Genomic DNA, 72,089 nt, shown 5'->3' on the forward strand with positions numbered 1-72,089 from the left:
TTTAGTGAAAGCAATGAACAGTGCACTATTCAGAAAAGAATAAAAAATAAAAACAAATAAAAATAAATCACAAAAACTGTATAGTCCACTAAAAATGGGAGAATCAGCCTTAACCCAGATCCCAACAACAGGTCAACTTCACCAATCCTTACACTATCAGGAATCATTAAAAAAAAAATGCCCCCTAAAATTTTTAAAATTCTTTGAAAAAGATCTCCTATATTCATGTTATGGGTCACAAAATAGTTAAAAGATTGGAAAAAGATTCTTAGGCTTAAAAGATTTAATATATGTGGCATGCCCAAACTTTAAAAATAAAAAATAAATAAAAATTTAATAATTATTATTTTTTGAGTCATTTGACTCTTGTTTTTTAAAAATTTACATTTGAAGGAAAAGTCCCATTGTCATTTCACTTTCTACAAAATAATAAAAAATTAGATTAAATTTGACCTACCCTTTCTAGCATGTGAATCGTTATTAAAACTCTTCATTTTTATTTCATATGATCAACCATCTAAACCAATTAATTTGGTCTCCTTTTATCTCAAGTCTATGATCAATTTTTAAAAATAATAACTAGTTTTTTTTGTAAGTTCGTGTTGTTTCTTTACCAAAAAAAAAAAAGGAAAAAGAGTAGTAGTGTAGTGTGAATATCATTTCTCAATATAAATGACATTCTTATTTACATAGTCAACTTTCTTAATTAAGAAACCTTTCCAATATATATCCGATATAAGGAAAAAATTGCAATTTGTTTCAAAACAAAAAAAATATATCTTTTGTCTTTTGTCTTTTGTCTTGACAAAGATGACACTCACCCAATTTGTCCTCATTGTGATTTAAATTATTAAAATTTCACTTTTAAAAAATTGAGAATTAACCTTAATAATTCAGTTATAGTTGTTGTTGTCATTTCCTCTTCATGTTTGTTTGTTTTTTTTTTTTTTTTTTTTTGTTTTTTTAAGTAAAAGTTGTGGCTTTTATCTTTGCTTATAGCTTGGTAATTGAAATTGAGTACAGTTTTTAGTGATAGAAGGGCTTTGCTTTGAAACTCTTATAATGATATGTATCCAAAAGCTAGGGCTTTTATTTGTTTGATTTTGATTATGTCGGTTGTGTAAGATTAATTTTTGTTTGTTTGTGGCTTGTAAAGTCAAGATTCTTATTGTCGGGCTTGTTTTTCAGAAAAAAAATTCAGTTCTTTAATAATGGAGTGGACCACTTCTTTCCTTAATGGTCTGTGGGTCCTTAAATTTCTGTTAAAAAGTAAGGGTTTACTATAAACAACCAAATTTGACGGCCTAGTATGTTGGCATGTGCGATTAATGTTGATGAAAGGGGTTTTTAAAATCTGATAAGGGGTTTTTTTAATTGGATTAGGGTTTTTAAAAAGTTGATAATGGTTTTTTTTATAATCTGATTAGGTTTTTTTTTAAGGAATTAGGGTTTTTAAATATCTGATTAGGGTTTTGTTTTTAACGGATTAGGATTTTTTTAAATCTGATTATGGTTTTGTGTTTCCTGATTAGGGTTATGTAAAATGTGATTAGGTTTTTTTGAACATTAATTTGGTTGGTATATGCATGCAGTTATGGATATTGATTTATTTTGGATTGTGTGTTATAATGAATGTCCTTGTTGACAATGTATTCATATCATCAGTGTTTTGTTGATATATGCATGCACTCATATGTTTAGTGGTATATTCAATTTTTGTGGATTGTATGTTATAATGCATGTCCCTGTTGACAGTGTATGGAGCACGTGAACAAGTATTATAGAGTAGAACTTCATCATTCTGGTTATTTTGATAAGAAGTGGAATTATGTTTATGGCATTGTTATGATGATATTGATCCTGATTTGATGTCTTACATAGAGATTGAGGGAATGTTGAAAATTATTGGTGTTAATCCTAGAAGTCCAGTGTACTATAGAAATCCCAATGATGGAACTACTATACTGATGCAAGGTGATAAAGGTGTTTTAGACATGTTTGAAATGTACAAGAGGTTTTCAATTGTTAAGATATTTGCACTTAATGATGTTGGTCAAGTTGAAGGAGATGGAAATGTGAATGGAACTGGAGCTTTACATATGGAACATGTAGCCATTGAAGATGAAGGTAGTGAGAGACATGATGGTTATCATCCTGACATTGATTTTGAGAGTGATTTTGAAGTTGGGGATGGTGATGTTGAAGTTGGGGATGCTAAATTTGAACTTGGGGATTTTGATTTTTTTTTTGGTGATGCAACAGCTGAAGATGCAACTGCTGAACATGTTTTTTTAGATACTGATGATGACAGTGAAATTGAAGGCAATAGAGGTATAGATGCTTGGGGTGCTTTAGAGTACTTGTATGGGGAATCTGTTTATGCACCAAGTGATGAGTTGTGGAGTGTGCACAGTTCAACTGAAGAAGATTATTGTGTTGAAAGTAATAGGCCCAGTGGTGATGAATTTATTGTGGAGAGAGATTTGGGTTCTAAACCTTTGAGAATTGGAATGAAATTCACTTATGCAGATGGCTTTAGAATTGCTTTAAGGGAGCATGCCTTAAAGAACAGATATGACTTCAGGTTCAAAAAAAATGAAAGACAAAGGGTGACAGCAATTTGTGTTAATAAATGTGGTTGGAGGGTTCAAGCTTCTCGTAATAGTGTTACCAAGGCATTTATTCTTAGAAAGTTATCACCTACACATATTAACTGCCCTCCAGTTGATAGAAATAGATAGGCCACCTCTACATTGCTTACAAAAAAATACATAAATAAGTTCAGAATTGATCCAGATTGGAAGTATGCCCTTATTGAAGATGCAATCAAGGATGACTTTGAAGTTGATGTTTTTAGATTCCAATTTTAGAGAATGAAGGGAAAAGCAAGAGAGATTATTGAAGGTAATCATGAAGATCAGTTCAGCAAAGTGTATGAATATGGTAATCTACTAATGACCACTAATCCTGGCAGTGTGATAAAGATTGAGACAGAGCTTGATATTGAAGGTAAAACCAGATTTAAAAGGTTTTTCTTTTGCCTTAATGCAATGTGGAGGGGCTATAAAGAAGGGTGTAGACCCTTTGTAGGCCTAGATGAGTGTTTTTTGAAAACCAAATACCAAGGGTAGTTATTATGTGCTGTTGAAAAAGATGGTAATGATAGCTACTTTCCAATTGTTATGGCAGTGATGGAGGCTGAAAACAAATCAACATGGGCATGGTTTCTTGATGAGTTGATGAAAATCATTGGTCCCCCCATTGGAATTACATTTATCTCTGATAGGCAGAAGGTATCATTGTAGTTAATTCTGTCATCAATTTATATTATTTTCTTTATCATTGATTATGCTAACAAAGTCCATTACTGCTATTACAGGGATTAATTGATTCATTAGAGCAGCTTACAAATGACAATGACCATAGGTTTGTGTGAGGCATATTCATGAGAACTTCAAAAAGAAGTGGAACTGTTTGGAACTAAAAACAAAGGTGTGGAATGCTGCAAATGCATACACAGTAGAGGAATTTGAGATTCACATGAGATCGATAAGAGACTCAATGCTGATGCATATGCTTGGTTGGATAAAATCCCATTCAACTTGTGGTCAAAGTGTGGTTTTTCTCGTTCTTCAAAATGTGATTTGAATAGTAACAACATGTGTGAGCTGGAACAGTCAACTGAAAAAAGCTAGGTAAAAGCCAATTATTTACATGTTTGAGATGGTACGTAGGTATTTGATGAAGAGATTCCAAGAGAATAGAAAGATGATGGAGAGGCATGTAAGGAGTTTTATGTCCTAAGGTGCAAGATGAATTGGAGAAAACAAAGTTGAAGGCAAAGAAGTGCTATGTCCATAATTCAGGGAATGGATTATTTCAGATTAACAGTAAGGGGTTGAATGAGGCTGTGGACTTAGGACAGAAAACATATTCATGTAATGAATGACAGATAAGGGGTGTTCCATGCATACATGCCGTAGCAGTCATAATTTATAAAAGGTATAATGTTGAGGACTATGTGGATCCATATTACCATAAGGAAACTTACCTCAAATCCTATGCACATGCGATAAAGCCATTGTCATTGAGGAAAATGGTGAATTCTAGAAAAGGACCAGTTGACCCACCAATTATTAGAAAGAGGACTGGAAGGCCAAAGAAGGCAAGGACAAAGGCTGCAACTGAAGGTAGTTCTAGTAAGTCAGTTAGAGTTCAAAGGGGAAAAGTAAGATGTAAAAAGTGTTTAATTGTTGGACACAATTCTAGAAGTTGTGTGATGACCTTGTGGGCGGGTGTGCCATGGGCGGGTGCGAGAGACACTGTCAGGCTACCACACTGGCGAGCTACGGGTGCATAGTCCCACATCGCCTGGGTAGAGGAAAGGTGAAGTGCTTATATGTAAGTGTGTCACCTCCAATTGGTATGAGGCCTTTTGGGGTGAAGTCCAAGAGCAAAACCGTGCGGGCTCAAGCCCAAAGCGGACAATATCATACCATATGGTGGTGCGGGTCGTTACAAATGGTATCAGAGCCTGACCCAGCAGGAAGTGTGCCGACGGGGACGTCGGGCCTCCAAGCGGACAATATCATACCATGTGGTGGAGTGGGTCGTTACAAGTTGTAAGAATGATCCAGCTCCACCAACACAAAGAGTAAGCAAGGGGGGAAGACCACCAATTCCCAGGACAACTTTATTTGTTGGTAACAGGTTTGGAGATTCTCAGCATACCTTAACAGGTCTACAAAGGGCTGGAAGAGTTGGCAATCAGGTATAAATACTATAGAGTACTTATTCTGAATTTAACCCTATATAATTAAATATACAAACTAAAAATGTTATTTTTTCTATAAAAAAAGGTACATCAGATGGTCTGCAAAGGGCTGGAATAGTTAGAGTGCAAAGGGGTGGAAGATTGGGCTTGCAGAGGATGGAAGTTGGGACCAGTTCAATGACTGAACCACATGGCAGTCAGGTATAAATACTCTTTTATATATTTTTTTATTATATATTTTCCTTTGGATTATTGTTTATGATTTATGTAAAATGCTTAATTGATTTACAACTTGGCATTGACTTAACTAGTATTTACTTCAGTTGGATGGTCTATTTACTTTTTGTTTTTGTTTTTCTTTCTTTTCAACATCATTAAAGAGTTATCTGAATTTAACCCTATATACTTGAATATATAACCTAATAGTGTTACTTTTCCATAAAAGGGTACCTCAGAGGGTCTGCAAAGTGTTGGAACAATTAGAGTGCAAAGGGGTGGAAGATTAAGCTTGCAGAGGATGGAAGTTGGGACCAATTCAATGAATGCACATGGCAGTTAGGTATAATAACTATACAATACAAATTTTTACCTCTACAAATTTTTACCTTTACATAATTGAATATAAACTAAAAAGCTTACCACTGCTTTGTAAGTCATAAACTAAAGAGGGACTTAAGGGCTGTGCAGTGAAATTTTTTTGGTTTTGTGTTGCTGTGAAGATGCTCTTTGTGGTGCAGTGACAATGGGCTATCCAGTGGTTTTTTTTGCTGTTGTTAAAAATGTGAATATGTATTTTGGTGGTTTTGCAGTGGTTTTATTTTGGTAATGTTTAAACTGTGACAATGTATTTTTGTGTTCGTGTAAAGATGGGACTTAAGGGGCTGTGTAGTGGTATATTTTGGTAATGTTTAAACTATGAAAATGTATTTTTGTGTTCCTGTCAACATGGGACTTAAGGGGCTGTGCATTGCTTTTTTATTTTGTAATGTTAAACCTCTGAAGATGGTTTGATTATGTGTGTGTCATGAAGTTTTCTTTGGCATTTGTATGTAATGGCTAGATATTGTCATGTTTGGCATTTGTATCAATTTTTGTTAATGCATGTGACTTGTTTCCATTATACAGTTTTGGTTAATGCTGTAAGTTGGTTTCCATTATACAAGTTTGGTTAATGGACGGTTTGATTCTTCTCTGAATACATGATTTACAGGTTTCATACAGGTTTTATTTGTGTTTAAGTAAAAAAATTGACAGAACACAGGTTTTGAAAACTCATAGAACACATTCTTTATTTTTTTCCCATTCATTCAACTTCTTTAACAAAAGTCCCAAACCATCTAACAAGCATCTCACTGGGAACAAAGCTCATACAATAACTTTTAAAATTAGAACAATAGCCAAAAGACCAACAAGAGCATACACAACAGCAACCAAAAGGTTGAAAGTACATTTGTTTGTTTTCCTCTCCATTTCTCTTTGCATTGAATTCATTTCCTCTATTTTTTGGTCTATGTAATACCCCTAATTTCAAAAGGATAGTCCTGGTATTTATTATATTGTTTACATTGCATTTATTTTTGTTTAATTGTTTATTTGATTATTTATTTAATTGTTGTTATTTGTTTTTTTTATTTAATTGGCGGTTTGTTTATATTTGCATTATTTGAAATTGTTTATATTTGCATAAATTGTATTGAATTAATTATTAGATAATTGTTTAACTGATGTAATTTAGTTGTTTTAATTGAATTAATTGAATTGACTTAATTATATTTTAATTGTTTTAACGTGACTGTATGGAGGCACATATGTATTTATATTAGGGTTTTATTGACACGGATGTAGCCGACTTAGGGTTGGTTTTGTATTAAAATTAGGGTTGTGCTAAAGCTTATAAATACAATATTATACGTTGGGTTAGGGTTACATAGAAAAACCCTATTCACTGATACGTATACCGTGAGACAGAGAGATACAGAGAGTGAAAACTGGTAAGGTTGACGGAGAGGTTCAAGGATACACTGGACGGAGTGCTTCTGGATTGAACCAAGAGCACTTGAGATTTAGAACAGAAGTCTCGAACGTGGATAGAAGTTTTAGAGACAGTGGTTTAGAGTTTCAAAACTGAAACTCAAGGCAAGTCACTATTCTATTCCTTCCCTTTAATTCGTGTTCTGTGCATGCCTATTTAGACCCCAGGGATTAATCAAGCATTAAAACAGATTAAATTAAAGTTAATTTTGATCTTGTAAGCATGTTTGAATCAATTTTTAAATCGTTGCATAAATCTGTTTTGTGTAAGAAGTTATTCTTGTTTAAGAATTTGTTTGCACTGATTGTAATCTTGCTTAACCTTTGTGTATTTAGAATTGAATGCATGCTTTTAATTAATTCTAAGACATCAATTGAACCCTGAAATAAGTTTTAAAAACTGTACGGTGACTCTAGACTTCGCTAATTAAACCCTGGAATAAGTTTTAAAAACTGTACGGTGACTCTGGACTTCGCCGGAGGCGAAGAAGACGAACAGGTTAGGGGATACGGCTCTCAAAAGAGGAGAGCGGCTCACCAGAAGAGTGGAGCGGCTCTAGGGCTTGTAGAGCCGGCTCTACAAGGGGTAGAGCCGGCTCCACATAAGGTGGAAGCGGCTCCACCTAGGGGGGAGCCGGCTCCAATGTTCTGGAGGCGGCTCCAACCCTATTTTCCACCGATTTTGTGATTTTTTGATGGTTTGGGGTTCTGTTTTGCAGTTTGGATTAATTTTAAGTTGTTTAGATTTCAGTTTATGGTCTATATAACTGTTATAAGCATGTAGAAATACTGGGAAGCATGTTAATATAATTATGTTGTAGCATGAAAGAACATATGGTTAAACAGGAAGCTTGCATGTGGAAGGTTGGACAATTACTTTAAATGGCTTACTGAAATTTGTTTAGCAATTTATGTTTACATGATTTAATACTGTTAACCTTGTTGTAACACTGTATTGAGCATAGTTGGTTACTTGAAATATTTATGCTTAATTCAGAGTGCTTGATGTGGAAATATACGTAATTGTGTAAATCTATGGACTGGTTGGAGGAGTTAAATGCGTAGTTGTACTTCGTTAATTTAAAGGATTGGAACAGGATTTCTAAGTCTATTATTGGATGTATGATTCAGTTTTACGCATGTTAGATTGTAATTGTGCTTATTTTGGAATGTAGTTGATAACTATTTAATTATTTTGTCAACTATGGTAAATGGAGGATGGTGTGCACCAGTATGGGACGGTGGCATACTAGGTACAGAGTAGTTCAGACACTAAGCCTACCTAATCTGGATTGAGGTTCGGATTAACAATAAAAGTTAAGTCCGACTTCTGTTGGTGTCAGGTCAGTAAATAACTGAATGCCACAATTGGATTTCTGGGATGAATTGTTATACAGATATCACGCCACTATATCAGATGGATGATATTCTGTATTAGGAGGACACGGACTTTATATATTTATGTTATGGTGCCATGGTATGAGCTTGAATCTCAGGACCATGGTTAGGGCGCGTATATCGCCTAGGATGGATAACTGGATATAGGTGTTGTTTCCTGGTAGGTCTAGGTACACATGACCACATTATGTGCGATTTGCATGGTATCTCTACTCAGGCTGAGATAGACCTACTGGATTAGCGAGCGTCCTATAGTGTGTACTATATATATACATATGAATTACTCTAGATATTGTTGAGTCTTCCTAGGATGTATCTGCGTATCGGATTACTGTATGGATTGTAGTAGAATAGGACTTGCATGTGGGCCTGACCCACTCTCTTATTTTTCAAGTATTCGTCAGTTCCAGGGTTAGAGATTAGACGTGCAGTGTAGATACAGACATTCATTCCTCCGACTACGTAGGAATTCTTTATATGTTTAGCTTTAGAGTTTATTTTTTGTTGTTTTAGTTTCTATTGGGATTTTTATTAAGGGGTCCACTGGATGGATTCCCGAGTTGTTAACCTTATAGAGTTTTGGAGTATTGGTTTTCAATAATTATATTTTAAGGATTTTCAATTAGCATTCTTTCAGTTTATTATTTTTATTTCTTATTTCATCTTGTATTCTGTGTTCAATTACATATTGATTGTTTGATATTTTCCTCAGGTTTGGGCTTGGGCCTGATCAACCCATGTCTCGGATCCGAGGGGTATCACAGTCTAGTTGCCTCTACATTGCTAATACCATGTTCTGCAGCTCCACAACTCTATCGTCAACACCAAAACTAGAATTTTTAATTGCAGATCGAACTTTTCTATGTTGCCTAACTTCTGATATAAGATCATAAATGAAATGCTTGTAGTAATCAGAAACTTCTTCATCCTCCCACATATGAAAATCACATGTTGGTGATGGATAATTTGGGCAGCCATAGAACTTTCTGCCAGGGTTCCTATTAGTATAAGAGGTCTTTATGAGTGTTTTTAAACCATAATAACAATACATCCTTTTCTTATTATGCCCACTTGAGCTTCGATTTGCAGAACTTGAAGAGTATGCCATTGGGAACCTGCAACAGAGAGTGCAATAGAGAGTGGAAAAGAGAAGATATGGTGTAGTTTGGGTGAGGGTGAAAATAAGGAGAGAGAAACAAAGAAAGACATAAAATAGGGAGTACTTACAGTGTCATATATGGGACGCCAGTAGGAGGAAGGAGGAGAACAACGAAGAAGGAGGAGGAACGAGGAAGAAGGAAGCGCCAGACCAGAAAGAGAAAGAAAGATTAGGGTATAAATCAATTTATACATACATATATATATATATATGGTGAGGGGTACTAAAGGAATGTTAAAAGGACAATTCCGGAATAAATGGTTTAAAATGGTCGTGTGCATGGCAGATGACCAACTGGAGTCCAATTCTCGTTGGAATAGTCACTGAAAGTGGCTTAATCACACATTTTTATATTTGGATGGATTTATATAAATAAATCTAACTAAAGAGGGATAAGTCGCACAAATTTAAAACCACGGGGGTGTTTTCAGACTTTCCCTTTTATTATTTTTTGACGATAAACTTGGCGAAAAAGTAATTTGGAGTTTGAGTGATAGTAATTTTTGAAAGGTATTTCAGTGTGATATTTGGTCAAACTTAGAGGGGGATGTCAGTGAAATTAATCCTAAATACTAATTTTATCCTTGAATGAAAAAAATAAAATTGGTAAAGGTTTGGCGTCAAAAAAATAAAATAAAATTCCAAACACTAGTGACACAAAACACCAAATCAAAACAACAATGATGATTTTTTTTTTTTTTACACTTAAATCCTTGATCAATTTCTCTACGTTGTTCGATCAGATTTAAAAGGAATAGGCATTGACAATAACAAGTGAGGGAGAGGAGAATATATATATATATATATATATATATATATATATAACACCATTCAAAGTCGATAGACAGAAGACTTCCAACTTTGGCAGATGCATGTGCCAAGTTGAAGGGCAGATGCGTGAATCTTTGAAAATTGTCAAATTGGAAACGTGTTTTGTGTATATGTTGTTTCCCTCTCCCTTGTTTGGATTCGAAAAGCTGCTCTTGGCTTTTTGAGTCCAAAAAGATGAAGGAATGGCGAGGAAACATCAAATTTGCATCAACAACATTAATTGTAGATCAAAGGATCAAATGACCTAGCGATATCATCCCTTCCTCCCTTTGGAGAGATCGAAAGTTCGAACCTCGGTGAAAATAGGATATGTGTGTAAACATTAGTTGTAGCAATAAAAGAGTTTCTAGAATTGCTGGAATTATTTGATTGCGGCATCCTGATGGAAACAACGAACCAGAAATAACCCAGGTAATATCTCTCATCGATTGAGTATAACGTATATATACTACACTAGTTACATGAGTTTAGGAAACTAAGTCCTAAAATTTTGTACAAAATTTATTACAATAATTACAAGAATAAAATTATCACACGTGGACAAAAATAAAGGCTGAATTTTGGGGCAGCAATTCATTCAAGTGTAATTGTAGATTGATTTTGGGCTGAATTTTGGGACTGCGATTCAATTATAACACTCGCTGGATTGTAGCAGCAATCAAGGATTCTAATAAGTACCATTTAGGATCAACCATTTTACCCAAGTAAAAATATTAGTTCAATCACAATGTACAACATGCCTCACAAGGAAATGAAACAAGGAATATATATGTACACTTTACATCCAACATCGTCCGCTAACACCTTAGATTTCGTTTTACTTCGTAAATTTTGTGAGAAAAATAAAAAAAATAAATTAAGGTATTATCAAGTGATCCAGTTGGTAGAACGTTTATATCTTCGAGTGCATGTGCTCGTGTTCGAGCCCCTATAATATGCTAAGAAAAAAAAAAATGAAGAAAGAAAGAAAAATCTTAATATATTTTATCTTTATCATACTTAAATGAAGTGAGAAATCTCAACAACAAATTTCCTTTGCACTACTACTACTATTATTATTTTTTTGACGAGATCTAAAAATCAAACTAAATCTTAGAATTTTAAGAGAGAGCGAATTGAAAGACCACCAAGAAAATGAGCATTCGGAAAGTAATATGGTTAAGGACAATGCACAGAATAGCAAGAGACATGCGTAAAAAAAAAAAAAAAAAAAAAAAAAAAAAAAAAAAAAAAAAAAAAAAAAAAATCTTATTATACACGCATGCATGAATTGTTCATAAGAAAACAAAAAAAAAAGAAGAAAGAAATCTGTAATATATTTTAAAAAAAATCTCTCATCCAAAAGACAACAATTCACCGATTGAGATAAAGAAGAGAGTGAGTTGCAAAACAGATTGAGATAAAGAAGAGAGTGAGTTGCAAAACAAAATCCAAAACAAAGAGAACTGTAGATTAAAAATTTGGTGAAAATTCAGTTACCAAACACTTATTTTATATTCGAGCGGAGTCAGAATTTTAATTCAGGGTAATGTAAAAATAAAAAATAAAAAATTCAATTAACATGACAAATATAAATTGTTCAAATGAAGGAGAAAAAAAAATTATTGCAAATATGCTAAATCAATGAATAGAATAAGAAATATAAGTATTTGATCAATATAAGAACTAAAATATTATTTAATCATTAATATTTTTATTGAATATAGTTATAAATCTTTTATTTTGAAAGTGATGCATGAAAATTAGACCCATTAACTTCATTTATTAGAGTATGAAATTAAAATAAATAGAAAAAAAAATTGCATACGCATAGTGCAAAAAGAAAATTTTAAGTACGAAAATAAAGGAAAGAAAAATGAAATTTTTAAAAGGAAACAATTAGACTTTGATTGAAGAAGGATAATTTAACTTTTTTTTAAGGAAATCAAAGGAATTTTAAGAGTATAAGAGAGAGAAGAAATAAAAATATAGGATATAATTTTAGAAATTAAAAATTTTAGGGGGTGGGCCCCTATTCTAGATTTTTATTTTATTTTTATTTTATTTTTTTGTATGTATTTGAATCTCCCTTTCCTAATTTGCCGGGCAACAAAATGATTGATCAGAGTATATTTTTTCTTTTTTTTTTTTTTTTTTTTTTTTTTTTTCATTTTTTTAATTTTATTTTTTATCTCCCTTCTTTTCTTACCCTCCATTCCAAACACGGGATAGGGATAGGGTGGTGTCACGGTCGAGGTTAGCGTTGCACTCCAGCAACGAAAAAGATTCCAACTTATCCAGGAAATACCTTATCCTTGATCTCCGATTGCACCAACCCAGATTGAGATCTTCCGATCGACGACAAGGTCCGTTGATCAATCTTTATTTCATACTTCAAATCTGTTCATTTATCTATGTATGTACGCCTAATCCTTTTATATGTTTTATGCATCTCTGCGGTGTTCATTTTTTATCTATGTTTATATATATATATATATATATATATATCTTCGTGCTCCTTTGGTTATGATTTTGGGTTTTTCCCTTTTCTTTTGTCCTTGACTATTTTGAAGAATTAATCAGGAGATTTCAGTAGAAAATTTGGAATTTGTGATCACCATGCAAAGATTTCTTCAAAATTTTTGGATGTTGTTGTGGCAAGTCTTGGGAGTAGTTTTGATTATTGCATGTTGTGGGTTTTACAAGTCAATGTTGCAATGGAGTTACCAGATTAGTGTGTATATATATAAGAATGTTTAGGATTTGGGTTGGCTGGTCCTAGGAAAAATAAAAATTTGTAATGCATGGTGGGCAAAAACAATTAAGATACTCTTTAAGGTTGATAGAACATAGGAAGAACATTTATGATTCACATTTGCTCTTATTAAATCCTGAATAAAATTTTATCAATTTTCTTAGACAACTATAGTTTTGAATGTTTGTGCAATAATTTTTACTTGGTGTAATTTATTGTATAGAAGAAGAAAATGTTGCGATGACGAATCAAATTTAAAGAATGATTAGGAGAATGAGATTTAATATTTGGAGTCTCTTTAGTTGTTTAAGATTTAATACTTGTACTTTTAAGACCAAGATTCATAAAAATGCATACGACCTTTTAGCCTTTATTTATTTGTCTAAATACTGTTTTATCATATAGTTGATCACTGCACAAGATAAAGGAATTTTGTAGAGTCCTGCAGTCAAATTGTTGCAATAAAACGGTGTCGTAACGTTTTAACCATCTCTTACCAAACGTCTACTTGGGCTTTGGGGTTTTTTCTTGTTGATTTTTGGAAGGTTGAACTTGGATAAGTATGCAAAGATGAAGTTTTTAAGAATTTTTACTATAAATTTTGGGATATTTGGTTCAGTTTAGTTTCAATGACGAAACAAATCATTTCAAATCTGTTGAATGGTTTCAGTGGCAGTATGTGTTGTATTTTCGATACAAATGTCCTCTCAATATTATTACGTTCCAAATTTTGGAGATGATTGATATTGGAACTCATCTAGGTAGATCCGTTTACCTCCAGTAATTTTCTCTGTGCTGAATTAGTTTCTTCCACTATCTTAATCTCATCTTCTCTTTTTCCTTTTTTTTTTTTAAAAAAAAAATATTAAAATTAATGTGTGAAGTACAGGCATCTGCATAAAACTTAAAGTGCAGAGCAAGGATATGAGATGCCAAGGACTTTGCAGACATGAAGATAGAAGTGCAAAATTTAGATAGAGGAAAGGCATAAGGCCTGAGGTGGCATTTGGATGCTTTGTGTAATAGTAGCATTGTTAAGCTTTTATCCTAATTAAAAATAAATAAATAAACTGATAAAGTATAAAAATTGGATCAAGATCTTCTTGATTTAAAAAAAATTCCACTAAATTTTCTGAAATAGGTTTGTGTGAACGTCAAACGCAATTGAAAAAAGGTTTCTTCAAAATGCTATATAGAGCAAAATAATTGATTTTATCCCTGGGTTGTGTAAAAGACCTCTTTGAGTATCAGAATTTGGAACACATGAATCTGATTTTTTTTTACAGTTCAGTATTTACTTCAAGCTAATGGGCTGCTGACAAACTGCTATGGAAAACATGCTGTAGAAAATTTTATCAATGCACGTCTCTTAGCATAATGCATTTTCATGTATGTTTGCTATCTTTGTTGATACTTTTTCTTGATTGGCAAAGAATGGGTATTCGGCCCCGAAGCAGTAGTGATCGCATGAGGACCATTTGGACACCAGAAATGGATCGCTATTTCATTGACCTCATGCTAGAGCAAGTCAACAAAGGGAATAGGATTGATGATCATTTATTCAGCAAACGGGCATGGAAGCACATGACATCATTGTTCGATGCAAAATTCAAATTTCAATACAAAGTAGATGTTTTGAAAAATCGGCACAAAACACTAAGAAACCTATACAAGTCTATAAAAAATATTCTTGACCAGAAAGGGTTCTACTGGGACGGAGTACGACAAATGGTGACTGCTGATAATAAAGTCTGGGATGACTATATCAAGGTGCAGTGCTTAACATTTCGGAATTTGAAAATTTTCATATCTGTTCCCCGAGGCTTACAGATTATATTTGCAGGTAAACCCTGATGCACGATCTTACAGAATAAAAACGATTCCATATTATAGTGATTTGTGCTTGATATATAAAAATGCAACTGTGGAAGGAAAAGGGAACCCTTCTAGCCAAGATGACAACAATGATAGAAATATGGCAGGATCAGAGACAGGTAACTTGTTGGAAGATTTAAAATTTCCTGCTACTACCGCTGATGAAGGGGAACTCGGTGACAATTTGGTGGAATCATCATTGCATTCAGGTGATAAGACTACAACAATGGAAGTAACCCAGCATAGCAATTTTGGTGAAGGAGCTGTGGATGCCCTTCATGAAATAATTATCAATGAAGATTATGGTGTCTCTACGTCAGATGGAAAAATGGATGACACACCTCAACCAGTAGCTGATACTGGCTCCATGATGGGTACTCGTTCAAGGACTTATTGGCAACTACCAATGGACCGTTATTTCATAGATCTTATGGTAGAGCAAGTGCAGAAAGGGAACCAGATTGATGGTCTATTTCGCAAACAAGCATGGATGGAGATGAATGCATCATTTAATGATAGATTTGGCTATAAGTATGAAATTGATATTTTGAAAAACCGATATAAAACTCTAAGAAGGCAGTACAATGTTATAAAGAATCTTCTTGACTTGGAAGGGTTTGTGTGGAATGAAGCACGCCAAATGGTGACTGCTGATGATTGTGTCTGGCAAGATTATATTAAGGTGCGTATCTTTTATGGCAGGTGTGTTAGAAATCTACATGAAATACACCATCTGATTCGAGTAACTTATACATCACAATTTTCTGCATTTTGAATCCATCTTGAATGAAGTGGCTTTTCCTTTTCCTTTTCCTTTTCCTTTTCCTTTTTTATCACAAAACAAATTGTCCAGCATTTTTCAGCTATTTGTAAAATCAATGCTGCTAGCCTGCTACATCATTTAAATAAGCTTCCAAGATGGCATATAAAAGAAGCAGATTTTTTTATTTGTTTCTTTATAGGACTGGGAAAAATATATATATTTTCTTGATGGTTTTAACAATTAGACAAGCCCATATATCTGCTTTCATACAGCCATACTGCTTTATATAAACATAAATAAAGCATCTGAAATGAGTCGATTCCATAATAGATGTTGTACTCTCGGGATTTTAAGACATGATGGTTGACTCTTCTATTAGTGCATTGACCTGTTTGTATATATTCATCAACATTGTTTCGAACAAAATGAAATGATTTTATTTCTATATGATAGAAGGGCCCCCGGATCTGTACTTTTTTTTTGACCTTTTTCTTTGTCATAATTTTGGTAGTCTTGGTAATATTTCATTTTGCAAAATTCCACCGTCTGTTTTAAATTTCATCAAATGAAACCCCATTTCAAAAGGCTTAGGCTTAGATGTGATAATGTGCAGACACATACAGATGCACGACAATACATGACCAGACCAGTGCCATACTTCAAAGATTTGGGTGTGATATGTAGGGAATTAAGTGGTAATGGAAGAGACATTGTCTCGGGTCAGAATTCAGGACAACCAGATGAAATCCTTGAAGCCAAGATTACCAGAGCATCGAAGGGTTCACAATCTCCTGCTGCATCAGTTTCAGTTGAAGATCAAGTTGGTGATTTACACGACTCATCTCTTAAGGATTTTAAATTCAGTCCTGATCAGCCAAACAAACGTCAACTAGAAAACCCGTCATGCTCTGTAAATTCCAAGAAATCACATAGCAAAGATGAGGGCATGGCTAATGCCCTCCGGGAGATGGCAACTGCAGTTTCTTCTCTGGCTGATAAGAAAAAAGAGGATGAGAACGCCGTCTCCATAGAGTCTGTGATTGAAGCAATACAGGCCTTACCCGACATGGATGAAGACCTTGTGTTGGATGCTTGTGATTTGTTAGAGGATGAAAAGAAAGCGAAGACATTTTTGGCATTGGATGTTAAACTAAGAAAGAAATGGTTGTTTAGGAAGCTTCGTACCGTTTAGTTTCTAGCTACTTTTCTTCTGTATAACAAATAACTACTGATGTTTCTTCACGTCTGTGGTTTAATCTTTACTGACAGACTAAACTGGATTGTTGTTTAGCAATTCCAAGATATGAATTCCAGTTTACTTTACATGTAGCTTCTTGTTTTCATATTTATCTATGCTTATGCTTCGTTCATAATTGCCGGTAAGAGGGATAGGGAAAGAAGTTTGGATGTTAGTTTATGGAGTAGGAACAGGGTGAGCAGGGCATATCATGTCATTGGTATGCCCCGCCAATGAAAATCTAACAAATCAGTTTGCAGAGAGTAGTTTTTATCATGTGGTGGGTGGGACCAGTTTCACTGTATAGTAAATTTTCATTGGCTCGACATACCAATGACATAGCATACCCAGCTCACTCAATATCTCTAGTCTAATTTTCTCTACTTTTCAAGTAGAAGGTTGACGATTCATGCCCCTTAAGGAACAATTGTAGATGTTTGTAGGGCTACACAAAAACTCGGTGGAATTGGAGAACAGGCGGTTCGGTTCCGGTTTCACACAGGTTTGGTACTGGTTACGGTTCCAAAATTTTGAACCATTGATTTTCAGTTCAGTTTTGGTTTCAGACCCTTTGGGACCAGACCGAACCGTTATCTATAGTGTATCTAATATATATTATTTTTAAATTATAATATATAATGATAATATATATTATAATTGTTTGGATCAAATACAAAGTGGTTTGATGCATTCCGAATCTTCAACTCTTTCTAATGTATTATTTATTTCAATGTTTACATAAATAAAAAAAAAAAATTAAATAAAATTAATTACTACCGATCATTATTACTTTATTAGCCCAGAATGTTTGGTTCTTGCGACAACAGTTTATAAAAATGTTTATTAAAGTGAGTTAAACATACTAATTGACGGAATGAATGTGATATTAAGTAAGTGTTTATGCATTAATTTAAATAGCATATCAAAAGTATAAATTTTTTTTATTTTTATTTTTTATTTTTTTTGGTAAAAGCAAGCAATTTATTTTTCAAAATTTTATAATGGAACCGTGAAACCAAACCGATCTTTAGGGTTTGATTTGGTTCAATACCATACCCCAACGGTTCTAGTTCTAATTTTTTAGGAACCGTTTGAAACGGTCGGTTCCGATTCCATCAAGAACCGTACAAAACCGAACTTTTTGCACCCCTAGATGTGTGATTTACTTACCAAGGAGTTAAAAAAAATTAAAAAATAAAAATAAAAAACGTATATGCAACTTATTTGATTGGACCTTTGACTTTGTACGTAGAGACAGCATGCCATATGACATTGGGAAAAGTTGTATGTTCCCGAAAAAAAAGAAAAGAAAATGCCATAGGAACACAAACACAGCAATTTTGGATGAAATAAATAGCTATATCTGATCTTCTATTAAAAAGAAAAAGTTCGATTATGTTAGAAGAGCACAATACAGAATCACATTTCTTATACATAAGAGCTCTTACAAAAATCAGAGCAACACAAGAACCTGCTTCTTTTCTTCCCTAACTGGTAACATCGATTTGTAACATGCATCGCATTCAACTCCTACATCTGAACTACGCTATCAAACATAAGCACAATCAGGAATGAACTTCAATCATGGTGGACTTCTCTTTCACTATTCAATTTTGAAGAGCACTGGTGCAATCCTGTCTCAATCATAAGTCATCGTCAAGAATTGTTGAGAATAATAGGCCCCGTACAAACTCGCACCTCTGGGCCTTCTCCTCTTGGTCCTTGTCTAATAAAGGAGACGGATGGATGTTTCTGCTGCAACGTAAAACGATCAAATTAAGTACCATGAGCAAATAAGTTAGTAACTCTAATGCTAAAAATCCAGTAAATGCCAAAGGTCCATTGTGCAATAAGTGTGAAGCATAAATCTGTTAAGAGATTGACATATCATTTCAGAAAGGGCATATAAACGTGACAGGTAATTTACAGGAAGGCCAAGAAGGGTTAACAAAGTAATAATGGAACTGTGAGTTCAATCCAGACTTCAGGACCAAAATTCATTGACAACATGGTGACATAAGATTTTAACAAAGAAATGATGAGACTACAGCTCAAACCATTACATCCTCCTGCCACTGGTTTTTATGTAAAGGTGCTTGGCTAGAGAACTTAGATTTCGTGATACTAACTAAGATCCATGAAGCATGGAGTGGATAACAAATCATTCTTGCTCAAACAAGGAACATAGTTACCATTTGGCCCTTTCTGAATAACAAGGGAGAAAAACCTGAACTCTGTCATAGACCTGCTCAAAATCTAGATGGTTTTATTTATTTCATTTATATTTGCTAGCCACCTGAGCCCACTTACGTTCTAATATTTCATTACTTTCTTGAATACACATCATCCTTAAACTTTCTTCGTCTTGATGGAGTCCAAGTGCTTCCTTCATTGTGCTGATTTTGTACGAAGGAGATGCGATGAAATAGAATTGAAAGATTCTTGGCCTGTGGACGGTATTATCTTCAAATCCCAAATCACTTCATAATGCAGACATATCTTGGATGCAGTGCTAATTGCTACTGAACATTTAGAGTCTAGGCTAAGAAGTGCGGAGCTCTAAAGCTTAGTTTTTGTCTGCAATTGCATACAACATGTGCACAGGGATTGCTTGCCCTTGGCCTTTAGCATAAAATTTTTAATTTTTTTTTTCATCTTTCCACTCATCCAATAATCGTAGTAGTGATTCTAACAATAATTTTGCCTTGAAGAAAAAAGGGATATAAACATGCCAATACACTATTCCAAGGCACGAAGATGGGATTAAACTGGGACACTGGCCTAGACCAATACTTGACGTTGCGGAATAGCACTGATAACCCATCAACTGGAGACTTCACCTACAAACTTCACAATAACAGCTAGTGGATCTTTGGGATAGCAGTGGTGGTAGTTGTGCTGGCAGCCACAGGTGGCGTCGAAGTGGGTCTTCTCTCTCTTCCTTCCCTCAGTTCTCTTTCTCCTTTCAACCACCTCACCACCACCACCAACCACGGCCACCACCTCGGCCGATCTACTCCCACAAGATTGATTATTGCTTAAAGACTTCTTATAGATCTAGTTCAAAAAAGTATAAAAACAGATGACAGCTCTTAACCAAAGTTCTTTCCTTTTTTATGCCATTATATGCATTATAGATCTATATATTCGTCTAGACCTGAGGGACCCTTTGTTTCATCTCCATATACCATGTCTTCACCATCAAGTTTTGAGCTTTTTCAATATTCTTACCTTTTGTTGCCTCTTCTTCGATTTGTAGACAAATGAAGACGCAACTGCTACATCTGGTTCACTTTATTAGCATCTCCTACATTCCATGTTCATTTCACTTGAATTTGGGTTATTTCATTTCATTTCATCCAAGGGCAATTTTGTCTATAAAATAAGGTCTTTTGGTAATTAAATGTCATTGTAAGGTTAACAAAGTCATTTCAGATGGAGGGATGAGCATTTTGGTCATATCATGTATTTTTCTGGACGGCGGGGGGCAAGTGACCAAACGTCAGGAGAACATGGAGCAAAATTTTTGAAAGGCTTGATCCATGTGTAATTAGGGAAAACCTTAAGGGAGGTCAGTGTATTTAACCCTTTTTTTAAGCAACCTGAAGTGCCAAATCTGAAACCTACTTTATTTAACACAATTTCAAATAATTTAATCAACGGAGGAACTTAACTTCTCTAACTCATATTAATTTTTTCACACACTGATGTAACTGAAACACTGGATCCTGTGCATCTCATGGATAAACAAACTTCTCAATTTTGGTTTTCCCAAATAAACAAAATACAAGCCCTTTCCAACATTCTCTACCTTCCAAATCCATGTTCGCTTCTCAATCAAAATCATCATCAGTGTACAGATCAAAACCAATACTTCTTAATAAAATCACCAGTAACCAATTAAAGTTCAAACACACACCCCCCCCCCCCCCCCCACACAAAAAAAAAACCCAAAAAAAAAAGGAATTGTTTGCACCCAAGAGGATTCGAACCTTACACCTGAGTAACCAATTAAACTCAACTTTGGATCTCATAAAGGTAAGCAGTTCTACCTTTTCTTTACCTATTCTTCTACTAGACATGTCAACGTACTAATGGGGACCAAGATTATTTTCTTCACATGCTACTTAAAGCCTATTTTACATAAATTCAATAAATTGATTGCATTAGACATAGCTTCTTTACTCATCAAACTTAACACAATGGAAAATATCCTCCTCCATTCCTTATACCTTAAACTGAAAACAATTCGGGACACTGAATTGGTTTAGTATAAAATTTCAATATATATATATATATATACACGCTTTGGATAAGTAAAATTTCATTAAAGGCGCTCAAGAGGGGAGCGCTCCCAAGGACAGGCTCCCCTCAAGGACAGTTGATTCTAGTATACTAGAAATATCAGTAACAACTTCCGAGGACTCAGACATTTAAGTGAACAGCATCAGAAGAAAGAAGCAGATGATATAAGAATCATTTGTCGCTCATAAGTTCACCAAAGAACAAAATTTCTGTAAGGTTATTCTTAGAAAATATTACACAGCCAAATGCTCAATGAAATAAAAATTTAAGCAACTTAAAATTCAAAATATGCTACCTACTTCATTTTAAGACAGGCTTACAAATAATTTAAATAATGAAATCAAAAGAGAAACTGAAATTTTCTAATTCCTGCCAATGCTGTCAAACTCTAATATCACTGAGATACTGCATCCTGCTTCTCCTCTCACTAATTCAAAACTAGCCAAGCAGATAATTAAACAGAAGCAGGAGAATACATAGTTATTAAAGGCTTTAAGCGTGCTAAGGAATCAAGGTCTCCTATAGCTTAAGCATAGATGCATCATAAGGTGCAAGTATAAGGAAGTTGCACTGTGAAATAAATGTATATTTGTAATAGAATTCAACATATGCAACAAAAAGTACCCAAATATATATATATATAAAGTATTTTATATTTTGGCAATATCAATTAAGAGGCTTAGCTAAATCGAAATACATATAGTCCTTGAATTTGCAATTGCATTCAACTAAATCAAATACCATGTGAATGTTCAATAATTGAAAGTCTATAACCATGTAAATTTTAACATATATTATGTTATTATAAATGGAATCAAGCACCATACACGTGTAATTCAAGAGAATGCCTATGAATCCCAAACACCAGATATATGATATTATTGAATAATGATTCTATTGTATAAGAACATGTCATGACAAAAAACACGAAAAATATGATTGGATGACTTAAAAAGCATATGCTTGAGAGCTTTATACGCGCCTGATTGAAATGAACTGTCTAATAATATGGTTGGGCCTTGATGAGATTGGAAACTTTTTGGGGCCTAGGTGATCCTTTAACAACTATGGGAGCATTAGAGCATCAAATCTTGAAGGGAAAAGAAAAACAAAGAAGTGTGTCTAAAAGTATTTTGAATCTGAAAAACTCATATCTCAAAAACCCGAATTATGAATCTTTTCTTTAGAAAACCCCCTTTATAATAAGTAAACTGCCATTTAATTGGAAAAAGTAACGATCTCTGCACAAGATTGCTCTCCACTTAGATTTAAATATTTAATTCCTAAAATAGAAAACATCTTCCTAAGCCTCGTAATTGATGAGTGAAGATGCAAAAGTATGGCAACTTGGGTTCAAGAAATTTTAAACTCATTGGGTCAAAAAATCCACACTTGTTAGAGAGAGAGAGAGAGAGAGAGAGAGAGAGAGAGATGGTATCTATAAAAACTAGAACAATCACATTTTATATAAGAGCAAAAAGACAAGAAATCAAACAAATCTGGAATCTGCTGATGTACAACAGAGAAGAAGAGAAGACAACATGGAATCTGCTATGTGATTGCAATAAAAAGAGTAGATTGCATTTACTATAATATGAAAATCAAGTACAGAGAAGCTTTGAGGTAGAAACTGCATTTCACAGTCATGGATGCTTGAAGTGTTCGCCCGATGAATTTGTGCACATACAACAGAGAGAGAGAGAGAGAGACACTACTACAAAAATGACCTTTTGTGACGAAAATTTTAACAACAAAATCGATTTCGTCACTAGAGGTAGCTCTTTAGCAACCACTGTAATCTTTGTCACAAAAAGAATATGTTTTAGTGACGTGGTATAAGATTAGTCACTATTTGTTTGGCGGGAAGAGAAATTGTCCCGCAATTTATATATTAATGACTAAAAATGATATCGTCTCTACTATTTTTTCTTTATGCTACGTCGTATTCCTTAAATTTTAAGAATTAAACATTCTAAAAATTACCTTATCTAATCTTCACTCATAAAAATAAACAATACATCGTCGAATACCCAATTATTTTCCCCCAAAAATTTCCCCTCAATTTCCCATTGCCCCCAAATTCCACACGATTTCTCATCGTGAATACATATGACTGTCCACAAGGGCCACAACAATGCAGAGAGTGAATACCAATCACCGATCGAGCATCGTAGTCGGTGGTGCATCTGGACAACATCTCCTTTTCGCCGGTTAAAATATCCGACAGGGTGATTGCCAGCCAACAGCCAAGGTATGGAATTTGTGTCGTTGAATCATTCGTAGAGTTCAAAAATTAGGGCTTGGGTTTTATAAATTTTTCAAGCGATCACTTTATCTCAAACCCTAGCACTCTCTTGATCTGCAGGCCTTTCAATCACCTTTGTCTTGGTTATTCGATCGAACTATCAGAGACACCACCAGTGAGTTCGATTACTCCTTATTTCTTTGTAATATTCCAGCGTGGGTTGTTTACTCCTTTCTTCCTTAGTCATAAAGGATCATAGCTGACAGTGACCGACTCAAAGCGAGTCGTTTCTACTCATAATGCTCTCTGTCGTTGGGGCTAAAAATCGCCTTTTATTTCATTTTTTATATACTGTCTTATTTCACTCACTGATTTCTCTGACGGTTGCTTGGGGCTAAAAATAGTGGAGTTGCTTTTCTTTGATACTATTCTTTTGTAGCAGATTCTAGGGAAAATATAACTCTGATTTACTTCAAAAGAAGTTGTTTTTTCTTCCCAAATTTGGTAACTCTCTACATTTGCAAACTTTTCAATCACCTTTGTCTAACAAAATTCCCTATATGATACCTGCCTCATTGATAGTAGGATGTACCTGTAGGAATTTTGTGTGGATGTGCTTTGCTTTTCTGGGTTTGCCTCATCCTTACGCCTCCAATAAACCTTATCGTCTCATCTCATCTCATCTTCTAGTCACTAGGGAACACTAACAGATTCCATAAACATTATGACTAATATCATTTGAAATTAACCTTTTTTTAAACAAAATATCACTTGCAATTTGATTTTATAAAGTACTACACACCACAATTGGGTTCTGTTATGTGATTGAAGTCTTCAAGACCCATTTTTGTATAAAGACTCATTTTTTTTTTTGTTTCTCTTATTCAACTCCTACACCTCCAATCAACGGTGTAATTGAAACTATTTTATTGAGTTTGATTGTTTTGAAGTATTTGATATTATTGTATTGACTGAAACTTCGAGAGAGATGAGAAAAAGAGAAAGGAAGAAATTGTTTTTGGGATTTTTGTTTGGAACATCGACTTCTCTCAGACAGACACGTCTTTCAGGATAATGGGGTTACCTTTTGTTTGCTTTATATATTTGAGATTCTTAGTCTATGGTTCCAGTGATGAAAGTTATTTCTGCAGAATCTTTTTAGTTTAAGATCCTTGACATTTTTTTTCAACAATTATCTCTCTTTTTCTAATTCATTAATGCTGATCATTTGGTTAGTGTTACTAATGGTACAATCACCACCATTTGAATTTACATGATCCACTTAAAATAGAGTCACTAATTTAATTTTTTCTTATCTGTTATATATTGTATATGTACCACTTGGTAAAGACACTAACATTGTTCTTGTACTTCTTTTTCATTATATTTGTAGGCTTGATTATTCTTAAAATTAGACGAGGTTTTTTACTGATGATCGACTTAGAGCTTTGGTAAGAAAGTCTAAAGTTGGGTTATGTTGTCGCCATTTCTATTAGCTTTTGTTTGAAACATAATTTTCTTATTTTTCTCGTAGTTGGATTAGTTTTGTTCTTTTAAGGTTTATTAATATTTATAACTTCTTTTTTTTATGTTAATAATGACGCATTTTACGTAGAACTTTAGAACTTTTAATTCCTTATTTGCATATCATAAAATTTCTCATTTAGTCAAAGTAATTATTTGCCTTAATTCACATTGTTTGTGACATTCACAAATATATTTTGTCAGGAAAAGTAGCCCTTTAGTAAAACGAAATTGGGCTAAATTGTACACTATTATTTGGTTTCACACTTCCTATCAGAATGATTCTGATCCAATGATTTTTTTCCAATGCTAGGGCTGACAAAGTAGAGAAGAAAATAGAAGAGATGAGACAAGAGGTGCAAGGGATGAGGCAAGACATGCAGCAGCAAATTCAAGAGAAAGAGGAAGGCAATACTTGCGTTTAATGCAAATATTGGGCAGCCTCCCCCTCCATTACAAAATTAATCTAGTTAGAGCTTTAGAACAATTTTTTTTAAAATTAAGACAACTATTTTAGGACTTTGAATACTTTCTTGAAGATTCTTGTTTTTCAATAGTGAACTTATTGTTTTTGGGATGATGCATCTATATTTCTTATGCCCATCTCTTAATTTTTTTGAAAACTCTCTTGCTTGACATATATTGGATATGGTTTGTGGAAAGGCTGCTTTATGGTAAGTTAGCTCTCTTATATTCAATTTAATTTTTATAATTATTTGTTTTATAAATTATTTATTTATTTTTTACTTGGGATACACTTTATTTTGCAGGTAGTTCATCTTGCTAAGATCGTTGCTGCTTTGTTGGAGTGTTCTATGGAGGTAAAGATTGCCTACCTTGTTTTTGTTAGTACTAGGGGTTCAGTTGCAACATAATCTATGGCATTTTCTTGAACATGGCATTTTGGTAAGGTGAAGTAATGTTATGAATGTGCAGAAGCCATAATTACTTCATTAATGATGGATTTTTTTATTTTATTTTATTTATTGTTATTGTTAGTTCATGTTTAATGTTTTCTTTAATGATGTACTGATATGTATACACAATATTCTAATGGCCTTTATCTTTTCTAATTGTAGAGCGATTGATTGGGATGACATGAAGAAAATGAAGTACTCAAGGAAACAACAAACTAAAGTGATGAGATTCAAGATGAAGGACTTTGTGCTGCTGCCATATATAGAGAGTTGGGAGGTTTTTTTTTATTTTTTATTTTTTTTATGTTTTAGTTTGGTCTTTTGTATTAGACTATAGGTAATTTAGTTTATATTTTGTCTTAGAATTGAACTAGTGTAGAAATTTAATCAAATTTATGTCAAGTTTGTATTTGAACGCAGAATTATTATGTATTTGATAATAAAATTTATTATTATGTTTAAATTTGTGTTGCAATATGGAGTTTCAAAAGTGTACAGTTGAATTTGTGTTGCTATTTATAATTTTTTAATATTAGCAGCAACGATAAGTAGTTCATAAAGCATGCAAAAATTGGTTTTTTGCAACGAAAGTCATTTGTCACTAGGTAAGTTAGTGACGAAAACTTTCGTTGCTAATGTCCAATAAATTGTGACAAACATTTTAGTCGCTAAAACGCAAACAGATGTGACGAAATTTTTTGTCACTTCTACCTTAGCTAGTAATGACGAACTTGTCATTCGTCACTATAGATCAACTGAGACACTTATATAGCAACGACATAGCGACGAATGATTTTTCGTCACTAAACACTTTTAGCAATGAAAATTTAGCTTTCTGCTACGAAAAAAAATGTCGCTAAAGGTTACTTTTGTTGTAGTGAGAGAGAGAGAGAGAGAGAGAGAGAGAGAGAGAGAAGGGGGGAGAGGGGGGGGGGGGGGGGGGGGGTGTTGGGAAGGGGGGGAAGTGAGGCTTAGATTTGAAGTTCTCACCTTTTGGTAAAATACAGAATAATTATTTTGTGACTTGTATGTTACCTTTTAATGACTTTGGTACTTCTAATTTAAAAGTCATATTAGGTTCGAAGCACCTTTAAGGCATTTATGAGTCAACGAGTGTGCCGACAGATTTTGGTGTATTAATATATTCAAGTATCTAACAATGCAACAACATATAGTCAACAAAAATGGAGAATCCCCATATTATGATAAGCTGATTCTTGCAAGATGCTATTCAATATTGTGTGATCGTACGATTAGTTGCATATTCAGAACTATTCTGTTTGATCGTACCCTATACAGATCAGTTGCATATTTAGAACTATTCTCTCAAATTTTGGAGCAAAAGCAAAGGAAACCAGTTGCAAAGAGCAAGCAAGGTCCAGAATAGTGACACCCATAAAGCACAAATACTTGTATAAGCGCATCACATCTCGTACCAGATTTTTATCGGACACTGATATCCCCACATATACATGTCTCAAACTTCCTAAATGTATCCACAATTAGAAAATAATATATTTTATTTCAAACACTTACTTAATGCTTCTTATTATATTTTGGAACATATGTCTTAACACATTTTAAATGTTAAAGTGCAATATTTCTGATATAGTATTTAGAGTATAATTGTTAAGTAAAAGCATAACAAGGGTTTCAAATACTTAAAGACTTTCCTAGAAGAGAAGTATTGGGATGTAATGAGAATATATCATATCAAATCATCCTAAGGTCCATGTCCAGGAAAAATAACTCATTTCTCCTAAAATAATTGCAGATTTATTAAGTACTCGTTTGTCCTAAAAAAATTCTGCAAGCAAATGTCAGTCATAATATCTGTAACTATATAACAAAACAAACAAACAATTATTAGGGCAAATTGTACAAAAACCCACTGAACTATTAATCTTTTGCATCAAACCCCCCTTAACTACTTTCTGAGCCCAAAACAACTACTCCATCTTTCAAATTGAGCAAAATGACCCCATGCTGTCAAATGACCACTAAGTCTCCGTTAATTTACGCATCATAATTAGTAAAGAGCCTCTCGTCATCAACTTAAAAAAAAAAAAAAATACAAATAAAATGCAGAATACCAATAAACATAGAATGCATTTAGCCGACCCCAAGTAGTTGGGAAAAAGACTTGGTGGTGGTGGTTGCTGCACCAATAAGGACCCCATAATAAACAAATTACATTCAATATGACACTGTATTGTTTGGAGCTATTATAGGTATTTTACAAATTATTTATTTAATTTTTTCAAGTTCATTACCAGGGATACTTAAATAATTTCATGTGGTAAATTAATAGAGACTAAACGACCATCTAATGTAGGGGTTATTTAATTTTTTTTTTATTTATAAGTAATAATAAAGCGTTCAAAAGGGGAACGCGTCCCTAGAACAATAATGTAGGGGTTATTTAATTTTAATTTTAATTTTTATACATAATGTACATACATGTTTATATCATACAGTATCAAATTTGTTGTGCCATTGTGGCTACATTATCTTGTATCCACATCTCGTGTATGTGTCCGTGCTTCATAGTGGCACTCATATATTTATATATGGTTCTTTACTTTTGTTCTATTGATGAAAAACTTATAGTTCAAAAATTTCCATCGGGCAAGACCAACCACTGGGAGATGATGTGAGCATCCAATGTATGGATTATGATTTGATTGTCTTGGAGCAACAACTACCCAAATTAACTTATCAGAGAAAAAGTAATATGGAGTATAGCAAAGTTTCAGCTGCCATAGTCTTTACAAAATCTAGTGCAAGGTCGAGAAACGACCAACACATATAGCTTAAATTCATTTCTATGTCATGGCTTAAAACTGAAAAAGACATCCACTAAGCAAGAACACTCCTAAAAACTATCAAAACAGAAGCTGACTCATACCAGGTTGCAGCCTTGATTCAAGGAATTTAGTAAAATAAATGATAATCAATGAATCAATATGATTTAGTTTATTTAATTTCCACCGTGATATTTTTCCATTCATAGTTCAAAACAAACCTGACATTCCTTTAAGCAAATGCTAATTTAATCTCAGAAGCTTCAGCATACAAGTCAATCAATTCGTTGCTGAGAGAAACCTACAACAAGCACTCCCCTTCCTAACCCCCACGAAAATTGACCACCAAAAGGACATAGATAGAGAGATGTAGAATACTCTCAAATGGGGACCAAATTAGCAACATGCTACAAAATTAGGAAATATGAAACACATATATATCATGAAATGGGCTGCTGTCAATTAAAATTTCAGTGTTAAATGAAGGTATTAACTAATGCCACAAATCATAACAAATTCTATTTTTTTACCAAAGAAAAAAGAACTTCTGAACCCTTACTGTGATTATACTTAACCTCCCATGTCATGCATTTTGAATGTATACTAATATACTATAGAATAATGCAATATTTCCTACCAAACTTAAAACCGCCTTCAAGAATATGATTGACTTTTGTAAGTATCAACCATGTACCAATATTTTTTTTTTGAATATGTAGTATAGACTATATACCAATTATAATGGCAATGGAGAAATCAGTTGACATTGGTAGTGGCAGGTTATAGGAGGTGGGTATCTGTCACAGAGAACTACATCAGAGGGAAGGAGAGTCTTAATTTCAAAGTAAAGGGCAAGATCTCATAATTGTTAGATACCGCAGGGATGTCAACTAGTTTAACCTAAAATTATGCTCTCATATATGTGACACCACCTGGTCATCATGAGGTGTTAATCTCCTATAACTAACCCTTGACAACTTCTCCATTAAAGAACAAATTCAATGGGCAGTTGAAAATGCTTAATTTTTCTTTAGAATAAACAAAATAAACCCCTTAAATGCCTAACAAAAAACTACAAAATAAAACCCTTAAATGCCTAACAAAAAACTAAGTAGAACTTTATATCCAACATCTAGAAAGCAAACCTTAACAACAGAGTCTGCTCCATACTAAGATATATAGCATAAAGCATAATCAGACAAGTTACGATGTTACCCGGAAGGAGTTGGAAATTATGGAGAGTTTGTCATACCTTTCTAACACACTATCATCCAAGCTTTTCTCTCCCATGCTTTCTTCAGTTGACAAATTAGGCTGTATATTTTCCGGCTCATCAGCTGGGGTCGGATTATAGAGAAATGAGGACAGCAGTGGATCAGGAGCCATATTGGAGGAAGCAACCACAGAAGAAGACCCCTCAAGTAAAAATTGTAGATGTTCATCTTGCAACTCCTTCCTCAATAAAGATAGAATCGAATGAGATTCACCGTAGTTGAGTTTCTTTTTGTGCATAGCGTAACCTTCGGTTAAGGAATTCAGAAGATATCATCCACTCTTCTTTTATGATTATTTTTAATAAATAAATAGGTCAACTCATCCATCCCCGTAATGACTAAAATAAAGATTATAATGACAAATGCCGAATGAGGAAGAAAGGGCTCAAAGTGTAACAAACTTGAAAATTTTTAAAAAAACGAGGGGGAGCTAAAAATTGTGCAACAACAACAAAGAAAGAAAGCCTTTTCCCAAATAATTTAAAAATAAATAAATTGCAAGAAAACCAAACCTAAAAAACATTAAACATAGGAACACTTGAAATGACAAACAGGGATGTTCTACAAATAAATTAGTATCATTGCAGGAGGTAAGGGACCTTTGACTACAAAGATATTAACCTATTGCTTTCAATAAACTAGAAGATCCCAACCGAGTATGTGCTTGTGTAAAACAAGGTCAAAAAGATAAATTCAAAGCAAACTACAAAAATATTGATCAGAGATCTTTATGAAATTATCAGAATGTAGCTCCTTCATGACAATATATGTGTGTGTATCTTGTGTTGTTTATTGCATTAAATGACCTACTCAATTCAGAGTTGTGATCATTACAATCTTTAGAAAATACCCATTAAAAGATAAAACAAAAAGGGCTAGCCCAGTGCACGAGACTCCTACCATTGCAAGGTTTGGGGAGGGTTAGATGTACTCACCCACGTGTGGAGACATTATTTCTCGTTTCAAACATGCAACCTCCCGGTCACAATGAGCAATCTTACCGCTGTGCCAAGGCTCACCCTAATTAAAAGATAGAACAAGAAAAGAAAATACTAAAGCCAAAAAGTGCAACTATAAACCACTTGGTGGTGGATACTAATTTAGTTACTTGAATTAAAGTTTCACAAGCATTTTCCCACCAAAATTTTGTATATATGTAATGTCATCCGAAATCAAGAGAAAATGGAATGTGAATGAACGTCACCCAAACAATCAGTAGCCACCATTTTTACATAACCATGTGAATGCATAAACCACTTTATGCCAATAGAGCTGTGATTTAATAAACCAATGAACATTTAAGAATCATTTCCATTAGGGAAGTGATATCCGCGCTTCACTTTTGAGCTTGGTGGTACTTTTTCCATTTACTGCAAGAAAAAAGAAAAAAAAAATATATGGAGTCCATTTATTTAAAAGTGGAGTGTGGATATCGCCTCCCTTTCCATTTTCCTGAATATGTATACGGTTTCTCAAACAAATAAACTTTTGGAGCAAGTGGCATGTGAAAGGTCATCATTAGAACATCTAGTAAACGCCACAAAACTGAATCAAGAAAAATTGAACCATTGCTAACTCAAATAAAAATATATATATAAAGGATATCCTTAAGATATTTGCATGTTTGGTGATTATGTGACCAACTGCATTTGTCCCCACCTTTGCATCACAAACAGGACAGATCTGCAAATATATAACAAACTCTGGCATAAACAGGTATACTTGAGAAAGTAAATTAGAGAGAAAAAACACACACTATCTAAGAAAATCCCCTGTGCCCTTCTTTAACGTTATAGATTAAGCAGCAAATTCATATGCACTATAACTAAGATTTGAAAACAACCATGAAGTCTGATATTCTTACATGCAAATTGGACAAAACAATCAATAAATCTCCATGTTATAACAGGTTGCTAAAATTTATCCTCCAAATCAAAACCCTTGCTTTTTCCAAGCTCATTTTGACATTTTTTTTTATAAAAAAAATTAAATTAAATAATTAGTCTCCAAGTTAGGTTGGAAAGTGGATTAATCCATTCAATGTATCTCATCTCATGTCAGACATTAGAAAATTCAGATTTGAAACTCCTGAGCATTACCATATCAAACTATCCTAATTTATAGGCCATATCAATACCAAGTAATAAAAGCCTAACCAATTCAAGATTTATAATCTCACAAATCATATCTGGCACAGATTCACAGTGCACTGCTGCCCCCCTTACATTTTAGACTTTGATGTATTGCTAGCCATATATTACCAATATAGTAAATCTATGTCTGACTTTCCGTAGGATAACATACAACCCAAAGGAGTAAATTTAAAAGCATCCAATGAGCCACCCAGATAAGCAACACTGCAGCTAGTTACTATAAAACAGTGTCACTTTCTGGTTGAGAACATTGTAGACTTGTGAAAACACACACTGTCAATATTATGATGCATGGCAGTGCATGACTTAAACGCCACTAAGGGGCCTATGCTCTAACAGCGGAATATAAAGGTTCAAAATGCATTTACTAAAAATAAATTAAAATTAATAATAATAATTTCACGGGGTTTGACACAATTCTAGAGTTAGGGCGGAGCCTAACTCATGGCAAGCTGGGCATGTTTAACCTGAGGTGCATACAATAGTCCAAACTCTCAAACTCACTATAACGGTCGGGAACATTTCTTACACTTGAATCTAAGTATCTAACTCATGGTCATGGCAACCCTAAATTCTTATCGAAAAGGAGGGTTCCATCTAAATTTCATTAAAAATATATATATATTACTAAAAAAGGAGGATGCCATCTATTTTAAGAATTAATTTCCAAAATGCGAGAGAACAAGCAAGTTCCATCAACAGGGTAACTCCTCTATAAGGTGGGTGAGGCTAATTTGGGTTCAACAACAGAAATTAATTGAACTATTCAACTCTGACCTAGATGCCCAATCCACCTCAACCCAACTTTGGAATATGACACAGACTTAACCTAGCCTGGCCAATACCTTAAAACTGTATAGCTAAAACTAAACCAGGTTGGGTTCAGACATCTAAATTAAGCATCAGAGAGCTTCCATCAGGTAAACACGAAGATTTTATCATCCACAAAGATACATGGTCACATAAACATACATACACACAGATGCATAAAGATAATTATAGTTACAGATTCAGTAAAATTTAAGATGGGAGAAATACCCCAGATATGACATCCGTGTGATGATCATCATCCATATGGTAGCACAATCCGACGAGGTCGAAGTCGTCCAAACAAAAGGGGCATACCAATTCCGACTTTTCATCATCATCATCGTCGTCCTCAATATTTACAACATCAATCTCATAATCTGATTCGACAATCAACATGATTCAGCAGTATCAGAGCATATGTGTATAATCACTCTAATATACCAATCACTGACTGAAAAAAACGTAGTAAAAGAGGGAAAAAAAATCTCTTTCTGTCTGTGTATATAGAGAGACCTAGAATTCAAATTTTTACACTGATGACTCACCAGATGATCTTTCAGGGGTAGTGTGGTCTGTAGATATGGAGAAACCAGAGTTCCACATATCATCATCCATTGAAATTCAGAAAAAATTTCTGGAGAATTTTACGGGGTCTATCTATTCACACAACGTGTGAGTATGTGTGTGTATAATCCGAGGGTTTTAGCGATGCTCTTTCTCTCTCTAAAAATAATAAAGAAAGCAAAGCGCGCGCACAAGTAGAGAGAGAGAGCGCGGACCGGAAAACGCCAGTGGGAATGAGAAATATCAGAGGGCTTCGGGTCGTGACTACTGTTGCATGCTTATTGAACACGAATCCGATTTCATAAATAACCGTGGGCTCCCGCGTAATTTCATAAACTACCCTCGACGACCAGGACCCAACTCATTCCATTCTTGACTTTTGGACCCATTTTCACCTCCTGTTGGCTCATTGTTTTTAGTTCCAAATTTCCAATAGTAATACTACTTTTTTTTTTTTTTTTTTTTTCAATCCAAATTTCCCATACTTACAATCCCAATTTCTTGACATTATTATTGGGTCACACTGTTACGTAATGTTTTAAAAATGAATTAAGAACAGTTGACAATTGTACAACGAGTTGTCAGTCATAAAAAATTATATGATGACTTTTATTTATTAATACTTGGTGGATCAGTTAAATTTAGATTTTTAAATTGAAAAAAATGGTCCAACAATAGTGTATTAATATATTACAAAAAAATTTCAATATAAACTTTCATTAGATTAGTCCACCACATGTTAAATGGATAAGGATCACTTAATAATTTCTAGTCAGTTGGATAGACTCATACTCATAACTCATGGGTAAGGAATCATTTTTGTAGTTTTCAAACTTGTTTACCTATTTTCAAAGAATTTTATTTTATTTTATTTTATTTATTTTATTTTGTAGAGATATAGACAAATAGGCTCTTAGTCTTCCACAACTAGGGATGGCAACGGGGTAGTTTTAGGCGAGAACGTCATCCCCATCCCCATTTAGCAAGCTACTCCTATTCTTGTACAAAATCGTCTATTAAATGGGATTGAGCGGGTAGGGCGGGAGCAAGGCAGAGATGGATTTTGTAGAATACTTTCGTAATTATATTATGAATTTAATGAAAGTAAATAATGAAAAACAAAATTTTAACTACAATAATAATTCTTTTTCTCCAACTTCTCAATTGAACTTTAGACTTGATATTATTCTGTGAAATCAAAATAATACATATAAGTTCTCAAATAAGAATAATACAAATGATATTTAGTAATTGGAATAAAATAAAAGCTTAATATATACCTAATATTATTAAAGTATAAGAATAAAATTATAATTTAACCCTATAAACACGGCAAGGCGGGGTGATTTTTCCCCATCCCCGCCCTATCACTATAGAGGTTTTCAATCTTAACTTCCATTCCCGCCTCCAAAACCATTTAACAACCCATAACCGTTCTAAACTGGACGGTATATTTTCCTATCCCCATCCACAACATATATATTCTTTTTTATTCTAATTTCAAATCTCAGAACTTGTTATGGTGGTAAGTTTGAATGAGCATACCCTTATTAATAGCTAAGCTGCAAGCCAAAGACACAAAAAAAGGCAAGAACAGCAGCCTTAATTTAAACTTGAGATCAATTCAAACTCAAGACAACATCCTCCAGTCTCAGTCCAGCAGAATCAATGACAGAACACTTTTAGCAAACTTCAGCAGCATCCCCTCTTGGTGTCACTGTGAAGTCTTGAATTCCTTTTGGTCAAAATGGCATGAAGAAAGGCAGTTAACATGGTACATGACAATCTAATTGACAACCAATAAAATAACCCCACGAGGGTTGCTACCTTCACGCGTCCAAATGGCACCTAGTTTGACTGATTCAACTCAAAAAAAAAAAAAAAAAAGAAAAAAAGAAAAAAAAAAAGAAGAGAAATAAGGCAGGTTGATGGATATTTCATGTTCCTTGAAATAGGCTATAGAATGAATGATGCTACAACATTAATGCTAGGGTGGTCACGGATCAAATCGGATCGGATTAGGAATCAATTTTAATCCGATTCGCTTTCAAAAGATTAAAAAAAATTTTAATTTGTCACCAATTTGTGGGATAATGGATTGAATCTATATAATAATGGATCGGATCGGATCGAATTTGCGGATTAGGATTTTTCATAAATTGTCTAATATTGTTTATTTTTTAGCCATGGCCCAATAAATAAAATTTTAATTTAGTAACATTAATTCATATATTTAAATAATTATTAACTAATACATTCTTAGAGTCCTCTAAATGATCATTAACTAATTAAATTAACTAATACATACTTTAAATATATATATATATATATATATATATATATATATATATATATATATATATATATATTTCGTGAATCGAATCGGATCGAACTCATGGGTTGAATCGGATTTTAACAGTTCAATCCGTGATCCGATCTGTGAGTTGCTGATTCAATTTTTTTTTGAATCCGCTGGCCTTATTTGCCCACCCCTAATTAAGGCACACCTTGCCACCCAAAACAGGATTGACATATGCTTATCATGAACTGAAGAAGCTCACAAAAATGAAGGGTCAAAAGATGAAAAAATAAGGAAAAAGAAATCTAATAACATTGTTTATAGGGGAAAGTCTGAAAAACAGCCTGTGGTTTTAAATTTGTGCGAATTACACCCCTTTAGTTAGATTTATTTATATAAATCCATACTAGATATAAAAATGTGCAGTTAAGCCACCTCCGATGAGAATTGGAAGCCAGTTGGTCATGTGCATGGCACATGATCATTTAAAAGCCTTTATTCCGGAATTGCCATTTTAATATTCATTTACTACCCCTCACCATATATATATATATATTGCCCTTTTAATATTCATTTACTACCCCTCACCATATATATATATATATATATATATATATATATATATATATATTTAAACCCTAATCTTTCTCTCTCTATCTCAGTCTGCTGCTTACTCCTTCCTCTTTCCTTCCTTCTTCCTCCTTCCTCCTACAGAGTGGTGTGGCGTCCCATATATCACACTTTAAGTACCCCCTATTTTATCTGTCTTTCTTTATTTCTCTCTCCTTATTCTCACCCTCACACCTCACCCAAACTACACCATATCTTCTCTTTTCCATTCTCTGTTGTAGGTTCCAATGACATACTCTTCAAGTTCTGCAAATCGAAGCTCAAGTGGGCATAATGAGAAAATGATGTATTGTTATTGTGAAACACCCATAAAGACCTCTTATACTAATAGGAACCCTGGCAGAAGGTTTTATGGCTGCCCAAATTATCCATTACCAATATGTGATTTTCATATGTGGGAGGATGAAGAAGTTTCTAATTACTACAAGTATTTCATTTATGATCTTATATCAGAAGTTAGGCAACACAGAAAAGTTTGATCTGCAATTAAAAATCCTAGTTTTGGTGTTGACGACAAAGTTGATGACAGAGTTGGAGAGCTGCAGAACATAGTATTAGCAATGCAAAGGCAACTAGACCAAAAAATAGAGGAAATAAATTCAATGCGAAAAGAAATGGAGAGGAAAACAAACAAATGCAATTTTAACCTTTTGGCTGCTGTTGTGTATTTTCTTGTTGGTCTTTTGGCTGTTATCATTTTAAAAGTTATTGTATGAGCTTTGTTCCCTGTAAGATGGTTGTTAGATGCTTTGGGACTTTTGTTAAAGTTGTTGAATGAATGGAAAAAAAAAATGCAGCATGTGTTCTGTGAGTTTTCAAAACCTGTGTTCTGTCATTTTTCGGTTTAAAATCATGTGTGTGTTCCTTAGACAAAACCTGTTTTGCATTATGTCAGGGTTTTTTTTTTTTTTTTTTTGGGTGTTACTTGTTTAGACACAAATGAAACCTGAAAATCATTCATTCAGAGATCATTCAGAGAAGAATCAAACCATCCATTAACCAAACTTGTATAATGGAAACCAACTCACATGTATTTGTTGGGAAACGTGCAAGTTTTAAAAACTTTTTGAGGGATTTTGATTTATAGATTTTGATTCATCACATAGAGACAAGTTTTATGCAAAAATAAAAATATGATGTATCATTCAATTAATGGATTGAATACTTACATCAAAGGTCTGAATAAACCTTTAAATCTTTCCTCTAAAGTGAATGTTCTCACTTATTGTAGATCCCTTAGCAAGATGCATTCTTCTTGGATCTCCATCTTCTTGGTAATTATTTTGCCTTTAGGAATCACTCATAAGCCTCCATGAATGACCTTGGAAAACTAGGCTTGTGGGGGCCTCCATTAGATGAGAACATAAACCCTAATTTTCTAGAAAGAGAAAATAAATTCATTTTTCCTTCTTCTAAAAATCACCCCCAAAAATATACATAGACCATGTATATTTATAGGCAATAAAAAGATAAAGAAAAGGAAACAACAAATCCTTCTCAATCTCTAATTCACATGTCTCAAATCTAATATGATTCCAATATCAAGTTGGGCTATGAGTGAGAATCCATTGGGCCTATTATTTTATTGGCTACAATGAATTAATAATTGGCCCGGTCCATGAACCCAATTCAATTAATTCATAAATTAATTTCTATTCCACTAAAAGAAATTAATTGAACTCCAATTAAATAATAAATAACCTCTAAGTCAATATTGCACTTTGACCCCTCTATGCATAATTAGTTATCGGATAAATAAAGTCATCAATCCGACTACTTAATTAATATATTTATTTTGGTACCTTTGATTATTTTTGGCTCGATCACAATAAAACATTTGTTTGACAAAAATTATAATTTAAATATATAAATATATAATAAATCATTTTGTCTAAAAACACACGAAGGCCTTCGAATTTACTTTGTGATCAACCATAATCAATACAAAATAAATACAAGTAGCAATGATGCAAATATTGAAAATATAACCCTCTAACTATTAATTACATAACTACCCAAAGTGTCGGTTTAAGGATCCCGAAGAATCCGCCAAACAAATCAAAGTAATTATTAATTAATAAAAGAGTCTATACTTTTCTTATGCTTAAGAGTCAAATGCCATGACGGTGATAGGGAGCAATTGCATACGACGACTCTCGCAATATATCTCAACCAAACGCGGATCCAGTTCAAGTCTTAATTAATTATGATTCCATCCATAATTACCGACTATGAATAATTTATGATTACTATTTATATTCATATATTGATTGCCATTACATACATATATAAATATCTCTTGTAATCAAGAGGACACTATCAATTCTATAATGAATCGAAACATAATACATTGAATTCACCAATTGTACAAAACATAAATATTTCAGAAACGTCAGGAACATATGTCAATTTAATCCAAACAGGAATTTGCTATGCCAGGGCATATAAATCCAAACAGCTCCCACTTGCCCTCATAGCCAATTCAAATTACACCTAATTCCAATGTTATCCAGATGATGATCAAAATTATTGATCAATGACACCTTTGATAATGGATCAACAAAGTTGTGTTTCAATGTAATATTCTAGTTACAAGTACATTTTCTTACCGGACAATATCATGTAGAACATGATACTTCCTCTTAGTGTATCTTGTTCCTTTATAGAACCTTGGGTCATTGGTTTGGACTACTTCTGCACTATTGTCGCAACATAGCTCAATAGGCAAGCTAGTATACTCCACAACCTCTTAATCAGTGAGATCAAACCAATAGGCTTCCTTTGCCGCCTTTAAGGCTGCAATGTATTCCACCTGCAGGTTTGAGTCAGCAGTTGAAATTTGCTTAACAATCTACCAACTGATTTCCCTTCCATTAAGTGAACATACACTAAGTCATGAACCTCATAGTATCACTTCTGATTGAAAATCAGAACTAGCATACCTGACTAGGACCATACCATCACATCCATAAATGGGTATGATATCCTTGGTCCTCTTTAAGTACTTAATGATATTTTTCACAACAGACCAGTTATCAAGTCCAGGATTGGATTGATATCTTTTGACTATCCCTACTATGTAGCGGATGTCCTATTTGGTATAGACCATGGCATATATGAGACTTCCATATGCCAAAGCATATAGTTCCAGTCTCATTTGCTCAATCTCCTCTGCTAGTCTTGGAAAACTACTTACTAGAAAGGGCAATCCATATCAATAAAGTAAGAACTCATTCTTTGAGTTATGCACACCAAACCTGGTCAAAACTTTATCAATGTAGGATTATTAAGATAAGCCTATTTTCCTTTTAACCTGATCTTGCAAAAGCTTGATCCTAGGAATATAGCTTACATCTTGAAAATCCTTTATTTAAAAGTAATTGAACAACTACCTCTTTATCGATGACAAAACTTCCATATTATTCTAAATGAGTAGGATGTCATCAATATATATATAAAATCAGAAAAATAATGACATTCCCTTGTACACTCATGATTTATTCACTAAGAAATCTACTGGTATCTTTTTGTAGATTAACTTGCCTTAGATAGGAATCACCCTACTAGAAAGTTTTACAAGATTCCAGAATTTATTAGAATACATAGATTCCAACTCTGATTTCATAGTAACTCGCCAAAACGATCTGTATCCATATCGGTTCACGCTTCCGTATAGCTTATTGGGTCCAACTCATGTTTAACAGGGATGTCCATAATGGTCTCACCTAAAAACATGATTCTGTCGGATTGGATGATAATCCTCCTACTACATCAATGTACCAATGCAGGAATCTGTGTACTAGATGATGCTAAAGTATCAATAGGGAATTCATATATTATTCTCAATCTCTATAATAAGTGTGTTCACATGTGGTACATCTGGTACTCATACCAAATTCTCTAACATTATGCTACTAGGTATGTGATTTATAATATGATTCTTCTATAGATAAACAGTGAGTGAAAACAATCAACTTTTATCTTTGAAATCATAAAATAATCAATCCTAGTGACTTTAGAGTAACTATCAAATCTAACATGCCTATGATCTGCTTCCAACTTACTTGTCCATATCAAGCGCACATGTGCAAGACTACCCTATATGTGCATGTGATTCAAACTAATATTTAGTAAAAAACACAGCTTAAACGGTATCCTTGAGACAGACTAAGATGGAATGCAGTTCATAATACGCATCGACATCATTAACGCTAAACTTTTAAATGAAAGAGATAATATAACATAACTGTTCATAGATCTAACCATGTTAAGCAGAAATTATGTTATTCCTATTTGACATCTCAATCCATTGAACGTCAATTGCGGAAAATTGGTACACAATACCCTTATTGACTATATAGTCTTTGCACTATCCCAAGAAATACTCATATTCACGATCAGATCGAAGTGTTTTGATAAATTTACCTAATCTGTGCTCCACGTCAGTCTTGACACTTTCGGAATATACCAAAAATTTAAGACTTGTGTCGCATCAGATGAATTTATCCAAAACGTGAGTAATCTTGCTTGGATGTTCATAAGACCACACGTGTCTGTGTGTACCGACTCCAATTGTCCTTTATGTCTATTTCATCTGGCTGATTAAGCCCTTAGAGTTATCTATCCTTCAAAACAAGATTCACAAGTTTGGATTAGGCTCCTCTGCCTCACTAGGTAATAAACATTCTTTGACCAATCTTTGAATCTCATTTTGATTGATTACAACCCAATAATAGACACTAAAAATACAATGAGTCAGGAATAACAAATTTTCTTTTAACATTCAATCTAGAAGATGCAACATTAGTTTCTACATCTTGTAAATCTTAAAAGTTTGTGATTATAGTACATTAACCATCTTTCAATGCACCAGAAGCAATCGCATATCTATTCAATTTTATAAAACCAGTTTCACTAAATAACAATCCAGTTTTTATAAACCACAAGTGAAACAAGAATTAGATAGCGTCTTACTTCTGTGCATAAAGATAGTTCTCTAATACTAATATCCTCATACTTTCTAATTTCAGATGTAATACTCTCACTGACTTAGCTACAACCTCGACATCAGGTCAAAAGATAAATATATATCCATATCATCGAGGCTTCTGGATTCCTGAAATCCTTGCAACGAATTGCAAACATGTTTAGTAGCTCAAGAATCTATCCATCAGGAATTAATAGATACAACCACATAACATGGCTCAATGATTAAATATATATTTTCCCATGCCACGTCATTGCTTAGACAGTTCGTCCTTCAGTGTCTTAGTTAGCGGCAAAAGAAACAATTTCGTTCACCTTCAACATACACTGCCTTATTCCCTTTAACCTTTTGGATACCCATGTTTTGTGCTAGCCTAGTCCTGTTATCATCATTCTTCTTTACTTTGCCCTTCCACTTGGGCCTAGAAGAAGAGAGTATAGATTAGGTTAGATTAGTAGGAACGCCTATACTTTTGATTATCCCTTCATTTGTTACCAATTCTATAAGAATATCAGCAAGTGTGAACTCAAACTAATTCCTTATTTAGTTCACTCTAAAAAAAATCGAACCAGTTTGGTAACAAGACAATAATCATGTCAATTTGAAACTTACTACCCAAGTCAGCCCTATTGATCTCCAGCTAATTTTTAAATAATAAACAATCATTTTCCAAAATTCGATTTCATACTGGAGTTTCTTAGGCTATCTTGATGGTATTCAAGTCTGACATAGTACTTTGGCATACACTCTATCTAATCTCACCAAAACATCTTATTGACATTTAACATGATGCTTGAAGAAAATAAAATAATGCAAAAGTTAGCTTTAGAGCGTATTCGAGGTAAAATCTAGAATCTTGCACCAAGTCATATCATTTGCCTTATTACACTTATTCAAAGCATTAATGTTCTCTTGGGTATCTTAAAGTAAAATGATTAGGTTTAGGAGTAGTAAATACATTTGTACCCTTACGTTGTGAATAAATATCTAAGTTCCTTTCCCAGTCAATATTAATGAGGTTCAGTTATATTGATGATGTAGCAAGCAGATATAATGGATTAGACATAATAAATCTGAATATAAATGCATTCATACAATCTGCAAGGTGAATTATTAATACTATCATGCATATACTTAAAATTAAAATGAGTTCGTTAACTACATAGTATAATAAATCTCAATAGAATAAGATTTCATTATCACTATTGGTGAACAATCCCTTTTGATTAATGCGGGTCCCTCAACTCCGTAGCATCATAAATCACACAATCAATATGTCAATAACTTATCCTGATGGAAGAGTTCATTATTACTATTGTTGGGATTCATTTGCTATTAGATGAGCACTTCCATTAAAATAATAATATGTGGGTCCCTTAACCACTGCATGAAAAATCAGATAACCAATACGCTAATAACTTATTCGGTTGACGAAATTCATTATTGCTATTGGCGGGCAAATCCCATCATTTCAATATCTTTTAAGACAATGCCTTGTCTATCTATATGAAATGATTCCCGATTTAGTTTAGCCTTTCTAAAATCACTTAGTGTAGACTACTCCGTTGGGGAGCTAACACTATTGATTTTAGATTGAGTGTATAACGTTATTAAAGCTCTAATAAAAAATAAAACATTAAATATTTTGTCATTATAATCTAGATTCTTTAAATCATGCGCAGGGCCTTATTTTTAAAGATCTAATTATAATGAACATTTAATATTATTATTTTCATAAGATAACCATTCTTGTAATATTAAGACTCTTCAAATCACACGTAGGGCCTTATTTTTGAAGATTTAATTACAATGGTGTTAATAACAAAGGCCATGGGGTAATGTATAAAAATCCCTGCTCCCACTCAATTTTTAACAATATATAACTAGAGTTTTCTATTCATGATTTAATGCATGCAAAATGCCTTGATTTTAATCCAATTAAATTTAGAAAATATATGGATTTTAAATGATTCACTAATATTTAATTTGAGGCAAAAATAATTTACACAAATGATTTTTCGTTTCCCAATAAGTGCCCTCAAATTAACTAGTATTTAAATCCAATTAATTTTCATAATTTAATTAATATAAATCAAGTCATTTAATTAAATATCATGGATCCAATGCATGAATAATAATTAATCAACAATTATCTATCCCATGCATCACATACATAAATAAATAACAGACAGAAGTAATTTAAATGGCCAATGGATTTAACTTTTAACATTTAATTGCTCTAAGTATTGCGCAAGGGTACTTCGTCGGCTTGGAAACACCCGCAGGAAGTTGACACGCGCCTGAAGAGGTAATACAGTGCTTAGAACGCGCCCCGATGGACTTACACGCGCCTGGATGCGCCTTTGGAGGGTCCCAACGCGTGCCACACGCTTGCACGCGCTGGTGGGAGCTTGCAGCGCGTGCCACGCACCGGCACGCGCTGCCACGCGCCGATTGGAAGCTACAGCGCGTGGCACGCGCTGGGAGAAGAAGGCATTGGCTGGCGCGTGTTCCCCACGCCCCAGCTTGTTGGCTGAGTTGTAGCGCCACTGAAGGCGCGCCCACACCATATACTTTCCTCTCTAGATCTTATCCGACGGCTGATATTCCGGGTGCACCGTATGCTTGTGTACTGAGCCGCACTGGATTGGCTGGCCAACCTCCGGCGCTTCCCTTGCCACCGGTGACTCTCCGGTCGCCGGAAAATCGCCGAAAAATAATAAAATGACTTCTGGATAGCCTTAAGTCCCATCTTCACTGCACCACAAAGAGCATATTCACAGCAACACAAAACCAAAAAAATATCATTGCACAGCCCTTAAGTCCCTTTTTAGTTTATAACCTATAAAGCAGTGGTAACCTTTTTAGTTTATATTCAATTATGTAGAAGTAAAAATTTGTACTATATAGTATGTACTGTATAGTATTTATACCTAACTGCCATGTGTTTCATTCATTGAACTGCTCTCAACTTCTATCTCCTGCAGGCCCAATCTTCCACCTCTTTGCACTTTAACTGTTCTAGCCCTTTGCACTTTGAGGTACCCTTTTTTTTTTTATATGGAAAAGTAACATATTTAGTTTATATATTCAATTATATAGGGTTAAATACAGAATAACTCTTTTGCTCCTCCCATTTTCCCCTTTCTCAATTTTCACCCTTGCACTAAAAGAATGGTAAAGTATAAAAAAAATTGAACCACTTTTTTAACTTTGATAATGCTGAAAAGAAAGAAAAAGAAAAGCAAAAAAGTAAATAGACCATCCAACTAAAGTAAATACCACTCAAGTCAATGCCAAGTGGTAAATCAATTAAGTATTTTACATAAATCATGAACAATATACAAAGAAATATATATATATATATATATATATATATATATATATATATATATAAAGATTGAAGAGAAAAAAACCCGACTACCATTTGCTTGATTCATTGAACTGCTCCCAACTTCCATCCTCTGCAGGCCCAATCTTCCACCCCTTTGCACTCTAACTGTTTTAGCCCTTTGCAGACCATCTGAGGTACCCTTTTATGGAAAAAGTAACATATTTAGTTTATATATTCAATTATATAGGGGTAAAAATAAGTACTCTATAGTATTTATACTTGACTGCCAACTCTTCCAGCTCTTTACAGACCTTCTAAGGTATGCTCAGAATCTCCAAACCTATTACTAACAAATAAAGTTGTCCTGGGAATTGGTGGTCTTCCCCCCTTGCTTATTTTTTCTATTGGTGGAGCTGGATCATACTAACAACTTCTAGAATTATGTTCAACAATTAAACACTTTTTACATCTTACTTTTCCCCTTTGCACTCTATCTGACTTACTAGAACTATCTTAAGTTACAGCCTTTTTCGTTGCCTTTTTTGGCCTTCTAGTCCTCTTTCTAATAATTGGTGGGTCAACTGGTCCTTTTCTAGAATTCACCATTTCCTTAATGACAATGGCTTTGCCACATGTGCATAGGCTCTAAGGTAAGTTTCCTTATAGTAATATGGATCTACATAGTCCTCAACATTATTCTTTTTATAAATTATGGCTATTACTGCATGTATGCATAGAACACCCTTTATCTACCATTCATTACATGAACATGTTTTCTGTCCTAAGTCTATAGCCTCATTTGTGATACCCCCGAATTTTCGAATGCGGGTTGGCCAGGCCCACACCCGAATACCCGAGGATATTAAAACAAATTGATAATAAACGAACACAGAGTACAAAAGAATAAAAAAGAATAAATAAAATGCTGACAAGAAACTAAAATGATAATCTAATAATAAACCTCATAATATATTTCCATTAATTAATAAACTCTTCTGATACAACTGATCCTCCAAAATATAACTCGGGAATCCATACTGTGTGAACCCCTAGAAAATCCAAACTAAACAAATGACAGTAATATAAAATAGGAAACTGAATCATAAAGGTACTCCTATGTAGCATCGAAAGAATGAAGTAGACTGATCACCGCTCAGCACGAACAACCTCTACTCGTGACGAGCACCTGAAAAATAATGGTGGGTCAGGCCCACAAACAAGTTCTACTCTACTACAGTCCAAGCAGGGATCCGATACACGTATACATCTTAGTCAATCCAACAGTAACTAGTAGTCCGTATATATATATACACACACTAAAGGAACCTTACTAGACTATAGGGTTGTCTCAACCTGAATAGTAGGCAACATACAAAACGCACATGTAGTGGGTATGAGTACCTAGACCTACCAGGGTACACAACTACACTATATCTAGCTACACATCCCTGGCGATATACGCGCCCTAACCATTGATCCTGAGACTCAAGCTCATATCATGGCACCATACTTATATATATATAATCTAGTAACCATCCTATCCAGTATAAATTAATCCTCCATAAGTCATTCAACTTGTTCAGCTGACCTGACTTGAATATAAGTAGGACTTAACATTTTAGTTAATCCATTCCCTTATATAATAAATTAATCCTCCATAAGTCATTCAACTTGTTCAGCTGACCTGACTTAAATATAAGTAGGACTTAACATTTTAGTTAATCCATTCCCTTATATAAAATAGGTAGGACTTAACTGATAAGTTAATCCATCCCTAGAATGCCACCGTCCCATACCGGTGCATTAAACCACACAATCCAAAAATTGGTGTAACAATTAAGGAAATACATCAAACATTCCATAAATAATTATGATAAATATGATATCAAGTTATCACATAATAGGAATGACTTATTATTTCTTTAAACTTCCTATATCATATGTCTTACACAAACTGAATCTTATACATGATGATATTTTATTATACCGTTAAATAAGGATTCTCTATATCCAATTCATCCTACACATTTAATCTCAATTGCTAAAATATTTTAAAAGATTAAATCCGTTCGTTTGTTTAAAACATTCAAATAGCAAGCATCATTATGATCGAGTCTATTTAAATTTATTAAAACCCAAACCTAATCCCTATTTAATGTTTAGGAATCTTAGGCATGTTTTTACGTTCCATCATTCCACAGATATGAAAAATACATAATTTAAACATGTAAAAATTCACATAAGAAATCAAATCAAAATCATGCATTTTATCAATTCATAACACAAGAACAGATATGAACCAATTTCATAAAACCTATGTTCTAACCCAATTAAACATGCATAATTATTTAATTTTATGTGTTTAATAAATTCTGGAATTTCCTAGGCATGTACAGAAATACGAATCAAAGGGAAAGAGATAGAAGAAGAACTTTCCTTAAACTTTCGGATCGAAAGTTAAACTTCTTCTTCCTTGATCTTCTCTCTACAGGATTTTTCTCTTCATTCCTTCTTTTTCCTCATTCCCTCTCTAACACTATCTCTCTAGTATATATCACGTAAATATTTCTAACCCCCTTTTACAACCTATAGCTATATATTTATAGGCTAAATAAAATAACCCTAACCCTTTTCCCAATCCAAGTCAACTAAAAAAAAAATGAAAATAAAAATATTAAAAAGGTAAGCAAAATATGTTACGTATATAATTTATGTATATGTTTATTAAATAAATAAATTATACACATTCTATTATTTATTAATGGATTATCCATAATATTTAAGTTACCATAATATTATAAAGTAACTTAAAACATAATACGTATCAAATCTATGTATATTTTTATTATTTAAATAAACATATACATCAGATTAAATATTACTACCCAAATTACCATAAAAGTTATTAATAAATTACTTTCTCTTATATATATATATATATATTAAAAAGGTAAGTAAAATATGTTACGTATATAATTTATGTGTATATAATTTATGTATATGTTTATTAAATAAATAAATTATACACATTCTATTATTTATTAATTGATTATCCAATAATACTTAAGTTACCATAATATTATAAAGTAACTTAAAACATAACACGTATCAAATCTATGTATATTTTTATTATTTAAATATAAAACATATATATCAGATTAAATATTACTACCCAAATTACCATAGAAATAATTAGTAATTTACTTACCTTTTTATATATGTATATAATATATATACATACATTATCCATAGGTAATAATCTATACATATCCAACCTCCTATTCAAGTAGTCCATATGACCCAATTGGTTGGCCCATTACTACTAACCATAACCATAAAAGAAAAATAAAATAAAATAATAAAAGTAAAGAAAACATTTAATTTACAATTAATCAAAACACCATTTAAGCACATAATCTAATTAATCAATTAACACATAGACAAATACAAATAATGCATAGACACATAATCAAATAATCAAGTAATACCTAATTCAATTAAACACATAAGCAATTAGTCAAATAATTAATTAAATAATTAAAAAATACAATTAAAACAAATAAATAAATACTGAGACTATCCTTTTAAAATTAGAGGTATTACATTCTTCCCCCCTAATAAAAGGAATTCTGTCCTCAGAATTCGCCCTTACTTTCTTCCATTATGCTTGGAAACTGTGAGCGAAAAACATCCTCATATTCCCAAATAGACGCAACCTCACTATAAGGGCTCCACTTAACTCTAATATACCAAGTGGTATACAGAGTTCCTATATTTTAAGAAACACAATAATCATACAATGTGTAGGTTATATCAAATAACAACGTAATCCTCCTATGTCGACAAGGGAATGATATACATACCTCCAAGTGCCATAGAATATACGCACAAACTCATATGCACTCAGCGCTAATAATTTGGTAACGCTAATTCAGAGGTGACTGCCTCAATTGCGAAACACAATCTTCTAAAAGTCAATGTAATAAGTAAAATTGACCTTTCTCAAAAAATCGCATTTCTTCCTACATAGAAAACAGAACGAGCAAACTACTCCCTGATAGAAAAACTCTAGTATATGAGTTCAACTATTTACAACATCCTACTGTTGCCTCCCAACCGCGCGCAGTTCAATATAAAGGGAAATATCTATTTCCGACATATTTTTAAATGAAGTCGAGGTCTGATTGTATAACCCTTACTTCCATTTCCAACCAATAAATGAGAGGTATGCATTGTGAAAGATACAAAACCTCCAAAGTTGTCACACTAACCTCCTTGTGCCAATAATATCACAGACAAAATTCCGACAAGTGAAGTAAACACTTCCAACAGTTCATGAAAATCTAGGATATATGCCTCAAACATATCCTTTATGGTCTAATTTAATCTCTCGATTAATTCCTCCTTCTATATATATGAAGTAGAGCTGCTGCTCCAAAATCTTCATAAAGCTCCTTCGAAATAGCACTTTGCATCCACTAATATGGACATCCACATGCTATAACACCACTATCACTGAACTATATAATTACTATGAAGTTCTAAAATAAGCATCACTTAAATTTATGTCCTCAAGCGATCTTTCTCAATCCACCACTCGGATTCCATATGGAAAATTGAAATTCTAAATCAATGTCGATCTTTCCCACCAACTATCACTCCTGTTTAGTTCAACTTCCATATTTGTTATAGGAAGTGGTTAAAGATTCCTATGATATCTAATGATCAACTTTCCACCTTTGTAGCAGGTTTTGCACTTAGGACAATTATATACACGTCCCTATCCGTACCTGTTCACCAAAATTGACATTTGATGTCGTGATGTACCTTCTAACCGTCTGGGTGTACCAAGAAAAATTATAAATTTCCATCTCAGTCGCCCGACAGTCATATCACTATTTATAGAAACTACTAACTCCTCCTCCAGTACCTTAAATTCCATCTGAGTAAGGTAACACCTTCTCTAGGGTCAGCTCCGATATTCAAAATTGACCTCCTGAACTACCTTGGTAATAACAAGTGTTATTGTTGCATCCATCTAAGCCGTCTCGTGATCCGTTATATTCGTATAAACTGATATCTTACCAGCTCGATCAAAATAGACAAAATGAAACTGATTTAATTTTATCAGTCAACCAATATCCCATCTAGAATCCTGACCCTTGCATCAAATCAGCAATCCCTCAACTAAATCCGTGAAAATGCTCTGTCATTTCCACTTCAGTATAGAAAATAGCTGCAAGAGTCCAGTGATCTCTGATGGTCCATCTCTACTATTTAATAAATATTAGATTTAGAGAAAAAACACTATATTCCTCTTCCTGCCTGTCCTCCAAACATCTGCTTCATACTGTGAAGCATCATGTTTCTACTAGGGTGAATAAAGAACTAAGAGTTGTGAAACTCAATCCTTGCATCCTCCATCAAATTTGTCTACAGAAAGTACCGTTAGTTCGGTATCACCAGCTTTCGTCTGTACCCATTGTTTAAATTGGAGCATCTTCAAAAGCGAATTCTGTAACTAAATCTATCCACCACTGATCCGTGATAAACTTGCCGATATTAAAAATCAATCGGTAATTCAATTTATTAATAGTTAACTATGACTTTAACTCAACAAAAGTCAACAAACTACGACCTTTCCATACATACCATGCACCTCATCTTTATATAAGTATTTGGTCTCACCATCTTGTCTTTGACACACCCTGCTTCTTTAAGACAAGTTAATGACAATCCGACTTCTTTATCTAACTTCAAAAGAACATGAAATTTTCCCATCCTCTACATAAGTCATCAATTTCCTTGCAACAGCTAATTGTTGCAAATTGTGACTAAAAAAATAATTCCATATTATTTATGGAAATGAAGAGACTTAGTTTCCTCCTCCATGTGAAACACCGGCTAATTCTTCCCAATGACACACCCTCTTGAATAAATTCTTGATTAAGAATTTACTGATGAATATTTATTCAGTCTCCTATCCTCACTCGGTGTCATTCCAATAAGTACTTAATCCAGTACTAAATCCTCCTTCTGACTTGGTAACAACTTCTGAAATTTTCAAGAAGATGTTCAGCAAATCCAACACCTTTGATATATCATCATGGCATTTTAGTGATCTTTATTTACCACTACCTCACGCATACCGAAACATTAACAATCACCAATATCATGGCGTTGTAATATGATACGAATCCATACCTAACGTAAAGTATATCAAATTAATCGTTTTAGATTGTTTGACTCGTAGTGATGGTTTAATTATCCCATCCCAAAACACACCATAATGACACATTTCCAGGTCCAATAGATTGGTTAGATTTATGTGTATCTACCAAATCCTATGACCGTATGCTCACAAATTTAACGTAAATAGCGCTATGACTCCATGTTATTAAAACAATAATTGGTTGATCACACACTTATGTCCCCAACTAAACCACATACCAAATCTCCAGTAATTAACAAAAAAAAAATAAAATAAAACACGTATGATAAACACAATAGAACAAAATATACTCCTACTTAGGACATCGTTCTTTCTATAAAAGAAAGTCTCCTTTGAAATCAACCTTACTAGATTGTTTCAAAATTTCCTTTTATAGTTTCGTAAATAATCATTCAACTTCGAAACATATCCTTTAAAACATCGCTTAAAAGCACAAATGTTTTCCTAAGCAAATACCAAGGGCTTAACCCTCATCCTCCTTATATGCGGAATGTAAACTGTCTTACTTGACTTTATAAATCGAATTAGAACGTCACAACATAATACCAATGCCTTTTTGTATGTGATTTAAAAATTATGTATTTCATTCTGATAAGAACACATCCGATCCCCAAACTCCTGAACAATACTTCTTATATACCTCTTTTAGAGATGATAAGAAAGATTTAATTATTTGTAGATTGATCAACCCCAATTCTACTAATAACATTCGCTATACTACTAGCAATTTAGATCACCTCGCGCAATCATCCCTCTTCAAGATTTAGTACCCTCTCTATTGGATACACATAATTCTCCTCCATTAGGATCCTCTTCGACTCCTACTCCTTGCTTGTCTCCTTTTTGAGATCAACTGAAGTCGTGTTGGTCCCGATATGCGGTGACCTATCACGTACATCCAAATCCTTCATTGGCTTATACTTTTAAAGTAACGCCAAATGAACCTAAACCGTCAATCCTTAACTCTGCCTTCTGGCAACGAAATCGATAACATACTCCTCTACTCCTTTGGGTCTTTATTACTTTCGCCTTGAACCCATCCTTTTTCTAGTGCCAACCATTCTATGACTACAGAATAGAATTAACATCAGCTCCTCCTAACAAACCATAAATAAAGTACAACGAATCCTAATATGGGCTCTAAATTTTAAGAGACGCAACGCGGAAGTCACATAACGAAAGACACTCCTAAGGACACTTGAACCTGGAGTGCTCTGATACCAACTGTGATACCCCCGAATTTTCGAATGCGGGTTGGCCAGGCCCACGCCCGAATACCCGAGGATATGAAAACAAATTGATAATAAACGAACAGAGAGTACAAAAGAATAAAAAAGAATAAATAAAATGCTGACAAGAAATTAAAATGATAATCTAATAATAAACCTCATAATATATTTCCATTAATTAATAAACTCTTCTGATACAACTGATCCTCCAAAATACAACTCGGGAATCCATACCGTGTGGACCCCTAGAAAATCCAAACTAAACAAATGACAGTAATCTAAAACAGGAAACTGAATCATAAAGGAACTCCTGTGTAGCATCGAAAGAATGAAGTAGACTGATCCCCGCTCAGCACGAACAACCTCTACTCGTGACGAACACTTGAAAAATAATGGTGGGTCAAGCCCACAAACAAGTTCTACTCTACTACAGTCCAAGCAGAGATCCGATACACGTATACATCCTAGTCAATCCAACAGTAACTAGTAGTCCGTATATATATATACACACACTAAAGGAACCTCACTAGACTATAGGGTTGTCTCAACCTGAATAGTAGGCAACATATAAAACGCACATATAGTGGGCATGAGTACCTAGACCTACCAGGATACACAACTACATTATATCTAGCTACACTCCCTGGCGATATACGCGCCCTAACCATTGATCCTGAGACTCAAGCTCATATCATGGCACCATACGTATATATATAAAATCTAGTAACCATCCTATCCAGTATAAATTAATCCTCCATAAGTCATTCAACTTGTTCAGCTGACCTGACTTGAATATAAGTAGGACTTAACATTTTAGTTAATCCATTCCCTTATATAATAAATTAATCCTCCATAAGTCATTCAACTTGTTCAGCTAAACTGACTTAAATATAAGTAGGACTTAATATTTTAATTAATCCATTCCCTTATATAAAATAGGTATGACTTAACTGATAAGTTAATCCATCCCTAGAATGCCAACGTCCTATACCGGTGCATTAAACCACACAATCCAACAATTGGTGTAACAATTAAGGAAATACATCAAACATTCCATAAATAACTATGATAAATATGATATCAAGTTATCACATAATAGGAATGACTTATTATTTCTTTAAACTTCCTATATCATATGTCCTACACAAACTGAATCTTATACATGATGATATTTTATTATACCGTTAAATAAGGATTCTCTATATCCAATTCATCCTACACATTTAATCTCAATTGCTAAAATATTTTAAAAGATTAAATCCGTTCGTTTGTTTAAAACATTCAAATAGCAAGCATCATTATGATCGAGTCTATTTAAATTTATTAAAACCCAAACCTAGTCCCTATTTAATGTTTAGGAATCTTAGGCATGTTTCTACGTTCCATCATTCCACAGATATGAAAAATACATAATTTAAACATGTAAAAATTCACATAAGAAATCAAATCAAAATCATGCATTTTATCAATTCATAACACAAGAACAGATATGAACCAATTTCATAAAACTTATGTTCTAACCCAATTAAACATGCATAATTATTTAATATTATGTGTTTAATAAATTCTGGAATTTCCTAGGCATGTACAGAAACACGAATCAAAGGGAAAGAGATAGAAGAAGAACTTGCCTTAAACTTTCGGATCGAAAGTTAAACTTCTTCTTCCTTGATCTTCTCTCTACAGGATTTTTCTCCTCATTCCTTCCTTTTCCTCCTTCCTTCTCTAACACTATCCCTCTAGTATATATCACGTGAATATTTCTAACCCCCTTTTACAACCTATAGCTATATATTTATAGGCTAAATAAAATAACCCTAACCCTTTTCCCAATCCAAGTCAACTAAAAAAAAAATAAAAATAAAAATATTAAAAAGGTAAACAAAATATGTTACGTATATAATTTATGTATATGTTTATTAAATAAATAAATTATACACATTCCATTATTTATTAATGGATTATTCATAATATTTAAGTTACCATAATATTATAAAGTAACTTAAAACATAACACGTATCAAATCTATGTATATTTTTATTATTTAAATAAACATATACATCAGATTAAATATTACTACCCAAATTACCATAAAAGTTATTAATAAATTACTTTCTCTTTTATATATATATATATATATATTAAAAAGGTAAGTAAAATATGTTACGTATATAATTTATGTGTGTAATTAATGTATATGTTTATTAAATAAATAAATTATACATATTCTATTATTTATTAATGGATTATCCAATAATACTTAAGTTACCATAATATTATAAAGTAACTTAAAACATAACACGTATCAAATCTATGTATATTTTTATTATTTAAATATAAAACATATATATCAGATTAAATATTACTACCCAAGTTACCATAGAAATAATTAGTAAATTACTTTCCTTTTTATACATGTATATAATATATATACATACATTATCCATGGGTAATAATCCATACATATCCAACCTCCTATCCAAGTAGTCCATGTGACCCAATTGGTTGACCCATTACTACTAACCATAACCATAAAAGAAAAATAAAATAAAATAATAAAAGAAAAGAAAACATTTAATTTACAATTAATCAAAACACCATTTAAGCACATAATCTAATTAATCAATTAACACATAGACAAATACAAATAATACATAGACACATAATCAAATAATCAAGTAATACCTAATTCAATTAAACACATAAGCAATTAGTCAAAAAATTAATTAAATAATTAAAAAATACAATTAAAATAAATAAATAAATACCGAGACTATCCTTTTAAAATTAGGGGTATTACATCATTCAACCCCTTACTGTCAATCTTAAACAATCCATTCCCTGAATTATGGACATAGCACTTCTTTGCCTTCAACTTTTTTTTCTCCAGTTCATCTTGCACCTTAGGACATAAAACTCCTTCATGCCTATTCATCATCATCTCTATTCTCTTGGAATCTCTCATCAAATACTTATGTACCATCTCAAACATGTAAATAATTGGCTTTTCCCTAACTTTTTCAGTTAACTGTTCCAGCTCTCATACATGTTGTTGCTATTCAAATAACATTTTGAATAAGGATAAAAACCACACTTTGATCACAAGTTGAATGAGATTTTATTTAACCAAGCATATGTATCAGCATTGAGTCTCTTTATGGATTTCATGTGAATCTCAAAGTCCTTTACTGTGTATGCATTTGCAGTATTCCACACTTCTGTTTTTAGTTCCAAGTAGTTCCACTTCTTTTTGAAGTTCTTATGAATATGCCTCACACAAAACCTATGGTCATTGTCATCTGTAAGCTGCTCTAATGAATCAATTAATCCCTGTAATAGTAGTAATGAACTTTGTTAGCATAATCAGTGATAAAGAACATAATATAAATTGATGACATAAATGATTACAATGATACCTTTTGCCTATCAGAGATGAATGTGATTCCAGTGGGGGGACCAATGATTTTCATCAACTCATCAAGAAATTATGTCCATGTTGATTTGTTTTCAGCTTCCACCACTGCCATAGTAATTGGAAAGTAGCTATCATTACCATCTTTTCCAACAGCCCACAGTAACTGCCTTTGGTATTTGGTTTTCAAAAAACACCCATCTAGGCCTACAAAAGGGTTTACACCCTTTTTTATAATCCCTCCACGTTGCATTAAGGTAAAAGAAAAACCTTTTAAATCTGGTTTTACCTTCAATATCAAGCTCTGTCTCAATCTTTATCACACTTCCATGATTAGTGGTCATTAGTAGATTACCATATTCATACACTTTGCTGAACTGATCTTCATGATTACCTTGAATGATCTCTCTTACTTTTCCTTTCATTCTTCAAAATTGGAATCTAGAAACACTAACTTCAAAGTTATCATTGATTGCATCTTCAATAAGGGCATACTTCTAATCTAGATCAAATCTGAATTTATTTATGTATTTTTTGGCAAGCAACGTAGAGGTGGCTTATCTATTTTTATCGACTGGAGGACAGTTAATATGCGTAGGTGATAAATTCTTAAGCGTAAATGCCTTGGTAACACTATTACGGAAAACATGAACCATCCAACCACATTTATTAGCACATGTAGTTGTCACCCTTTTTGTTTCATTTTTTTTGAACCTGAACTCATATCTGTTCTTTAAGGCGTGCTCCCTTAAAGCAATTCTAAAGTCATTTGCATAAGTGAACTTCATTCTAATTGTCAAAGGTTTAGAAATCTCTCTCAACTATTACTTTCAACACAATAATCTTCTTCAGATGAACTGTGGACATTCCACAACTCATCACTTGGTGTATAAACAGATTCCCTACACAAGTCCTCTAAAGCACCCCAAGCATCTATACCTCTATTGCCTTCAGTACCACTGTCATCATCAGTATCTAAAAAAACATGTTCAGCAGTTGCATCTTCAGCATTTGCATGTTCAGTAGTTACATCCTTAGCAGTTATATCTGCAGCTATTGCATCTCCAAATTCAAAATCAAAATCACCAAAATCAAAATCAGAATCCCCAACTTCAACATCAGCATCCCCAACTTCAAAATCACTCTGAAAATCAATGTCAGGATGATTCATTACTTGCATCTTTAATGGCTACATATTCCATATGTAAAGCTCAAGTTCCATTCACATTTCCATCTCCTTCAACTGGGCCCACATCATTAAGTGCAAATATCTTAACAATTGAAAACCTCTTGTACATTTCAAATATGTCTAAAACACCTTTATCACCTTGCATCAGTATAGTAGTTCCATCATTGGGATTTCTATAGTACACTGGACTTTTAGGATTAAAACCAATATTTTTCAACATTCCCTCAATCTCTATGTAAGACATCATGTCAGGATCATTATCATCATAACACTTTACAATGCTATAAGCATAATTCCACTTCTTATCAAAATGACCAGAATGATGAAGTAATCAAAAATAAATGAAAATACCACTAAACACATAAGTGCATGCATATACCAACAAAACACTGATGATATGAATATTCATAAGTGCATGCATATACCAACCAAATTAATGTTTAAAAAAACCTAATCAGATTTTACATAACCCTAATCAGGAAAAACAAAACACTAATAAGATTTTTAAAAACCCTAATCCGTTAAAAACAAAATCCTAATCAGATATTTAAAAACCTAATTTCATTAAAAAAAAAAACCCTAATCAGATTAAAAAAAATCGTTATCAACTTTTTAAAAACCCTTAATCCAATTAAAAAACCCTTATTAGATTTTTAAAAATCCTTTCATCAACATTAATCACACATAACAACATACCGGAGCCATCAAATTTGTTTGTTTATGGTAAACCCTTACTTTTTAATGGAGATTCAAGGACCTACAGAGCATTAACAGAAGAAGTGGTCCATTTCATTATTAAAGAAGTGAATTTTTTTTTCTTCTGAAAAACAAGTCCGACAACAAGAATCTTGACTTTACAAGCCACAAACAAACAAAAATATACCTTACATGACCGACATAATCAAAATCAAACAAAAAAAGCCCTAGCTTTTGGATACATACCATTGTGCTTGGATTCCACATATCGCGACAAATAAAACAAAGTCAAGAAGGATTTATGCCGCTTGTACAACTAGTCACTTTCAACACAAATACGTCTCTATTGTATATATATATATATATATATATATATATATATATATATAGAGAGAGAGAGAGAGAGAGAGAGAGAGAGAGAGTGGCAGAAAGAGAAAGTGAAGTGTGTAAAGTGAAGCAACAAAAGACAGAGTGTGAATGCCCTAAGTGTGAATATGCCCTAACTTCAAACGATGTCGTATTGACAAAGGGTTTCTTTGTCTTTTCACATTTTATGTTATATTATTAGTTTTTTTAAATCATAGATAGAGGGCTGTTTTAGTTTTTTTGTAGCTCCGATACCGGACAATAGCGGTCAACACCCAAAATGCATTAATTCACACCATTTTTAAAGTATAGGGGAGTTGAACAAACAATGGGTGGTTATACGCACTATATTAATATCGTAGGGGCGTAAAGCGCATGCGAGCCTTGTTTACATGCTATATATAAATTACATAATTCCTTTCATTTGGTAAGTCAAATTAAATCTAGAACAAGTATTGAATCAATAATTTTCAAGAATCAGTGACCACTATTGCTGAGGTGAGCACTCTTCATGGCCACATCTATTGCTGCAAAAACACGAGAAGCAGCAAAGCAAGAAAAAAGCTAAATACAATGGCAGCTCCACTCATTCTGTAAGCATCACTTGGAAGCACAGTAGGAAGTGAGCACTCTTCACCATTGAAGTACACTTTAGTTGGAAACCCATCCCCACGAGCCACATTAATTCCAGGAGTCGTCTTCTTCGTAAACAATATCACCGATTGTTGAGTACCAGGAACCCGGGGATCTTTCTTCGGATTCTTTCCATCTGTTTCCGCTAGAAGATAGCTTAGGCCTTTAACACCCTGCATAAATATTGTATTATTCGAACTAGGCACAACACTTCCGTTAAAGGAGTACACCTTCTCGAAGCCAGGCACAGCTTTGTCCAGCTGCACTGCAGCAAACCAATCCTCGAACGCAGCTTCCCCCCAATTGAAAAGCGTCATTCGCACAGACCATCCGCCTCTGTAATCCGAGTTCAAGTGCCAGTTGATGCTGACCCCGCAGTTATCTCCACAAGGCAGTGGATTTGGCAAGTCCCAATTGTTCAGATCAGCCCAGGACTTTGCTAGTTTAGTCCGGTTCTCGAATGGGAGGAGAAGAGCATCAGGACGCAGGAGCAGCGACTGTGCTGAGGCGCTGCATACGTTGCTCGGGCTGTTGTTGCAGCCACAAGCACAAGTATTGCATGGAACAACAGAATCATTGAAAAATGACGAGAATGAGACACAGCATTTTGGGGATTCCACCTTCGAATGTGTTATGTTGCACACTACTTGCCAGCTTGCAATTGCTGCGGATTCTGAAGGTAGCCCAGTAGGGTCCGGGAAGAGGCTTGGGGTTACACGAACCGGAGAGCCACATTGGTAATCCGTGTTGTGTGTGCTGTTGATCTTCCAATTCTGGGGTGGGGTAAGCTGAGTTCTGTTGATGTCAGGTGGCATTTTGTAAACTTGCATTTGGAAAACTGATTTGGACTTGCTCGGGTCCATGGAAGGCGGTAAGATTGTGCCATTGCGACAACAGAAGGGAATTGACCCGAGGATTGCGTCATTTGTCTTGAAAAGTGGGAGATCAAGAATAGTTGGCCTTCTCTCACAGTTCAAGGCTGTCGAAAAATCGATGTCCTTGTAGTACTCGCCCTGCCTGCCAAAGATGCAGTCCGTTGTGTCAACCACTTTCGGGTAAGCTCCTTTCATGCTATTGATGAACTCATCCCTCATCCACTCCCAGCTCAATTGCCAACTATCAAGACGGCGAATGGGGTTGTGGTTCGAGACTGTGACCTGTGCCCAGTAATAGGATTCATACGACCTGATCACATCATACATTATGGTTAGATCACCTTCTTGACGGGGCAGCAAATTTTCAACCAGAGTAGTGTTGGGTGCAGCTGCGTCCTTCATGCAGCACAAGTGGATCTCATTAGCTGCACACACCACACCAACGAATAATAAACACATAAAATTGCAAAATCACACATGTTTCCTCTATCTATTATAGTTTTTTGGTTAAAGAATTAAACAAACATGTGGTGCTTTTTGTACACACACATTGTCTGCTCAGCAGCATTGGGGTTCTATTATATGTATATACACACACATCCACTGTTTTAAAGTTCATGTTCCTTCCAAAAACAGAGGTGGTCTCACACCAACCCCGATCTTCTTGGTTAGCAGTGCAACACGCTACATTACAGCCGTACTTACTGATCTCTCAGATATTGAATGTGGTGGTAGGCCTACATGATGGATGATCAATATCGAGAATACGATATTCGGGTATTATAGATGTATTATAGAATTTCTACACTCACGCAATATATTACATTGAATTATAATGCCTTTATGCAGTTGTTAGCTGTAACAATTAAAATTTATCCAATTTAAACACACTAAACAAAACAGACCTAAAATTGCACAAGGGATGATCTCAGGTCTCACACACCGCTTCAAACATGTTTATAATCTTAAATTCCTTAATTCTATCAATACCACTATCCCCATGACACAAAAAATTGACTGTTTTTTTTTTTAATAAAAAAAAAAATTGGAAGTTCATAGTTAAAATTAAAATAAATAAAAAAACAGAAAATAGAAAATTCGTAAATCAATAGAGAATCAAAACTTGTTTACCTTGCTTAGTGGGACCAGGACAAACGAACCCATAATTGGCCAGAGTGAGAGTAGAAGGCAGTGGAACATACGGAGCTCCAATTCCAAACTGGGTCCCCACCAATTCGACCCGAGCTTGCATCTGATTCTCATCTCCGGCTGTCTGAGCCGCCGACTTGAGGTCCGTCACCGGATACCCAACAAAGACCGTCCCGTTACTGACATCCGCCGGAAGTGACGTGCCGTCCGCCAACACGGCATTCGAAGCAGAGACCAAGAATTCCCGGTTCTCGAACCCGACAGAGACCCGCCATGACTTGAGCTCCTCGAGACCATTGTTGAGAATTGTGAGGGTGGACTGGAACCTGTAGGGTTGGTGGGTCGGGTCAGAGTGGAGTACCCTGGGAGGGATAAGATGACCTGTGTTATAGGCGTATGATATGAATATGCCATTGCATGTTTGATTGGGTGGTGGTGGTGCTTGTTGAGAGATTGAAATTGGTAGAGAAATTGTGATTGTGAAGAGTAACCCAACCAAAACAGAGTAAAGATTAACCATGTTTGGTCTGAAAAAGGACTCCGACGTGATCAAGAGATTGAACTCTGTAGAGAGGATATATATATATACATATATAGATATATATTGGATACAAGTTCTGTGAAAGGGTGTTTGAACTTCTTTTAAGAGTTTGTTTGTATAATAGTTAATGTCGTGCCGGCTTTGAGTGGTTCTACTTGTCCTGTGTGACATGAACGGGCAAAGAACTGGTCTTCGTATTTTGTCTTTGCCTTAAAAACAATCTCATATTAAAATTTGTAGCATAGTTTGACTCCACAAGACAATGACATTTGGGTTAAGAATTGGACCATATGAGACCATTTTTATACATGAATATCATATAATATGTTACTTTTTCTAGGATTGCAAAAAGTTTGATTTTCAACAGTAATTTTCTAGGACGGTTTTATGGACTATTTTTTTTATCCCTCATATTTAATAGTTTTAATAATTAGGTTTCTTATTTTATTTTTTCATAATTTGTAGAGAAAGTTTAATTTTAAATAGTTTCTTTATATTTTTTTAGTTTTCTTATTCTATTAGTTTGCTTATATTTTTATTTTCATTAGGCAATATATATATATTTTTTAAAAGTATCATTTTTTTAGTGATTTAATTTCTTATTTATTATAAATATGCATGTATTTCATAAAGCAAAGTTTAACCATTGATTAATAATATTTTTTATTTATTATAAATATGCATGTACTGCATAAAGCAAAGTGAGTTTTCTCTCTACATATTTTATAAATTCAAAGTTGTTTTTTTTTATTATTATTATTTATTATTGAACTTTCATAGCTTCTAGGCTCAAGTGCTCAACCAAGTCTTTCAATGGACAACTGAGACATTTTTTCCCAAAAGAATGAACTATTAGCAAGTCAATGATTTGGTGGTTGTGTTTTTGAAAATTCAGTTAAAAAAAAAATTGAGGCAATAGTTACCTAAGCCTGTAAAAAAATTCATTCCTTTATTTCTAACAACTGCGTTACCATGTCTCTTCTTGTATCAATCTCTTTCTTGAAATACCCTTTTAATTACTCAATGTATATATACCTGTATTTATTCTCAATCGATTAGTAATACAAAGTGTGAAAATTTTCACCATTCAAATATATACTCTTTTATCTCTATCATTTTATAAATTATTATTATTATTATTTTTATTCCTATTATTTTGCAAGATTTGAATGGTAGAGCAGAAATGCCTCAACTGGACTGTGTTACAAGCCCTTCAAACCAACATGAAATTTGGCCCATTAAAGCCTACATAACATTTAGCCCATCCAAATACCATGACATATATAAAACCACCTTCCAAATAGTCAAATATTTCATTGAGAGTTGGTAGCAACCACTCAATGCTTTGCTTCAAGTTGATTTTATCCACACTTAATTTGATTAGTAATATGCGGAATTTTTTGGTGTAGTGGAAAAACCCAATCCTCCAAAACTAAATGAAGTCACAACTAAAATAGCTTGGAGATTGGAAACATAAAATAACTAAAATAACGGGGTCTAAGTTATAGAAATCTCGAAACATTTAATACTTCCCTCCTCGCTAAAATAGCTTGGAGATTTGAATTCGGGGATAATTCGCAGGTATGCAACATTCTCAAGCAACGTTATTTTAAAAATTGCTCCTTTCTGGATTCAGTTTGTAAAAAAACGTGCCTCTTGGATTTGGGGAAGTCTTGCCGCAACAAAAGATGTGATCAGAAGAGGTTTAAAATGGCGAATTGGAAATAGGGAAGATGTTAATTGCTGGTTAGATCCTTGGCTCCCAGGTAATCAAAATTTCAAGGTCTACTTCCATACCAAATGCCTCTATTTCCAAGGTGTCGGAGTGTGATAGTTCCTAATTTCAGAGTTATGGGTTGATCAAGTCCATGTCCAAAACCAAGGGATATCAAACAATTAATAATAAGTAAGTACATAATACAAAAGAATAAAAAAATAAAGCTGAAAGGAAAACTAAATAATAATTAAATAATTAAATCCTCCAAATAAAATCCAATAAATAATAATCTCCTCAATGTAAATATCCAACTCCTCTTATACCAATACAACTCGGAAATCCATAATGTACACCCCTAATAAAAATCCTCACTAAAATGATAACAGAAATAAATCTCTAAAACTAAAGATTGAAAACATGAGATAGATCCTACGTAGATGACCAGAAGAGTGATGACAGTTGGTCTCTGCTCTGCACAAACAATTTTTACGCCTGATACTAATGAACACCTGAAAAATAATAGTGAGTCAGGCCCACGAACAAGTCATTTTTATTACATCCCAAATAGAGACCCAATACACGAATACATCATAGTCAACTCATACAATAACTACGTAGTCCGTATTTACATATAGATACACACTAATACTCCAGTGATGATAACTGGTCTCTACTCTGCACAAACAATCTCTACGCCTGATACTGACGAACACCTGAAAAATAATAGTGTGTAGGCCCCTGAATAAGTCCTTTCTACTACATCCCAAACAGAGACCTAATACACGAATACATCATAATCAAATCATATAATAACTATGTAGTCCGTATTATGCGCGCTGTAGTCCGTATATATACATATGGCAAGTAGTACACTTGGAGACAAAAATAACAATGTCCCTCTTCATACTTGCCCACCAAACTACAAGATTTGAAATTGTATATGTATATTTTTAACAGTTTTGGTGGGCAGGTATGAAGAAGGACATTGTTATTTTTGTCTCAATAACTATGTAGTTCTTTCTACTACATCCTTATGAGGAAAGATAGACCTTTCTGAATAGGGACATTGTTATTTTTTGCAATTAACCCAAAAGACAATCTTGCAATATCATTTTGTGATCAATGCTGAAACAGAGGGTCATTTTGCCGAAGATGACGACGTCGATGTAAAATTCGGAGCCACGAATAGGTTTATATCAGTGTCGGTGGTGAGATTGAGTGGTGGAAAGAATGGGTGGAGAGGGAATGTATAAAATTCCCTCTTAGAGCCAATGAATGAGCGGTGGAAAGAATGGGTGGAGAGAGAAACAAATAGGTTTATGCCTCTGTTTACTTGGTGGAAAAGGTGCTTGCTGGAAGGCCTTTTCAATCAATCTATGGACATTCTCGTCACTTCCTCCGGGCACTTGAATCCAAATCTCTGGCCGCTTCTGTAGCAAGGGCTATTAATGTTGTCATCTTCTTGGTTGGCTTTTTCAAGATTTGTTCAACAATCAAACAGGTTTAGGAATGGAAAGAGAAACTATCGGTGGTGTGGTGGTGGAGTGGTGTTATGGTGCTTCCGGATTGTGCCTAAACCATGTCTCTGCCTCCTTCAATTCGCGATCTGTGCAGTTGTGGGGTAGGGGTGAATGTGGGTCTGGTGGTGGTGGTTGTGGGGGTGAGGGTGTGTTCGGTGGTGTTAAGGCGGTTGATGGTGTGGTGCTTCCGAATCGTGCCTGAGCCACGTCGCTGCCTCCATCGATTCGCAATCTGTGAGGTTGTGGAATGGGGGTGAGGGTGGGTCTGCTGGTGGTGGTTGTGGGGGTAAGGGTAGGTTTGGTAGTGCTGAGGCGGCCGCCGGTGTTGGTGGATCGGTGGTATGGTGCTTACTGACGGCGTTGTGTGCTATGCGTATATATAAATATGTATGTGTACGTATATAAATGTATGTGTTTATATATATATATATATATATATATATATATATATATAATTTGTAAATTTATAGAAAAATTAGGGATATTTTAGTCTTTTAATCTATTTTTTTAGGGTAAAATGTTGTTTTAATTCATTTTACATCATGTCAAAATTGTTGAAGTAACAGTTGGGGTGTTAGTGAAAAATGGAATAAAAGTTTGTAATGTGAGTGATAATTATTTTCGAAAGATGTTTGAAGGTGAAAAATGGCCAAACTTGAGGGGGTGAGAGTGAAATAAACCCTTGTCTTTTTAAAAAATTAGGGGAAAAATTGTCTTTTTACATATTTTAAATGGATACTGTGATGGAAAAGCAAGAATGGACCTAAGTGATAGTTATTTTCGAAAGATGTTTGGTAGTGAAAAATGGCTAAACCTGAAGGGGTATGAGTGAAATTAACCCTAATACTTTTCCGTGGGGCTGTATAAACTGTTTGGGAGACCTTAAAAAAGATATTCCTTTCACTACCAACACTTACTTCAGAGATGACTTCTTTCTCTAGTAGAGGAATTTAATTGTAGCCTTATTTTCATATTCAAAAGGGAGAAGGAATCCTAAAAGTTTTCCTCTCAAACAGGTAGAAAGCAAAGTGCACACTTAGAGCTACCTGCATTGAGGAGACATTTGCTCCTGTTGCACGTCTTTTCGTCATTGGGGACTTTTTTAGATGGATGTTAAGAATGCATTTCTCAATGGCGATTTACTTAAGGAAGTGTACATGCAACCTCCTCTAGGTTATTCTCATTCTCCTAATAAGGTTTGCCAACTTAGACATGCTTTGTATGGTCTCAAATTGGCATCGCGAGTTTAGTTTGCCAAATTCAGTCAGACTGTCTCTCGACTTGGCTACTCTGCTAGTCGTTATGACTCTGCTTTATTTGTTTGATGCACTAATCGAGGTATCATTCTCCTTTTACTTTATGTTGATGATATGATCATCACTGGAGATGATTTGACGGGAATTCAGGAACTCAAACAGTTTCTTAATCATCAGTTCGAGATGAAGGATCTTGGACCCCTTGGTTATTTTCTTGGTCTTAAGATAATTACATCTACAGATGGTTACTATCTTATTCAGGCAAAATACATATCTGATCTTCTCTCGAAATCGGGTCTAACTGACCGCAAGATTGTTGATCCCTTGAGCACAACACAATACTTAATCTATATGATGGAGAATCTCTTCGAGATGGTAGTTTGTATCGCCAATTGGTAGGTAGTCTCTTTTATCTCACTGTCATTTATCCTAACATCTCTTATAACGTCCACATAGTTAGTCAGTTCATAACTACCGCTCGGTTTACTCATTTTGCTGCCGTTCTTCGCATCCTTCGTTATCTCAAAGGCATTATGTTTTATGGACTGCATTTTCTTCTCAGTCATTGTTTGTTCTTCGTGCCTATTTAGATGCAGACTGGGTAAGAGGCCCTACAGATCGTTGTTCCACCATAGGCTATTGTTTCTTTCTTGGTGATTCACTTATCTCTTGGCGCAGCAAGAAACAAACCGTGGTTGCTCGATCTAGCACAGAAACTGAATACAGGGCGTTTGTTGATACTACTTCTGAGCTTCTGTGGTTGCGTTGGATCCTTCAAGACATGAGAGTTTCTTCATCCACTGCCACTCTTATCTATTGTGATAATAGGAGTGTAATCTCGATTTTACACAATGATGTTTTTCACGAGCGAACTAAACACATTGAGATTGATTGTCATTTTGTTCGTTATCATCTTCTTCAGAAGACCTTACAGTTGCGGTCCATCACTTCACATGATCAGATCGCTGATGTTTTCACCAAATCGCTTCCGCTATGCTGCTTTCAAAATCTCATTTCCAAACTCAAGATGGTTTCATTTAATCCACCTTTATTTTGAGGGGACTGTTACAATATATTCTAGAATATATTATTACCATGTTTAGGTTTACCATATAAGGTTTTGGGTTTTCTTGCTCTCCACATATCTCGTCATCTATATAAACCCCTCTGCATTTTCATATCTCACACATCAATACAATATATAATTTCTCTTTTTTATATACAACTTGTTCATTTCAAAAAAGATAAAGATCAGTTAGAGGAGTTGTATCATCTACAATACAACACAGGTATTGTACTACAATGAAGGGCTCAGATAATTTGCAGTACAGTACAGTATTCCATTACTAAACACTATTTCTGTCTCTGGCTAGCAATCCAAGTGAAATTACGGACTCAAGGTAAGCCATCATTATCCTAGTGCTTGTGCTTTATGCCTTGGAGCAGTACAGAGTCATGGATAACTCTTTCATCAATGTCCATACTCCAAGGCGATTCGGAATGGGTTAGAGCATAAATGTGGGTTTATGAACCCTAATTCATGGCAACAGTTCCTAATTTAGGCATCTTCAAATTGAAAACATAAATTGAAGTCAAGTCAAATTCTCACTTGGAAACTTACATTGGCATGTTTTGTCTACCATGTATAGAGGGAGAGAAATAACCGAATTTTTAGAAACAAATGCCTATTTCCTCTGCATACTTTAAATGCTGTAATCAATTCGATGAGACTAAGGATTTTCTCAATCAAGAAGTGTACGTGTACATATGCTGATCAGATCGTTAATGAATGGAACTTACCAAGCTCATTCTATGATCACCACCGCCACCGCCACCACCACCACCACCACCACCATTACCAGTGCAGATCGTCTGGGGTTTTTTTTGTTTACACATTGGGGATATGCCCCTCTTATAGTTGTAATTTTATTTTTATTACCTTTCGAAACAAAAAAAAATTAATTTCATTTAATCTCATTTATTTACCCAAAAAAAGACATGATATAATGGACTAAGTCTACTTTGATTTTGAATACAACAAGTTAAGAATTTTTATTTATTTTACTTTTTTTAAATTTATAAAATGATACATGTTATTATTTTATTGTCACATTAGAGTATCTAAAATTAAAAAATCATGTAGAACATATATAATGATTGGAACTATTTACCCACGAGTCTTTGTTGTTTTGCATGTGTAACGGGCTTGTTCAAAATCAAACCATTGTCTAATCATTTTTTACTTTACTTTTAAATACTTGCACTCTACATTTCAAGTAATAGGGGTATATAATAAAAAAAATTAATTCAGATGAAAATTTGTGAAAGAGAAAGGATGATTCATCCATTCTATTATAATTTCTTTCTTTATATCATTTCTACTAGACAAAGGAAATTTGTTGCTTCCTTTCTATTTTTCTTCCAACCCTTTTCCTTCCTACCGAACAAAACATTAGGCGATTGCACTGATGATTTTATATATAAGTTACATCCATCTTGTAACAAAACTATGCACACATAAGCAATCAAAGATAACACCTTGCAACTAGCCGAACTAGTGCCAAACGTTTGAACAGCTTTTCAACTAAGTAAATCCACCGCTAGTGCATTTTATCATTATTTCTTGCAATTGATTAAAGAAAATTCCTATATTTTCTTCATCTTTTCAATTAGAAATGGCTGGGCTAACAAATCTTCTTTAGTAGATGAGGTCAGTTTAGACTATTTTTCTTAATCTTTGGTTTGCAATATAAGGATCCATTTAGTACTACCAAATTTGTTTGGGAACTCTGAGTAATACTCTATCGTGTCTTGAGCCAAGACCCGGTTCATAAGAAAAGACAAAAACCCGACTCCAGATCCAAACGACTATACAATCAAATCAAGCGCCTTAACCTTGGACCCCAAAAATGAGCTACCTGGCCATTTGGACCGGTCCAAGTTTTTTCTGCACCAGTAGGGCACTCCCATTTGGACTTCAAACAGTTGGTGCTTGGACCGGTCCAAAGTGGGCAGTCCCACTTTGTGCCTGGGGAAATTTTCCTCCATTCTTTTCTAAATTGCACCTTATCAATTCCATCTAAAATGCAACCTAAAAGAGCACTTCAAAAAGTATCAAAGAGGCCTAGAGACAATTTAGAAGCATAGCCAAGAATCAATTTCACCTAGTCTCATCAAATTAAATCGATTCGTAAGTAGAATTTTAACATCTCCTTCAATTCACACATGATTTTGATTCAAAACTCAAGAGTCACAAGTAAGAGTTTCTAGTCATTAAAGATGAACCAGAATGCAATTATAACATGGTCTCGCATCATTTAATCAAGTCTATCAAAAGTAGCGTGCGAACAATCATTAACTCATGGCATCCTTAGTTCTGAATTACATATTCGAATGAATAAACAAAAAGGAAGCAATTAGAATAAGTTTACCTATAATAGGGGCCAAGGGTAGAAATTACAAGGGTAGAACGATTCTCTTGCCATTCTCCCTCCCCGGGATATAGATTAAAAAGTAAACTTATTAATGCACCGTTTTAATGAGAGCAACACTTGTTCAAATCTCATCGAATTAAATCAATTGCTCAAAAATGTGATCCACATCCCAAGGACGTCTAAGTATCGCCCGTGGCGTGCTCCTTGCCTGTAAAATGATGGGTGAGCAAACTAGTCCAATAGATGGTATCATAAACAACTTAATATGTCGTTCCACAAGCCATTCAAACACATGACATGCTCCCTAATGTCTAGTTCACTAGCATTAAAAATTTTCATCTTATAAATACGTATTAAGGCATAGTTCACAAGATGAACAAACGGTAGGCATTTCATATTATCAACATCAATTAAGGAGCAATCACACATCCATAATGAAATCGTTATAATTATATCTCAATTTCCACAATTAGGCTTGCAGCCAAAGTATCGGTCGCAATTGCAATGTAACTAAATAGGGTCCGTATCAGCGTTATGTAACCGAATCGGTTATCGAAATATTGAATTTTTTTATATCCCTAATGCCCAAAATACACAGATAGACTTTTTATCACATAATTCCATAAATATGGGTTTTTAATGAATTTTAATGATTTTTATTGAATTTTTTAAAAACATTTAACACAAGTAATAATCTATTCATTAATTTTTTATCAATGTCATAATTAAAAGGCCTATCAATTAAATTTTTACGAAATTAATGAATAAGTAAAATCAGTTAATAGATTTTATTTAATATTTGAAGATCATTTAACAAAAATAGTTAACTATTCATGAATTAAAGAGTTATTTATTTCATTTTTAATTAGCAATCATAATATTATAATTAAAATTAGGAAAAAACAAAAAGTGAGGACATTTTATTATATTTACTTGAGCTACAGTATAAAAACAATATGTTAGATAATGACTAATATCCATGATTTTGAAGAAAAAAAATTACAAACCATCCTTTTTTAGCCAATAAGAATAGAAAAGATAAAAAGATGGGAAATAGTACAACTAAAAAGAAAGAAAAGAAGATTCATAAAGATATTATAAATATTTTTGTTGGAGTTTTAAAACCAAAAGGTGCTTGTGTTATAGTGATAAATGCCTCTCTCAAGTTAAGGCCTAATTTGGTGCGGTGGAATGAAATGCAAAAAAAGTGGAATGGAATGGCTTTTATTCCATTCTTGTGTTTGGTGTCCAATTTTAAACTTGGAATCGTCATTCTTCACCATTCTTGGAAAATGGTCATTTCATCAAAATCATTCCATCTTTTCACAAAAGGAATGACCATTCCATTCCAACTTTAGAAAAATACAAACTAAAAAAATATTAAAAAATAAAACCTAACAAATTACAAACCCACGCATCACCATCTCCTCCATCAAACAAACCGTCGACATCATCACATCCTCTGTCAAACCCACCGCCGGCATCATCACCTCCTCTCTCAAACCCACCGCCGGCATCATCACCTCCTCTCTCAAACCCACCGCCGGCATCATCACCTCCTCCATCAAACCGCCGCCGTCATCATCTCCTCCATCAAACCCACCACCGGCATCAACATCTCCTCCATCAAACCCACCACCTGATCTTGAACTTCAAAGTGATGGACCAAGACACAAGTTAAAAAAAAAAAATAAATAAATAAAAAAAGAAGATCTGAAGCCTTTTCGTGATACTTTCCAAATCTGTTTACATAAGCTTTTTCATTGATTTTGTGAAAAAATTGCTGAAACCATTCTTTCCAAATCAGATCCGTCCTCCTCACCCGATCGCACTGAAGTTTGTAAATCGGATCACCATTCTTTCCATTGCCTTTTCTCGCCCCAATCTCCAACACCTCACTTGCCTAGTTTCTACTTTCTCTCTCTATCTATTGCCCCAATTTCATTCTTACATACCTGTTTCTATCCACTGTTTCTACTTTCTCTCTCTATCTATTGCCCCAATTTCATTCTTACATACCTATTTCTATCCACTGGATTGGAAAAATTTTGATGTTAATTTTTTAGTTAAACTTTTTATTTATTTATTAATGATAAAGATAATTTGGAAAAAACAATATAAATGATGAATAAGGTAAAACATTATAAATTTAATCCATTTTTATTTTTAGTCCAACCAAACAAATAAACGAAAATTATTATTTTACTTTTGTACATTCCATTCTATGTTTGCAATCAAACAAGAGAATGTGAATCATAATTCCCACTCTATTCCATTCCCACCTCTATTCCCATTCCATTCCAATTCATTCCACCACACGAAACTAGCCCAAACCCCCACTTATTTTGGTAGAAAACTTCTAATTGGTAAAACAAGTTCTGGGTATGGGCCGGTTTGGGCTCGGCCTAATACTTCAAAAATGCCCGGTTCAGACAAAAATCGGTACTTACAGGAGTGTAACAGGTACGCCTGCGAATCCATATACCATCTGGTTTACCGGAGTGTAACGGGTACTTAAAAATTGGCCGGTTCGTAGTCGTACACCTGCAAATCCGTACGGCATTCGGTTTACCGGGTGTAACAAAATCAGATGATTGAAACCCGTTCAGTGAACCATGATTAATACATGAAGGAAGGTCACATTTCCAAATCAACAAAGGCTGGGAGCACACGCATTCAAATAGCCCCTCTCAGAATTGTTGGTACGCCCCTCTCAGAATTGTTGGTTGGCTGACTGACTCAAATAGCCCCTCTTTCCGTATGATTGAATGCTTGCGCCCGATAAGTGTTAGCCTTGGGGAGAATTTTCCTAGATACCCAAAGAATTGTTTCGCGTTGGATCCCAACTGTAAGGCTTAGGAGAGAAAACGCAGGTGGAAAGCTTTGTAAAGCGGCTTTCACTAAAGCTTTTTGCTAAGTCCTCTTAGTCAGACTCCGGCACCGGGGCCATTCTATTATCTCTAAGGTATGTAGGGGCAGAATAGAGGCTTTCAGGGCCGAGGCACCAAAGAATGAAATTCCGATTGGGAAGCTGAGCTCAGTGATGCCAATTCAGAGGTGAATGTGAGTTAGCTCCAAGGTCCTTGGCGACAACGGAGATGATGAAAGGAATTGAACTTGGGTTAAGGCGAGTTCCTCTTCTTCGCATTTGGGAAAACTGAAAAACAGATTACCACATTCCCTGACCGTTAA

At 34.0% G+C, this 72,089-nt stretch overlaps 4 protein-coding genes across 8 annotated transcripts; 1 reads left to right on the forward strand and 3 right to left on the reverse strand.

Annotated features, from left to right (window-relative positions):
* Window positions 1-8,978: 8,978 nt before the first annotated feature.
* Window positions 8,979-9,438, reverse strand: LOC132309136 (uncharacterized). The gene is made up of 2 exons (XM_059807483.1): window positions 9,431-9,438; window positions 8,979-9,318 (listed from the first exon to the last, which is right to left on the reverse strand). Exons 1-2 carry the CDS (start codon window positions 9,436-9,438, stop codon window positions 8,979-8,981), a joined length of 348 nt encoding a protein of 115 aa, XP_059663466.1.
* Window positions 9,439-12,376: 2,938 nt separating this feature from the next.
* Window positions 12,377-16,888, forward strand: LOC132306273 (L10-interacting MYB domain-containing protein). 4 transcript variants are annotated; one of them, XM_059803605.1, is made up of 5 exons: window positions 12,377-12,538; window positions 13,817-13,926; window positions 14,361-14,697; window positions 14,771-15,484; window positions 16,179-16,888. In XM_059803605.1, the coding sequence occupies exons 3-5, from the start codon at window positions 14,362-14,364 to the stop codon at window positions 16,755-16,757; spliced, it is 1,629 nt and encodes a 542-aa protein (XP_059659588.1). In that variant the 5' UTR covers window positions 12,377-12,538; window positions 13,817-13,926; window position 14,361; the 3' UTR covers window positions 16,758-16,888. The 4 variants fall into 4 exon arrangements, with proteins under 4 accessions (XP_059659588.1, XP_059659590.1, XP_059659587.1 ...); XM_059803607.1 differs by lacking the exon at window positions 13,817-13,926 and having other exon boundaries at window positions 14,771-14,921; window positions 15,012-15,484; XM_059803604.1 differs by lacking the exon at window positions 13,817-13,926.
* A 1,252-nt stretch (window positions 16,889-18,140) lies between these two features.
* LOC132306274 (protein DEHYDRATION-INDUCED 19 homolog 4-like) lies at window positions 18,141-33,670 on the reverse strand. Of its 2 annotated transcripts, none has more exons than XM_059803609.1 (5): window positions 33,380-33,670; window positions 33,063-33,211; window positions 31,477-31,554; window positions 29,850-30,112; window positions 18,141-18,554 (listed from the first exon to the last, which is right to left on the reverse strand). In XM_059803609.1, exons 1-5 carry the CDS (start codon window positions 33,447-33,449, stop codon window positions 18,446-18,448), a joined length of 669 nt encoding a protein of 222 aa, XP_059659592.1. In that variant the 5' UTR covers window positions 33,450-33,670; the 3' UTR covers window positions 18,141-18,445. The 2 variants fall into 2 exon arrangements, with proteins under 2 accessions (XP_059659592.1, XP_059659591.1); XM_059803608.1 differs by having other exon boundaries at window positions 18,141-18,557; window positions 33,380-33,669.
* A 24,623-nt stretch (window positions 33,671-58,293) lies between these two features.
* LOC132309137 (COBRA-like protein 7) lies at window positions 58,294-60,949 on the reverse strand. The gene is made up of 2 exons (XM_059807484.1): window positions 60,412-60,949; window positions 58,294-59,705 (listed from the first exon to the last, which is right to left on the reverse strand). The coding sequence occupies exons 1-2, from the start codon at window positions 60,947-60,949 to the stop codon at window positions 58,294-58,296; spliced, it is 1,950 nt and encodes a 649-aa protein (XP_059663467.1).
* Window positions 60,950-72,089: the final 11,140 nt, after the last annotated feature.

This window comes from Cornus florida, unplaced genomic scaffold (genome assembly GCF_030987335.1).
Source record: "Cornus florida cultivar Cherokee Brave unplaced genomic scaffold, ASM3098733v1 CherokeeBrave_3.0.0_Hap2_Chr05, whole genome shotgun sequence".
Taxonomy (NCBI): Eukaryota; Viridiplantae; Streptophyta; class Magnoliopsida; order Cornales; family Cornaceae; genus Cornus; species Cornus florida.

What these genes read in the sequence shown, in the direction of transcription:
- LOC132306273 (XM_059803605.1), top strand. Translation starts at nt 14,362, where the DNA reads ATGGGTATTCGGCCCCGAAGCAGTAGTGATCGCATGAGGACCATTTGG. An exon ending in TCTGGGATGACTATATCAAG is followed by an intron (nt 14,698 to 14,770) that starts GTGCAGTGCTTA and finishes TTATATTTGCAG; the next exon opens with GTAAACCCTGATGCACGATC. An exon ending in TCTGGCAAGATTATATTAAG is followed by an intron (nt 15,485 to 16,178) that starts GTGCGTATCTTT and finishes GATAATGTGCAG; the next exon opens with ACACATACAGATGCACGACA.
- LOC132306274 (XM_059803608.1), bottom strand. Translation starts at nt 33,449, where the DNA reads ATGGATGATGATATGTGGAACTCTGGTTTCTCCATATCTACAGACCAC. An exon ending in AACATGCAAATATCTTAAGG is followed by an intron (nt 30,113 to 31,476) that starts ATATCCTTTATA and finishes ACCGAAGGTTAC; the next exon opens with GCTATGCACAAAAAGAAACT. An exon ending in GATGATAGTGTGTTAGAAAG is followed by an intron (nt 18,558 to 29,849) that starts GTATGACAAACT and finishes TTTACGTTGCAG; the next exon opens with CAGAAACATCCATCCGTCTC.
- LOC132309137 (XM_059807484.1), bottom strand. Translation starts at nt 60,949, where the DNA reads ATGGTTAATCTTTACTCTGTTTTGGTTGGGTTACTCTTCACAATCACA. An exon ending in TCCTGGTCCCACTAAGCAAG is followed by an intron (nt 59,706 to 60,411) that starts GTAAACAAGTTT and finishes TGGTGTGTGCAG; the next exon opens with CTAATGAGATCCACTTGTGC.